Below are 72,089 nucleotides of genomic sequence, written 5' to 3' on the forward strand. Positions count from 1 at the left end.
TAACTTAATTTTATATCATTATAAATTATGTAAAATTATGCAATAAATCCAATATCCAACAACATTCAAGCATGCATAGCACCCTTGCCAGGCATGCAAACAATAGGAAATTATGACCCATGTACATGTAAAAAAGAAGAAATCATTAAGCCAAACTAAGAAATGACAGGGGACAGAAATACAGAAAAGGACTTTGAAATAAATCTCTAAACTTGATACTTCTTATGCCCAAGAAGATAGAGTAAACACGAGCACAGGAAGAGCAATAGAAAAACAAAATATCAAAGGAAACACTGAGTGATTAAAATTATAATATCTGAAGTGAAAACGTCACTGGATGTAAGTCCTAGATTAGACACTACAGATAAAAAGATCAGTGAATTTGAAGGTATAGTAATAAAAGCTATCCATAATTAAAGACAGGAGAAATATAGAGAAACCAGTGACATGTGAGATATATGAGTCAATGGAGTCCCAGGAGAAGTCAGAGAGGAGGAGCTAGAAAAACCTGAAAATTTAATGCTTTCATACATATATATATATATATAGAGAGAGAGAGAGAGAGATAGATGATAGATAGATAGATAGATAGATAGATGATAGATAGATAGATAGATAGATGATAGATAGATACACAGATTGGTAAAAATTGGTAACTCACAGGTCTAAAACCTCCATGAACCCAAATCACAAAGTACCTAAAGAAAGTTGCTAAGGGCCATGACAATCAAATTAGGAAAAATAAATATTAAACACTTAAAGACAGAGAAAAATAACACATTAGTTATAGAAGAGCAAAGAATAACAAACGTAAAAAGGAGAGTGCAAGCAAAGCATGGATATTCTTAAAATATTGAGAAAAAAGATACTGTCACCTACAATTTGTTAAGAGGAGAATATCTATTGAAATCAAGGCAAAATAAGTTCTTTTTTTGGATACAGAAGACTGAGATAATGCATGTCTTAGTCTACTCAGTCTATTACAAACTATCATAGCCTAAGGGGATTATACAATAACCGTTTATTTCTTATAGTCCTAGAGTCTTCAAGTCTGAGATAAGGGTGCCAAGCAGGTTCAGGTTCTGAGATGGACGCATTCTAGCTTATAGACACTCACCTTCTAGCTGTTTTCTCACATCATGGGAGGATGAGAGAAAGCTCTCTGTTTTGTTTTGTTTTTTTCTTATAAGGGCACTAATTACATCATGAGGACCCCATCCTCCTGACCTCATCTAAACCTACTTCCTTCCCCAAAACCCCATCTCCATCCCATTGGGGATTAGGGCTTCAACATATGAATTTTGGGGAGACATAATTCAATTCCTAGCTATTCATTATGTACAGACCTTCACTACAAGAAATAACTCTATTTCTTTCTCCATATTAGTTGATTCTGATTGATGCAACTTTCTTTTTATATACTAGTCTCTTTTTGTTCATTTCCAGTATTATCACCTTTGTTGTAGTTATAATCATGATGCTTAATTTATTAAACTCACACTCTTCTGTTATCTTATACTCAAATCACATTGACTTTTTTGTTACTGAAACACCCTAAGGTGTTCTTACTTATGGCTCCTTTCTCACTGCTGGTGGAAACCGTCTCTCATATCCTGCCATGGCTGACCTACCCTAGTTAATCAGATCATCAGCTACCTCCACTGAGGAGTATTCTTTGTTCCTCATGTCACTCACTCATAGTCACTATATATCCCATTTGTAACAGCTGCTACTATCTGTACTTGTTCATTTACTTGTTCACGTTTTTAGCTTTAGTTATTTTCCCTCCAATGGGTATCAAGGTAATAACGATATTATCTATATTCCTGGCACTCAGAAAAATACCTTGGAAGAAATTGTGGTTACATGATTATTGAGCAAATTTTCTTTTCATTTAGTTTATGTGTGTTTTTGCTTTCTAGATTTGACTCTTTTGTTTCATTCTTTTGTATTTCAGTTGGTTCGACAGGTTTTGAAACATAAATATGGTTGGGTCATCATCATGCATTTTTTTAAAAATTCAAGTTAGTTAACATATCGTGTAGTATTGGTTTCAGGAGTCAAATCTAGTGATTCATCACTTCTATGTAACACCCAGTGCTCATCCCAACAAGTGCCCTCCTTCATCCCCATCACCCATCTAGTCCATCCCCTCACCCACCTCCCCTCCAGAAACATTCAGTTTGTCCTCCATATTTAAGACTCTCTTATAGCTTGCCTTTCTCTGTATTTATCTTAGTTTATTTTTCCTTCCCTTCCCTTGGTTTATCTGTTTTGTTTTTTTAAATTCCACATATGAGTGAAATCATATGATATTTATCTTTCTCTGGTTGAATTATTTCGCTTAGCATAATACACTCTAGTTCCATCCATGTGGTGGCAGATGACAAGATTTCATTCTTTTTGATCACTGAGTAATATTCCATTATGTATATATACCACCTGTTCTTTATTCATTCCTCATACATCTTTAAGTACTGAAGTGGGTGGAGTTTACTCTGCCTTTCAGAAAGCCCAACCTGATCCAGTACTCACAGATGTGTATTCATATGCACATACACATGCACACACACACATACACATACACATTTACACCCATGCATTATTCTGGGATATTACCTCAGCGTCAACTTATTGCAGCTTTCCCTAAACTCCACTTTACCAAACCATCCCTCACCTCCATTGTAGAAGGTGATTCTTTACGGTCCCTCATAGGTTACTCTGCTTTACATTCCCAGCCACACAAATCACTCTGCAGTTTGTCTCCACACAAAATCATAAGTTCTTGGAGTATGGACTATTTTCATTTCTTCCTTCTTGTTATTCTTTGCACTTTGCATGTCATAATTAATTAATGTATACCCCATGTATTAAAGTATGCTAAAACTCTATTTTCTCATCTCCCGTTTTTGATTATAAGAAAACTGCTTTGGAAAGGAAAGAAGGAGGGAAGGAGGGAGAGAGGAAGGGAATGCTTCAGTGACATCTATCTTCTTCTAAAGATGCATCACATCCTCCTCTACTTATCATCATTGATGCAAATTCCTTACATACAAAACCTCTCTGTTCTTCCTCTCAAGTGTTTACTTATTTTGATTTAAAAAACAAAACCAAAAAACTTCAGGCTTGAATTAAGGTTTTATTTCTTTATTCTGTGGTCATTTAATCATCTATCCAAAATGCAATGTCTCATCCTCTGAATTCTTTCAGTTCTTCTTTCTTTTTTAATATTTATTTATTTATTTACTTTTGAGACAAAGAGGGAGAGTGTAAGCAGGGGAGGGGCAGAGAGAGAGGAAGACAGAGAGTATCCCAACCAGGCTCTGTGCTGATGTGGGAATTGAACTTGAGCCAAAATCAAAAGTTGGATGCTCAACTGACTGAGCCACCCAGGTGCCCCCAGAATTTTTTACATATTAGTATATTATATTTATTTGTGAAAATTGATTGCTTCACGTATAGTTAATTTGTATTTGAAATTCTATTATATATATAAATAATTGACCTTATTTGGGCTGTAAATTGACATTGACATTTTATGTACTCAAGGTAAGATGAAAAAAAATTAAAGGTAATTTTCTAATTTTGTTTGTTCTTTAGAAAGAAATTCTAAAAACATTTAGTGCCCTAGTCTCCTAAACAGAATTACATGATATCTTAATATTCATGTGATTATAACAATGGTGTAATAGAAAAAAAAGATTTCAAATAAAATCCATTTTTTTAAGTTTATTTATTTTTGAGAGAGAGAGAGAGAGAGAGAGAGAGAGCATGTACAAGAGCGGGGGAAGAGCAGAGAGAAAGGGAGAGAGAGAATCCCAAGCAGGATCCACACTGTCAGAGCAGAGCCTGATGCAGGGCTCAATCTCATGAACTCTGAGATCATGACCTGACTCAAAATCTAGAGTCGGATGCTTAACCAGCTGAGCCATGCAGGTGCCCCTGAAATTCTATTTTTTTAAGTAGTCTTGTTTCAGCAGCTTTTGCTCAGAAATGATGACAATATAAGTGAAACAGCAGGGCTTTGTAAAGAAGAAAAGATGTTGGATTTGATAACTTTTAATTCAAATTAGTGACAATTACATCAAAGACTGCATTTCATTGTACTGAAGAGGCCTAGTCCTTTCAAACTATCCATTAAAAAGATTATGTTTAATTAACAAGACTTTTGCTTGTATCAATTTGTAGAGTTTGTTCAAAGCCTTGAAATAAATTTTTTTTATTTTTTTTTCAACATTTATTTATTTTTGGGACAGAGAGAGACAGAGCATGAACGGGGGAGGGGCAGAGAGAGAGGGAGACACAGAATCGGAAACAGGCTCCAGGCTCTGAGCCATCAGCCCAGAGCCTGACACGGGGCTCGAACTCCAGGACCGCGAGATCGTGACCTGGCTGAAGTCGGACGCTTAACCGACTGCGCCACCCAGGCGCCCCATAAAATTCAAAAAAAATATATGTATCTGTATGGAATGATCCAGATGGCTGGCTAGTTTGCATCACTTCTGAAATGCTTCGGCTGAACCTATGTAAGTAAGCACTCCTCAGGCTGGAACCAGCATCAAAGGTATTGTGACTCCATCTGTCCAAGTGATATCTTGGTTACAGAAAAACTTCCATCTACATCAGAAATCCATTAACCACTGAGCCTAAACAACAACCAACATAATGGACGGCTGAGTCTGCTTGCACTTGGGGTTGACTTAGAAGGCTGACTAAGCAAGCATAGGGAACTGAGGGGAGCCAAGACTATGATAAGGTTTTATAACTTAGACAACATAGCCCAGCCAGCAATGGGTGAAGTATTACTTAAAATATAAATTGATTGCCATTTTAACCTCAGAATATAGAATTCCATTCGGTTATGCATTCTAACAGCTTTACAGCTTTACAGTTATGAGCTAATATAAACCCCACAAAAAGCCTTTGAGGGTAGACACTTTACTATCCCTATTTTACACATAGAGGAACTGAGACCCAGAGATTGGAATTGTTTGGCCCAGTTCACAAAGCTAGATGGTGGAGGTGTTAAGATTTGTTTCCAGACATTCTGGTTCCAAAGACTATGCCCTTAACCTTCTTATAGTACACTCTTTCAAATTAATCATTAGTAAAATGTGTTTGTAAAACAGAATCAGATTATGTTTCATTTAAAATAAAAGATCAAACAGGACAGTGTACATATATGCAATGTATGCATGCTTCTTATGAGAATGAGCTAAAATTGTAAAGCCTTGAAAATCCAGGACCCTGACACCATATTCTATGTGTGATATGGCAAAGTTGGAGGAATCAAAGTAGTAGTAAATTTGGCAGATGAGTATTATAGCACAGTTGAAATTAAAAATGGTAGTCAGACATTTCCCAAATGTACTGAAGTGAACTGAAGATTCAAACGAATTGGTCACGCTGAATGATTACTAAGGAGCCATTTGCTGTGAACAATTTAGGATTGGCTATTAGCCAAGGAGTTATGGCATCTGGCTCTGTGTCTCTGGGATAAGACAGACCTGGGTTTGCTTCCCAGGCCAGGTACTTACTATAAGTGTAGGGAAATAATTTTCCCTCTCTTGGCCTGCTTCCTTATATGTATATTGCCAGCAGTATTTACCTCATAGAATGGTTTTTATTACTAAATAAGTGAATGTAAAATGCATAGCTTAAGGCCTGGTACACAATTAACACTCAATAAATGCTAGACATTATTGTGATTATTAGTTAAAAGTTTTTATTAATCTAGGAGACAACTCGTGTGTAATGAAATGATAATGTTTAATGATTAATAATCTTATTGGTTTGATTCTCTGGGTAATTTTGTATTTGTTTGAATTTAAAGTGCTTCTATACATTTACCCAAGTCTTTTTATATGTACCCCATATATTTTACAGATGGTGTATTTAGTCGAATATCACCAGAAATCAAATATGATAATGACAGACTGAAAATGATGCCAATGAAGAAGTTAGCAGGTGTTAAGGTGATTTTTGAATGCTGACCTCTTTCTTGGAATACTAGCAGCTCAGTATCTACATGCAACCTGCTCACCCTTAAGTCCTGTATTAGTGAGCATTCTCCAGAGAAACAGAACCAACAGAATGTGTATGTAGAAAGATTTATTTTAAAGAATTGGCACAGGCAATTGTGGCGGCTTGGTAAATCCAAAATCTGCAGGGTAGACCAGCAGGCTAGAGACAGACCGAGGGAAGAGTTCCACCAGTCTGAAGAGAGTTTGTTGGCAGAATTCCTTCTGGATATGGAAGAGTAAATCCACAAACAGATTGAATGAGGCCCACCCATGTTATAGTGGGTAATCTGCTTTATTCAAAGTCTACTGACTTAATGTTAATCTCATCCAAAAGAACACCTTCACAGAAATAACCAGAATGTTTGACCCAAACTTAGAACACAATGGCCAAGCCAAGTGGACACACAAAATTAACAATCTTAGTCCCCCTTCTAGTGTATAATCTTCTAGTTTTCATTTTTAATGTCATAATGTTAAATTGAATACCATGTCTAGATATTCAGGAAGACTTAATTTTTCTTTGCAGTGAGTAATTTTGAGCCACAGCTTCTCATCCAAAATATATCCTAGTGACCCCAACATTCTCCCAAATCAATAGTTTTAATGATACACAGGGGTAATATTAATTAATATTTAAAATTTTATATACACATTTATATTCAAATTTATGGATAAATATGGAATCACAATCAGTGTTATTGAGACACACGTTTTACTTAAAGCAGTAACAAAAACAAATCCCAGATAGTATCTTCAAGCTTCAGTAAGTGCATACATGTTACATTTGTTAATAATGAGGATTTAATAATGTAATTGTTGTGTTGTGTTGCATTTTTAGTGAAAGCATTGTGTTCGAGTTGTATTGAAAATATAGTATGTAGAGCACACTAGATAATTCCTTGGATATCAGTGTGTGTGTGTGTGTGGGTGTGTGTGTGTGTGTGTGTGTGTGTGTGTGTGTGTTGTTTTTCTATGTGATTAGAGCAGCAAACAGCATTTCTATATTTCTATACTAGAGCTTGGTGATTAGTAATTATATCTTAGTTTGCACAATGTGCTCTGCCGCTATTATATGTTTGTTATTTTGTATTCAGCCTAGAAATAAATAGTAGACTAGTTCAAAGAGTTAAAGAACTGGAATTTATAAACCTGTCATTTTAACAAAGAGATGAACGCCTATCCAGTTTGTGCCAGACAATGCGCTGGAAAGAAGGTTAATGCGGTAAATAAGAAAAAAAAAATACCGTCTTTCAGAAGTTTGCAATCTTGTAAATTCAGCAAGATCTGGTATACATTACATGCTATACTTAATATATTCACAAATAGATATATTAAAATTTTGCAGAAAAAAAAGCCAACTTTATTATTATGAGAAAGGCTTCCCAGAGGCATGTAACTCTTTGCAAAAGCTTAAATGGTAATTTCCCCAAGATTACAAAGAATTGTATATGTCCAAATGATATAGAGTAACCTGACCTCTTTCAAAAGAGTTAAATTAGTTTAATGACACTAACTGGTATGTGTATATATGTATAAATATATATGAATATATGTGCATTATATATATAATGCATAGATATACATACACCATAGGACAAAATCCAACAAGCTTTTGAAAAACTCTCACTCTCTATATGTTACTCTATTTCTGTCTCAGGTCCCCTGGGGGAAGACACAGAACCACTGATATACTCTATTAAATGTAAATGTTGTTCTCTTCTACAGGAAATCCCAAAACTGGGTAAATTCCACCCATGACGATTCTAAAACTTTTATAGGCATTGAGATGCGTCAGGAATTTTTTTTTAATCAGATCTGTAGGAATTCTGGGTGTTCTTGGACAACCAGATAGCTTACAATAACAAATAAGTGAGCACTGAATAAAATTTATTCACAGGTATCCAGGAGGAAAATAACAAACACAAAACTCACTATTATTTATGAAGATGGTACAGCAGAATGAGAGACTGTATTTAATACTTTAGACATAGAAAATTGATTTACAGTGAGATTATATTTAAAATTCTGTACTGGTTGCTAAGGTTTTATTCGGCAAATTGCAGAGGTAATATTCACTGCTGTGATCCATGCTGGAATGGAGATAGTGCCAAAACTGCACGGTGGGGTAGATATTCGGATTGTAACCTACATGTCATGCACAATAGAGACCTGGTCTGATACATTGGTGGGTTCTCAATGATAATTATTATAACTGCAATTAAGTATAATACATTGTATTTTATGCAATGTTTCCTTCCCATTCTGTTTCACTCCCTCAGTCTGTCCTCTTTCTCTCTCAAGCACACACACTTCTACATATGTATATATATAATCTTACAAGCAGGGCAGTTATTTTATTTTATTTTTTAAGGTTTATTTATTTCGTGGGGGATGGAGTGGCAGAGAGAGAGGGAGGTGAGAGAATTTACAGCAGGCTCCTCACTGTCAGCATACAGCCCGATGTGCGGCTCAGTCCCATGACTGCAAGATCATGACCTGAGCCGAAATCCAGAGTCAGATGCTGAACTGACTGAACCACCCAGGTGCCCCTGAGAGCAAGCATTTTACTTTTATTTCATTTATTTTTTTAAATTAGTATTCATTATAAGGGAGGAAGAGAGTGCAAGCAGGGGAGGGACAGAGAGAGAGAGGGAGAGAGAGGATCCCAGGCAAGTTCTGTGCTGACAGTCTCAAACTCACAAACCAAGAGATCATGACCTGAGTTGAAACCAAAACTCAAATGCCTAACTGACTGAGCCACCCAGGCATCCCCCTGAGAACAAGCATTTTAGAACAAAATATCCAAATTTCATCTTCTGTTTTGCCAAGGCAACATTATCATTGAAACCCCAGAGACGAGTTTGATGGTGAATGTTTTTTTTTTATTTTTTTAATGTTTATTTATTTTTGAGAGAGAGAGAGGATGTGAGCAGGGGAGAGGCAGAGAGAGAGGGAGACACAGAAACTGAAACAGGCTCCAGGCTCTGAGCTGTCAGCACAGAGCCCAGCGTGGGGCACGAACTCAAGAGCTGTGAGATCATGACCTGAGCCGATGTCAGATGCTTAACCAACTGAGCCACCAAGGCACCCTGAGGTAAGTTTTCTAATACAGCAAATCATATCTTTTTTTTACCACCTGGTTTAAAACAGAGGGCTAAATTGATTTTTATTCCCATTTGTATGATCCAGCAAGACTGCCTTTCTGTGTGCCTCAGTTTATATGTGTCTCTGTGTTTAGGTAAACAGTCACACTGCATTATAGTTGGGTGCATATAAAACCTATTCACAAAAGTTTCTGTAGCTTCTTGATTGATTTTTTAATTTAAAATTTTTTTAAGTTTTTTAATGTTTATTTTTGAAAGAGAGAGAGAGAGATAGAGTGTGAGTGGGGGAGGGGCAGAAAGAGAGAGAGAGAGAGAGACAGAATCTGAAGCAGGGTTCAGGCTCTGAGCTGTCAGCACAGAGCCTGATACGGGGCTCGAACCCACGAACCGGGAGATCATGACCTGAGCTGAAGATGGACGCTCAACTGACTGGCTCACCAGGCACCCCGATTTTTTTATTTAAATTTTAAAAAGAATTTACAGCATTCTAATTTGGGTGAGATTTATGTAACTCAGTAAATATTGTTGAATGGAATTAATGCTCATTTACAAAATCAAATGGTTTTATAACCCCTATAAGTATGTCCCACCTGTGTTCATCTTCTTATCTTTGGTAGAACTCTGATGCAATAAGAAAAAACATTTCTTTTAAATAGTGAATTATATGATTTGTATCTATATTTGCTAAGAAAATGCAACCTTCACTCTTTAGAATCCCAACAGGATGGTTTACTAATGAATAATCATTGTGCATTACTGTCTAATAAAATGACAATCTAAAACTTACTACAATAACACATGCTATTCGTAATATAATAAAGCCTAATGATGAATATTAGAAAACACATTGGTTTTTGGGGCGCCTGGGTGGCGCAGTCGGTTAAGCGTCCGACTTCAGCCAGGTCACGATCTCGCGGTTGGTGAGTTCGAGCCCCGCGTCGGGCTCTGGGCTGATGGCTCAGAGCCTGGAGCCTGTTTCCGATTCTGTGTCTCCCTCTCTCTCTGCCCCTCCCCCGTTCATGCTCTGTCTCTCTCTGTCCCAAAAATAAATAAAAAACGTTGAAAAAAAAAAAAAAAGAAAACACATTGGTTTTTATGCAAGAATATTCTGACCTCACTTGTGTGCCAAGTAATTCATCATTACAGAATCTGTGTATCCTGCATAAATACTTTTTATTTCTACCACTAATGAAACCTTCCTTCTGAGACCAATTCAACAGGGTAGCACAATGATAACTGAATTTGAAATTATTGTCCATCTGTTTTACATGTATATAGTAGATTACAAATTGTTCTTTAACATCCCACATGATTTCTGAAAATTTACCATATAAATTTATATGCCTTCTTTTATTTTTAAGAATCTTTTGAGAATATTAAAACGAGAGTTTTCATTAAGCACATAAACATTTATGAAGCTTTTCTTTTATATTCTTATTATGAGGGAGTTGGGAATACGAAAACAAAATTAAAATCGAAGATCAAAAGCTTATGACTATTATGGAGGCACCAAAAATAAACAATTTAAACCCACATGTAAATATACATATCTACACATACACACATTGTCAATTGATATGTATATAGATGGCATGCTGGGTACAGAAAAAAATAAGTAAAAAACTAAACAATAAAAATTAACTAAAAAATATGCTTGATAAGAGTGAAAGACAAGATATCTAGAAAAGGAAATACTTGAGCTTATACTTTTTGAACTAGTTTTCTGATATGGGATGATGTGTGGATAATATTCAGGAGAGAAGGAAATTAAGTATAAGATTATGGATATAAGTGCTTATTATATAAATAAAAGGATCTTAGTATAAAGATGGGTTTTCCTGGACACTCTCCAATGACAAGCTGGTGTTGGATTAGGAAGCGTCTTGTGTAACATGAGAAGAAATGTTGGCTTTTTACTTATAGACTGTGTGGAGATACAGATGGATAAACCCATGGATATAGTATATACCCGTATGTATATATGAGTGGATTATAAAGTCATACACATTGTTAATATTAGGATAAATATGGTAGTGGTGTGGAAGATGAAATTAATTTGTGTGTGGTGAGTTGTTAGGATGTCACTGAGAAAATATGGTAAAGTCCTGATTTCAGGCAGAAATAATGGGGATAAAGAGTCACACAAAATTTGGGGTGCCTGGGTGGCCCAGTTAGTTAAGCACCTGACCTGAGCTCAGGTCATGATCTTGTGCTTCATGAGTTGGAGTCCTACATTGGGCTCTGTGCTGACAGCTCAGAGACTGGAGCCTGCTTCAGATTCTGTGTCCCCCTCTCTCTCTGTCCCTCCCCTGCTCACACTCTGTCTCTTTCTCTCTTAAATAAATAAATAAATAAATAAATAAATAAATAAATGTTGAAAACAATAAAAAAAACAGTTGCACAAAATTTGAAAAATGTTAGTTGGGACATCTATGAATACTTGATCATTGAGAAGGGAAAAGGAGAGAAATATGAAGAAAAATTGCAGATCTGTTGGTGGGATGCATATCAATGTCTTTCTTTCCTCCAACCTGCTTATTTACTTTTATGTGGTTTTCAAATACATAAAGTTAGTCAGCAAGCAAGGTACTTATTTTTGATGATTTAGTCATTGAGTACATTTTGAGGAAACTCAAGTTTTCTATTAGCATATACACACGCACACACACACACACACACACACACAATCTTGAAAAGGACCAAAAAAACATGATTTTGAGAAAACTGCACCAAAGCATTGGATATGCAATTCTTTATCATTATTCCTGACATTTGATATGTAATTATTTTGCATAAAAGTGATTTTAAAATTATAGTCAGCCTGTTTTTCTTTTCTTCTCATTGATAAGTATTTAAAACTATGTAAGAGAAGTAGTATTTCCTAGTCAAAGCACTGCCACTATTGCAATAGTTATGTATTCTTAAATAACAGAACTTAAGACTTCTTTCCCTTACTATATTAAATAATCTGATTAAAGGGAGCCTAGGTGGCTCTATCGGTTGAGCATCTGACTCTTGATTTCAGCTCAGGTCATGATCTTGGTTCCTGAGTTCGAGCCCCACCTCGGGCTCCATGCTGACACCATGCGGCCCGCTTGGGATTCCTTTTCTCTTTCTCTCTCTGCCTTTCCCTCATGTGCACTCGCTCTTTCTCTCAAAATTCAAAACAAAAACGTTAAAAAAAATGTAATTAAATAACCTATGACATCAATTTTAGGTAACCAATATCATGCTCATTTAAATACTCACACCACAAATTTAGGGAATAAAATTTTCCATGTAAAGTAGGACTAGGACTTAACTATGTCAGAAATAAATATCTTGGGGCGCCTGGGTGGCGCAGTCGGTTAAGCGTCCGACTTCAGCCAGGTCACGATCTCGCGGTTGGTGAGTTCGAGCCCCGCGTCGGGCTCTGGGCTGATGGCTCAGAGCCTGGAGCCTGTTTCCGATTCTGTGTCTCCCTCTCTCTCTGCCCCTCCCCCGTTCATGCTCTGTCTCTCTCTGTCCCAAAAATAAATAAATGTTGAAAAAAAAAAAGAAATAAATATCTGAATACACCAAAAGTGATTTGGAACTGAATATATACGCCAGTTGATCCCAAAGTTATTTCCATTACTTAAAAAGAAGTTCAGGAGGAAATTTTCCCTAGGCCCTCTAAATGTGAGACACATATCATTTTCTTTGTGAAATTTGCTCATTCAATCATTTGAAAAATATGAATAATATATCTTTGGAGGACAGTGTGATAACACAATTAAAAATTTATTGACGTTACCGCCTTTTAACTTTTAACATACATATAAGGAACTAAAATATGAATAGATAACTTTTATCCTAAAATGTCCTATAAAAGAACAGCAGACTTTTAATCAGAGCACATAACACTTTAAATATTTGAGGTGGAAGGTAGGAGAGAAACCCAAATCAAACTTTTAATGGCCTACTTCATGCAGAGGTCAACTGAATCCGGACTGCAAATTAAAAGGGCAAGGCAGCATCATTAGTAACGCTTAAAGATTTCATTTGTTTTTAACTTTCTGAATCAAAAATACATTTTGTTGGCTTTTTGGGAATTTCACAGCAAACAACAACAATAAAAATGACCTTGATGGGTGCAGTGGTCAGGGTGAAGTTACAAGGTATATATAGGATACACTTGTTACTCAGTGCAACAGGGAGTGAATGTATTTTGGGCACCAAATCAGTCACGGAAACAGTGAAGGGGATGCACAGATAGACTCACTTCCAGCAATCACTCTCTAAACCATATTTGCTGCTTCTTTTGCCAGGAGGAGGGGGCTGCCTTCTGAAATGAGAATATGCCAACAATACAGGTACAGTCCTCAAAACCACCCTTCTTGCTACAGTCCACACTCACAGGATGGCCTCCTGCCTTGCATCTGTCCTCAGTTACCACCACGTGAATCCAAGTTTCACCACAGGAGGACAAACATCACATCCAGCACCCTGGTCGTAAGGGATCTTTGAAATGCAACTCATATTTCCAAACTTAGCAGCCTTACTCTCTGAATACTTTTTTTAGCAGCCATCTTTTGGAAGATATATAAAAGACGACATGCTGAATAAGCCCATTTATATGATCTGCCAAACCGGTCAACTTAAGTCTCCTTTTTAAAAAATGGCTTAAAACATAATTTCCAAAATAATTTACAGAATAAATGCTTTTCCTTAGAGAAAATTAGTTGCCATGATCTGTCTTGTTTTCGTATGCTTGCTTTTTCTTTTTTTTTGGGGGGGGGCGGGGTTTGTTTTGTATTTAGAAATGATAAAATGGCTTTTATACTTTCTTTTGTACCATCTGTGTTTATTGGCAACAGATAATCTCTTCTGGCTTTGGCAGAATCCTATTAAAATCAGTGTTCTATATACAATACCCTATTTTCATCAATTATTTTTCTACACAGTAAAGAACATAAAGAATAAAATGATAAGGAACATCATTCCTTAATATTGATGATCTATTATAAAAATGAAAAAAATTATTTCAGAATATTTCACAAGATACAGCATAATAATTCCTTGACAAATAATAAAACAAAATGTTACCTTATTTTGTGTATATTCTTTATTCAAGAATAAATTTCCGAATATTCATGAGATTATTTAAGGATCTAAGACCACCACAAACATTTAAACACTGATAAACAATATATTTCTTACAGGAAACTCTTCTGTATTTATGCATAAATATATCATGAGAATTTATTAGTGTGAAATATGAAGGACTTTGCCTTGTGACTTTACCAGAAGAAAAATATAAAATGGCCACAAATATTGTGGTTTGTAACATAAGCTTGAAAACACATTTAGAATGATTGAATTTTAACAAGAATCGCACAAAAGTTAAATGTTAAAAAGAGTTGGGGAAAAAAAAAAGAACTTACCATAATGCTGATAACTTTATGTAACTCAAACATTTAAATTATAAATTTCCAAGTTTGTAAATCTTAGGGAACAGTGTCATTGAATCTAGATAATTGTCATCTTTTACCCACTGGTCTTCTCTCTTCTAAATAAATTTTTGCAAAGAGATGATGCAGATATTTAGCTGTATTATTTCTTGCCACAAAGCATTGATAAGTACACAGTACAAAAGTGCAAAAAAACTATTTGTTACCGATTATAGTTACCCCTTCTATTAACATTGATCATAATAATGACATCAAAAAAGTGTGCATACATTTAAGGCACAAGTATAATGAGACATGCAGAAATTGATGTAAAAAGTTAGCCTCTTTAATCACCAATTCAAATTTTCTTCAGCTCCAAGTGGAGAAAAGTGGCTACATTTTTTTTTCCTGCACCAATATCTTTTAACAATAATGTAGCTGTACTTTAAAAGGTGCAGATTGCTTTCTCCTTTTTAAAGTATTGTCTTTAAGATTTCAACATGTTGACATATCTAAGCAATATTTCACATTGCGTCAAGTAGTAGTTCTATTTTCTTAATCTAATTGACATCTCTTTTTCTTGAGAGACTATCTTGTATTCTAGACCTGTCAGTCAAAAATGCTTTCAGTTCCCATGGTGTACATGATAAAAATTCAAAAATCTGGCATTTAATGGAGAGTGTAAGTTCAGACCTAACTCTGTAGTGATCAGGTGAAATGAAAGAAGCGGCAGTTTTGGAAACTGAAATTGGAAAGTTAATAGGAATTTTGAACTTTAAATGGTTTTTTTTTGTATTTTTAGTTGGTACATCCTGTAACCTTTGGTTCATCTGTTTATGTTGGATTTGGGAGAAAATGATAAGCGGGTAGTAAGACGTGGTAAACATTGCTAGTGAAATGATTTTATGGTTATGACTTTTAGCCCTAAAACAACAACAATTTTGCATGATATCAATATTCTCAAATACTTTGTCTTTTTTTTTTAATTTAATTTTAACTACTATGAAGAAGCTTATTAATAAGTTAAAAAATCTGAATGTTAGGTACTGTATGTCTTAATACCACTTAGATGATGCCTGGTGTATTCGTTGAATTTAAAGCTTTTGACATTGCACGTAAGCTTCATAAAATCAAAGGAAGAATGTGTTTCTTTGGTTGTGCTGTGTGCTGTTCTTCTAGTATGGCATTGTGTATTGTAAATATTTAAAACATGAACACATGCCAGATTGTTACATCCTTTAAGAAAATGGTGACACTTTGAAATTCTAAGAGTGAAACACAACCATTTAGACCTAAATTACAACCTTTTCATATTTCATAGAAAATTATAACTAAGACCATTAAAACTTGTCTTTTCAGGTACCAACTACATGAATGTTTATCAAGCCCAAAATATATATTCACAATTCATTTCTTATCTTCTTTTTGGAGGTTTTTTGTTTGTTTGTTTGTTTTCTGTGAATTGACTCAGTACTAATACAGTTATATAAAGAATCTTTTTGATCTCTGATCTAGAGTATATATAGTTCCTTGGAAAGTAAAACAAAAATGCAAATGTAGAGACTAAAGAGGATCTAGGGTGATTCTGGAAGTTAGGTCAGAGAATATAACAAAGATTGAATGTCTATCGTGTTGCAGATGTCTTCATTTGGTTTATCTCATTTAGTCTTAGTACATCCATTTGAAAGATACTCTGCACTGTCTAAATTTCAGGACAAGCAAAGTGAGTATAAGGAACTATTTACAGTCATTTAAATCCACATAAAGATTATTTTAGGAAACTGACCCAACCCACCATGGTAATTGATCAGGCAAATTAGAAATTTTAAAATCTCGGGGTGCCTGGGTGGCTCGGTGGGTTAGGCGTCCGACTTCGGCTCAGGTCATGATCTCGCAGTTTGTGGGTTCGAGCCCCGCATTGGGGTCTGTGCTGACAGCTCAGAGCCTGGAGCCTGCTTCGGATTCTGTGTCTCCCTCTCTCTCTGCCCCTTCCCTGCTCATGCTCTGTCTCTCTCTGTTTCAAAAATAAGTAAAACATTTTTTTAAAAAAATTTAAAATCTCTTTCAGAAAACTCTTTGAATGGGAGGAATCCCAATCTGGTACCAAATCATAAGACAATAAGGACAATACAGAATAATATTGAGATTGCAGTGAGATTTTAGAATGTACTTAAATCTAAAATTAAGACTCAAGCCTTCATTTGTACATAACACATTTAATAGGATTTTTCACTAGAATAGTTTTCCCACAGTAAAGTAGCTCATACATCTTTCAGTAGCCAGCAATATTATTTTTTTAATTTTTTAATATTGATTTATTTTTGAGAGAGAGAAACAGACAGAGCATGCGTGGAGGAGAGAGAAAGGAAGACACACTATCCGAAGCAGGTTCCAGGCTCTGAGCTGTCAGCACAGAGCCTGATGCGGGGCTTGAACTCAAACTGTGAGATCATGACCTGAGCTGAAGTCAGACGCTCAACCAACGGAGCCACCCAGGTGCCCCATTAGCCAGCAATATTATTGCATATTATACATATTACAATAATCATTATAGTATATAGTCACTTTCTGGGTATTAGATACGTTGTTAGATATTTTACTTTTCGTTGTGTTCATTTCCAACCTCTCTAAAAGGAAAGTCATGGGGCGCCTGGGTGGCGCAGTCGGTTAAGCGTCCGACTTCAGCCAGGTCACGATCTCGCGGTCCGTGAGTTCGAGCCCCGCGTCGGGCTCTGGGCTGATGGCTCGGAGCCTGGAGCCTGTTTCCCATTCTGTGTCCCCCTCTCTCTCTGCCCCTCCCCCGTTCATGCTCTGTCTCTCTCTGTCCCAAAAATAAATAAAAACGTTGAAAAAAAATTTTTTTAAAGGAAAGTCATTACCAATATTTTACAGATGTAAATGCTGATGGTCAGAGAGGTTAAAATATCATACATAGTTTTCTCCATTTCTGGAGGAACTGGAACTTAATCCAAGTATATTTAGTCATAACATCTATGCATCTTTTCAGGTCCTTTTTTTTTAATTAATTTTTTTAAAAATGTTTATTTTTTGAGAGAGACAGAGACAGAATGTGAGCTGGGGAGGGGCAGAGAGTAAGACAAAGACTCCAAAGCCGGCTCCAGGGTCTGAGTTGTCAGCACAGAGCTCAACACAGGGCTCAAACTCACGTACCACTAGATCATGACCTGAGCCAAAGTCAGAGGCTTAACGACTGAGCCACCTAGGCGCCCCTTTTCATGTCCTTTCTAGAGTATCTCTGAAAATTGAAGGAAACTATGAGACTGAGTGACAAAAACAAATTTTACTGCTCAGCTCTAGTTGACTCAGGACGAAAAATAAACTGCGAAAGAAAGAAAAAATGACTTCACTCATGTGGAATCTAGAAACAAGACAAATGAAAAAACAAGCAAACAAAAAGTAGAATCAGACCTGTAAATACAGAGAAGAAACCGATGGTTGCCAGAGGGGAGGTTGGCAAAATGGATGAAGGAGGGCAGGAGACGCAAGATACAAGGAGTTAAGTCACAGGAATAAAGGGCAGAGCATGGGGGATACAGCTGAGGATATTGTAACAGTGTTGCATGGGGCAGAGAGTAGCTACCCTTGCAGTCAGCAGGGCAGAACATATAGAGAAATTCAATCACCCTGTGTACACTTGAAACTAGTGTAACATTGTGTGTCAACTATACTCAAACAAAAAAATAATAGTAATAAAAGGAAACATGAATGAAAAGAGTCACTTAAAAAACAATTTCTAAAGACCGGCTGTAAAAGATTGTGCTTATATTTAATAATACCGCATTGTATGTAATAATTCGTTAAAAAGGGTAATGTCATGTTAAATTTTCTTGCCACCAATAAAGGAAAAGAAAAAAGATAATAGTTGAAAACGAAGTACGGTCAAGCATTAATGAAAATGTTGCATCTTATATTTAAATACTGTTAAGTCTTTATGTGATTACCTTGTTAAAATTCGATTTTTCTCTACACAGAAAGATAATATTGTTTCATTATAAGCTAGCTGTTCAATCTCCTTTTAAATTTATTTTTAGGAAAAAAAAAGTTTGTATTTAAAAATAGGCAATATATTTATCTTGTGTTGTATTGCATTTCCATTCACAGCAGTCACACTTCAATATATACAGTGGATATTGATTTTCAAATAAAGTACTACAGGTAAGAATAATGTCACATGGGGGCGCCTGGGTGGCGCAGTCGGTTAAGCGTCCGACTTCAGCCAGGTCACGATCTCGCGGTCCGTGAGTTCGAGCCCCGCGTCAGGCTCTGGGCTGATGGCTCGGAGCCTGGAGCCTGTTTCCGATTCTGTGTGTCCCTCTCTCTCTGCCCCTCCCCCGTTCATGCTCTGTCTCTCTCTGTCCCCCAAAAAATCAATAAACGTTGAAAAAAGAATAATGTCACATGTCCTAGGAATAGAATAAAGAAATTTTAAAAGTATAAGATACTTTTATGTATTAGAATTTGTATGTGGATCAAAAGCTACTTAGGTCACCAGAAAATAGCAAAAGTTAAATCATGTTCATGAATGGAAATCAATTAGTATAGGTGTTCAAAATCATAATGTCAGATCATTCATAATATTGGTTGCAAATATAAGAACAAACTTAAAATTAGCTACTTTGTGTAGCCTGTTTTAGTAATTTTGGATCCATTTATCCATTCAATTTTTATTTTTTAACACTATTATTATTATTTTATTTTATTTTATTTTTTCAGAGAGAGAGCGGAGAAGGGCAGAGAGGAAAGGGGACAGATGATCCATAGCTAGCTCCGCACAGATAGCAGACGGCCCAATGAGGGGATTGAACTCACGAACCACAACACCTGGGCCAAAGGCAGACACTTAACTGACTTAGCCACCCAGACACCCTTCAATTTTTATTATTTTTAACAGATTTATTGAAATATAATTCATGTGCAATACTATATACACATTTAAAGCCTCCAGCCTCCAGTTTTGTTTTTTTTTTTTTTTTAATGTTTATTCATTTTTGAGAGAGAGTGTGAGAGAGAAAGAGACAGAGCACAATCAGGGGAGGAGCAGAGAGAGTGGGAGACACAGAATCTGAAGCAAGCTCCAGGCTCTGAGCTATCAGCACAGAGCCCGATGCGGGGCTCAAACTCACAGACCGGGAAATCATGACCTGAGCTGCAGTCTGGCGCTTAACTGACTGAGCCACCCAGGTGCCCCTCCGGTGGTTTTTAATACGCTAACACAGTTGTGCAACCATCACCATAATCACTTTTAGAATATTTTCATCATCTAATCAAGATCTAATAAAGAAACCCTGCAGCTACTTCCCTTCACCTCATTTCTCCATGCCTAGACAACCATTAATCTATCTTTATGCATTTGACTACTCTGGTCATTTCGTGTAAATGGAAACCTATGATAAGTCCTTTGTGACTGACTTATTTTACTCAGCTTATAGTCTTCAAAGTTCATCCATCTTGTAGTATTACATTAGTATTTCATTTATTTTTTTATTGTTGAATAATATTCCACTTTATACCTATAGTGTATTTTGTCTCTCCATTCAGAATTTAACAGACATTTGGGATTGTTTCCACTTTTGGACTAATATGAATAATAGTGTTTATATTCATAAGCAAGCTTTTGTGTGGCCATGTGGTCCTATTTTACTTTATGTTATACACCTAAGAGCAATATTTTTGCTCATATGGTAATTATATGTTTAACATTTTGAAAAACTGCCAAAATATTTTCAAAAGTAGTGTATAATTTTAGATTTTTAGAATGAAGGTTCCAATGTCTCCAAATCATTGTAACCCTTGTTATGTCTTTTGCTTATGATCATTCTGTATTATTCACTGATATCATTGTGGTTTTGACTTGCATTTCCATAATTCCTAATGACATTGAGCATCTTTTCATGTGTTTGTTGGTATTCATACATCTCTTTTAGAGAAATTCCTGTTTAATTCATTTTCTTTTCGGTGGAATTATTTGTCTTTTTGTTGAATTGGAAGTATTTTTATACATTCTAGGTACAAGTTCTTTCTTTGAGATATGATTTGCAAATATTTTCTCCCATTCTGTGAGGTTTTTTTTTTCTTTTATTAAAGAATACATGGCCTATAATGTTAGGTTAGTTTCATGTGTACAACATAGGGATTTTGGTAACTAACTGTATTGTGAAATGCTCGCTATGATAAGAGAAGTTACCATCTGTCACTATATAAAGTTATTATAATATTATTGACTATATTCTGTATATTGTTCTTTTCACCTCCATGACTTACTTAATTTATAACTGGAAGTTTGTACCTCTTAATCCCACTCACATGTTTCACTCATCCCTCACCTCCATCCCTTCCCCTCTGGCAACGACTCATATCTTCTCTATATTTATGAGTTTTTTTTCTGGTTTTTGTTTTATTTTCTTTCTTTCTTGTTTTCTTTCTTTCTTTCTTTCTTTCTTTCTTTCTTTCTTTCTTTCTTGTTTTCTTTCTTTCTTTCTTTCTTGTTTTCTTTCTTTCTTTCTTTCTTTCTTGTTTTCTTTCTTTCTTTCTTTCTTTCTTTCTTTCTTTCTTCCTTTCTTTCTTTCTTTCTTTTCTGTCTTTTCTTTTCTTTCTTTTCTTTTGTTTTCATTCCACACATAGGTGAAATTGTGTTATTAGTCTTTCTCTGTCTGAATTATTTCACTTAACCTAATACCTTCTAAGCTCATTGATATTGCTGAAAATGGCAAAGTTTCATTATTTTCTATGGCTGAGTATACAGATTTTCTTTATCCATTCATCTATTGATGGACACGTATTGGCTGTTGTAAATAATGCTGCAATAAACATAGGGATGCATATATCTTCTTGAATTAGTGTTTTCATTTTCTTTGGGTAAATAGTAGAGTTACTCAATCCTATTTCAGTAATTTAGTATTTTAATTTTTACTTTGTTGAGAGACCTCCCCATATTGCACCATAGTGGTATTCATCAACTCGTATTTACATCAGTGGTGTGCAAACGCTCCCTTTTCTCCACATCCTCACAAACACTTCTTATTTCTTGTTTTTTTGATACTAGCCACTCTGACTGATGTGACATGATACCTTATTGTGTTTGATTTGCATTTCCCTGATGATTAGTGATGTTCAACATATTTTCATGCATCTGTTGGCCATCTATGGCTTCTTGGGAAAACTGTTTGCTCAGGTCTTCTGACCATTTGTTAACTTTATTATTAGTTTGTCTAGTGTTGAGTTGTAGAATATACATTTTGAATATTAACCCGTTATTGTATAACTCATTTTCAGATCTCTTCTTCCATTCAATAATTGTTATTCTTTCTTGTTAATGATTTCTTTCAGTGTGCAAAGGTTTTTTAGTTTGATGTAGTCCCAATAGTTCATTTTTTCACTTGTTTTCCCTTCTTCAGGAGACCTATCCAGAAAAATGTTGCAAGAAAAATTTCAATCTCCAAGAAATCATTGCCTATATTTTCTCTTAGGAGTTTTATGTTTTTATGTCTTACATAGAGGTCTTTAATTCATTATGGCTTTGTGTGTGTGCACGTGTGTGTGTGTGTATGTGTGTGTGTGTGTGTGTGTGTGTGGTGTAAGAAAGCCGTCCAGTTTCATTCTTTTGCATGCAGCTGCCTAGTTTTCCCAACACCATTTATTGAGGAGATGTACTTTTCCCTATTATATAGTCTTGCCTCCTTTGTTGAAAATTAATTTACCGTATAAGTGTGGGTTTAATCCTGGGCTTTCTACTCTGTTTCATTGATCTGTCTATTTTTGTATCAGGAGCATACTGTTATGATTATTATATCTTTGTAGTACAGCTTCAAGTCTAGGTTTATGATATTTCCATCTTTGTTCTTTGTCAAGATTGTTTTGGCTATCAGTGTCTTTTGTGGTCTATACATATTTTAGGATTATTCTATCTCTGTGAAAAACGATATTGGTATTTAATGAAAAATGAATTGAATGTGTTTATTGCTTTGGAGAGTATGGAAATTTTAACATAATTCTTAGTTCTTCCAGTCCGTGAGCACAATATATCTTTCCATTTGTGTTGCCTTCAATTGTTGTCTCTCTCTCTCTCTCTTTTTTTTTCCACCAATGTCTTACAGTTTTAAGAGTTCATACTGGTCTTTTGTCTCCTTGGTAAACTTATTCCTAGGTATTTTATTCTTTTCTATGCATTTATAAAGATTTTTTAAAATATTTACTCATTTTTGAGAGAGGGGGAGAGAGAGAGAGAGACAGAGACAGAGCACTAGCAGGAGAGGGGCTGGGAGAGAAGGAGACACAGAATCCAAAGCAGGCTCCAGGCTCTGAGCTGTCAGTACAGAGCCCAACATGAGGCTTAAATTCACGAACCATGAGATCATGACCTGAGTCCAAAGTCAGACGTTCAACCAACTGAACCACCCAGGTGCCCTTATTGGGAGTTTTTTGATTAGTAATTAAATTTTGTGCTTGGTGATTGGTTTGTCCAGATTTTCTATTTCTTCTTGATCCAATCTTTGAAGATTGTATGTTTCGAGGAATTTATTCATTCTTCTAGGTTGTGCAGTTTTTTGGCATATAATTTTTCGTAGTAATCCATTGTATTTCTGTAGTGTTGGTTGTCACTTCTTCCTTATTTTTGATTTGAGTCTAATTTTTCTTAATGAGTCTGGCTGACGGTCTATCAATTTTGGTTATCTTTTCAAAGAAAAAGCTCTTACTTTCATTGATCTTTTCTAATTTTTTTTGTTCTCCGTTTATATCTTCTATGATCTGAATTATTGCTACTAATGATAGTGGAATTATTCTTCTATTAACTGTGGGCTCTCTTTGTTCTTTTTCTAGTTCATTTAGGTGTAGGGTTGGATTGTTTGAAATTTTTTTCTTTTTTTTTTAATTTTTTTTTTAATGTTTATTTATTTTTGAGACAGAGAGAGACAGAGGGGGAGGGGCAGAGAGAGAGGGAGACACAGAATCAGAAGCAGACTCCAGGCACTAAGCCATCAGCCCAGAGCCCGACGCTCTGGTTGGTTTTGTAGTCATTCTCTTTTTTTTGTTCTCCTCTTGCTCTTTGTTCTTGTAATGGATGACTTTAATTCTATTAATTAATTAATTCAAAGAAATTCTATTTCTTTGTCTTTACTTTTTGTATATCTATTACAGGTTTTCAGTTTATGGTTACCATGAGGTTCAAACATAACATTTTAAGTATATAACATTCTATTAAATTGATTGCCACTTCAGTTGGAACACATTTTTTTTAATTTACATCCAAATTAGTTAGCATATGGTGCAACAATGACTTCAGGAGTGAATTCCCTAATGCCCCCTACCCATTTAGCCCATCTCCCCTTCCACAACCCCTACAGTAACCCTCTGTTTGTTCTCCATATTTGAGAGTCTCTTTTTTTGTCCCCCTCCCTGTTTTTACATTAATTTTGCTTCCCTTCCCTTATGTTCATCTGTTCTGTGTCTTAAAGTCCTCATATGAGTGAGTCATATGTTATTTGTCTTTTTCTGACTAATTTAGCTTAGTATAACACCCTCTAGTTCCATCCATATTGTTGCCAATGGCAAGATTTCATTCTTTTAGATTGCTGAGTAATACTCCATTGTATATATGTACCACATGTTCTTTATCCATTCACCTGTCAATGGACATTTGGGCTCTTTACAGACTATGGCCAAGATCCAAGAGGTTTTTGCCTGCTTTATCCTCGAGGATTTTGATGGTTCCTGTCTTACATTTAGGTCTTTCATCCATTTTGAGTTTATTTTTGTGTATGGTGTAAGAAAGTGGTCCAGGTTCATTCTTATGCATGTTGCTATCCAGTTTTCCCAGCACCACATGCTGAAGAGATTGTCTTATTCCACTGGATATTCTTTCCTGCTTTGTCAAAGATTAGTTGGCCATATGTTTGTGGGTCCATTTCTGGGTTCTCTATTCTGTTCCATTGATCTGAGTCTGTTCTTGTGCCAGTACCATACTGTCTTGATGATTACAGCTTTGTAGTATGGCTTGAAGTCTGGGATTGTGATGCCTCCTGATTTGGTTTTCTTTTTCAAGATTGCTTTGGCTATTTGGGGTCTTTTCTGGCTCTATACAAATTTTAGAGTTTTTTGTACTAGCTCTGTGAAGAATTCTGGTGTCATTTGATAGGGATTGCATTCGATATGTAGATTACTTTTGGGTAGTATCAACATTTTATTTTATTTTTTTTTTTTAATTTTTTTTTCAACATTTATTTATTTTTGGACAGAGAGAGACAGAGCATGAACGGGGGAGGGGCAGAGAGAGAGGGAGACACAGAATCAGAAACAGGCTCCAGGCTCCGAGCCATCAGCCCAGAGCCTGACGCGGGGCTCGAACTCCCGGACCGCGAGATTGTGACCTGGCTGAAGTCGGACGCTTAACCGACTGCGCCACCCAGGCGCCCCAAGTATCAACATTTTAACAATATTTGTTCTTCCTATCCAGGAGCATAGGCTCTTTTTCTTTTTTTTTTTTTTTTTTTTTTTTTTTTTTTTTTGTCTTCTTCAATTTCTTTCATAAGTTCTCCATACTTTTCAGTGTATAGATTTTTCACTTCTTTAGATTTATTCCTAGGTTTTTTATGGGTTTTGGTGCAATTGTAAATGGGATCGATTCCTTGATTTCTCTTTCTGTCACTTCAATGGTGGTGTATAGGAATACCTGATTTCTGTGCATTGATTTTATATCCTGCAACTTTGCTGAATTCATGAATCAGTTCTAGCGGTTTTCTGTTGGAATCTTTTGGGTTTTCCATATAAAGTAACATGTCATCTGTGAAGAGTGAAAGTTTGACCTTGTCCTGGCCAATTTGGATGCCTTTTATTTCTTTGTGTTGTCTGATTGCAGAAGTTAAGACTTGCAATACTATGTTGAATAACAGTGGCGAGAGTGGGCATCCCTGACTTCTTCCTGACCTTAAGGGGAAAGCTCTCAGGTTTTCTCCATTGACAACGATATTAGCATAGGGTCATTCATATATGGCTTTTATGATCTCAAGGTATGCTCCTTCTATCCCTACTCTCTTGAGGGTTTTTATCAAGAATGGATGCTGTATTTTGTCAAATGCTTTCTCTGCATCTATTGAGAGGATCATACGGTTCTTGTCCTTTCTTTTATTGATGTGATGAATCACATTGACTGTGCATCCCAGGTAAAAATCCCACTTGGTCGTGGTGAATAATTTTTTTCAATGTATTGTTGGATCCTGTCAGTTGTATCTTGTTGAGGATTTTTGCATCTATCGTCATCAGGGAAATTGGTCTATAGTTCTCCTTTTTAGTGGGGTCTCTGTCTGGTTTTGGAATCAAGGTAATGCTGGCTTCATAGAAAGAGTTTGGAAGTTTTCCTTCCATTTCTATTTTTTGGAACACCTTCAAGAGAATAGGTGTTAACTCTTTCTTAAATGTTTGGTAGAATTCCCCTGGAAAGCCATCTGGCCCTGAACTCTGGTTTTTGGCAGATTTTTGAGTACTAATTCGATTTCCTTACTGGTTATGGGTGTGTTCAAATTTTCTATTTCTTCCTGTTTCAGTTTTGGTAGTGTATGTGTTTCTAGGAATTTGTCCATTTCTTCCAGCTTACCCATTTTATTGGCATAAAATTGCTCATAATCTTCTCTTATTATTGTTTTATTTCTGCTGTGTTCATTGTAATCTCTCCTCTTTCATTCTTGATTTTATTTATTTGGGTCCTTTCCTTTTTCTTCTTGATCAAACTGGCTAGTGGTTTATCAATTTTGTTAATTCTTTCAAAGAACCAGCTTCTGGTTTCATTGAATTGTTCTACTGTTTTTTTGGTTTCGATAGCATTAATTTCTGCTCAATCTTTATTATTTCCTCTCTTCTGATGGTTTTGAATTTATTTGCTGTTCTTCTTCCAGCTCCTTAAGGTGTAAGGTTAGTTTGTGTATCTGAGATCTTTCTTCTTTCTTTAGGAAGGTCTGGATTGCTGTATACTTCCCTCTTATAACTACTTTTGCTGTGTCCCAGAGGTTTTGGGTTGTGGTGTTATCATTTTCATTGGCTTCCATATACTTTTTAGTTTCTTCTTTAACTTCTGGGTTAACCCATTCATTCTTTAGTAGGATGTTCTTTAGTCTCCAACTATTTGTTACCTTTCCAAATTTTTTCTTGTGGTTGATTTCAAGTCTCATAGCGTTGTGGTCTGAAAATATGCACGGTATGATCTCAATCTTTTTGTACTTTCTTAGGGCTGAATGTGTCCCAGTATATGGTCTATTCTGGAGAATGTTCCATGTGCCCTGGAGAAGAATGCATATTCTGCTGCTTCAGGATGAAATGTTCTGAATATATCTGTTAAGTCCAGCTAGTCCAGTGTGTCATTCAAAGCCATAGTTTCCTTGTTTATTTTTTTATTAGATGATCTGTCCATTGCTGTGAGTGGGGTGTTGAAGTCCCCTACTATTATGGTATTACTATCAATGAGTTTCTTTATGTTTGTGATTTATTGATTTATATATTTGGGTGCTCTCATATTTGGCACATAAATGTTTACAATTGTTAGGTCTTCTTGGTGGATGGACCCCTTAATTATGATATAAGGCCCTTCTTCATCTCTTGAGACAGTCTTTATTTTAAATTCTAGATTGTCTGATGTAAGTATAGCTACTCTGGCTTTGTTTTGTTGACCACTAGCATGATAGATGCTTCTCCATCCCCTTATTTTCAATCTGAAGGTGTCTTTAGGTCTAAAGTGGGTCTCTTGTAAACAGCATATGGATAGAACTTGTTTCCTTATCCATTCTGTTACCCTATGTCTTTTGATTGGAGCATTGAGTCCATTGACATTTAGAGTAAGTACTGAAACATATGAATTTATTGCCATTATGATGCTTATAGAGTTGGAGTTTCTGGTGGTGTTCTCTGGTCCTTTCTAGTCTTTGTTACTTTTGGTCTTTATTTATTTGTTTGTTTGTTTGTTTATTTATTTTCATCTTTTCTCCCCTCAGAAATTCCCCCTTAAAATTTCTTGCAGGGCTGGTTTAGTGGTCACAAACTCCTTTAATTTTTGTTTGTCTGGGAAACTTTTTATCTCTCCTTCCATTTTGAATGACAGCCTTGATGGATAAGGAATTCTTGGCTGCATATTTTTCTGATTCAGCACGCTGATTACATCCCGCCACTCCTTTCTGGCTTGCCAAGTTACTGTGGATAGGTCTGCTGCAAACCTGATCTGTCTTCCCTTGTAGGTTAGGGACTTTTTTTCCCTTGCTTCTTTCATGATTCTCTCCTTGCCTGAGTATTTTCTGAATATGACTATGATATGCCTTGGTGATGGTGCGTTTTGTTGAATCTAGTGGGAGTCCTCTGTGCTTCCTGGATTTTGATGTCTGTGTCTTTCCCCAGGTTAGGAAAGTTTTCTGCTATGATTTGCTCATATAACACTTCTACCCCTATTTCTCTCTCTTCCTCTTCTGGGACCCTTATGATTCTGATATTGTTCCTTTTTAATGAGGTACTGATTTCTCTAATTTTTAAATCGTGCTCTTTTGCCTTAATCTCCCTCTTTCTTTCTGCTTTATTATTCTCCATAATTTTGTCCTCAATATCACTGATTCTTTGTTCTGCCTCACCCATCCTTGCCACCATGGCATCCATTTGAGATTGCAGCTCAGTTATAGCATTTTAAATTTCATCCTGACTAGCTTCTACTTCTTTTATCTCTGCAGAAAGGGATTCTAATCTATTTTCGATTTCAGCTAGTATTCTTATTATCGTGATTCTAAATTCTTGTTCAGACATTCTGCTTGTATCTGTGTTGGCTAAGTCCCTGGCTGTAGTTTCTTCCTGCTCTTTCTTTTGTGGTGAATTCCTTTGTTTGTCATTTTGAAGGGAGAAAATGAATTAATGAGGTAAAAATTTAAAATTAAAAAAATTAACATTAAAAAATTAAAATTAAAAGCATTAAAAAAGCACACACGAAAAAAATCGAATAAATGATGCCAAGTCCTAGTTGTATTTTAGTCTGGGTGTTGAAAGGGGCTTGATAGATTAGAGGAAAAAAGGGGAAAGAAAGGGAAAAAAAAGGAAATCATTTGAAGATTTGAAAAAATTGAATACATTGAAGTAGACTAAAATGAAATGATGGAAGTAAAATATAATTTGAAAAAAATTACACAAAAGTAAAAAATATAGCAGAAAAATTTAAAAATATTTTAATAAAGATTGAAAATAAAAATTTTTTCTCTTTATGTATTCAAGAAAAAGAAAAGAAACAAAAAAGAGAAAAAAATTAAAAAAGAAAGAAATTTGAATAGATGGACCAGCGAACAGACTGAAATATGACTGAAAGTACATAGTTTTCCCCTACAAGTCAAACTATGCAGAGCTTTATAGTCCATAAACTAAGCAGGTGGAGAGACTTGTGTTTCTGAAGAGCGAGGTTGGCCCAGTTGGGCAGGGCTCAGTGTAATGGCTCCATTCTCCACTAGATGGCGCTGCTAGCCTACTGTGGTAGAGTGTTGTAGTGCTCTTAGGTGTATATGCACATGCACAGGAGCGGTGAAAATGGCATCACCCAGCTACCCGGTCTCTAGTCTGGGAACTCTGTTCTCCTGACACAGCAATCGCGCACCCGTTCTTTCTCTGCAGCTTTCGTCCACTCCCGCTTTTACACAGTCCGTGATCAAGCCTCAGGCAGTACCTCTCTCCCGAGTTTTGTCTCAGATGCGGCTGTTTTTCCCGACCCCTCGCTTCTGAAGGACTGCAGCTTTGACCCATTCTGCCCCTGTGCGGGAGGGTCTCACAGGCCGTGGCTGCAGGCCAGCCGCACCAAGGAACGTTTGCGGGTCTGTGCTGCTGTGGACGCCCAGAGACTGTGGCCCGGTGCCAGCCTGCCCCAAAAAAGTTCGGGAGATAGTGTAGCAGCAGCGTTTCTGGGACTATGGAAAATCACAAGACACATCTGGAAACACACATCTGGTTTCACCCTTAATGACTGTTCCAGCACCAGCAGATGTGGTTGTTCCCCTGGGGCCACTGGGGCCTTGCCCCTGGGGGACCCACACAACCTCTGCCAGATGCCCTCCCAGCAGGGGAACCGGCTATCCCCGTGTGGCCCTAAGACCTCCGGACTCCACTCTGTTCCTGGGGATTCGCCCTTCCCACCAGAGCACCACCAGGTATGGAGCTGTGGAGTTGCAGACTCTGTGCTCCCCCTGTTTTTAGAGTCTTAATGGAATTTAAACCCTCTCCTTTCTCCTTTCTCCTTTCTCCTTTCTCCCTTTTTATTTCAGTCCCTGCAGCTGTTTCCACTTTTCCACTTTCTCTCCAACTGCTTTTCCCACACTCTTCCCCCATCTCCGTCCTCTCTCTGCAGGCCAAAGCAGCTCCCTGCCCTCTGCGGCTTCTCTCTTCCCCACTTCACCTCTCCGTGCCGCATACCTGCTGAGTTTTGTGGTTCAGGTTGCACAGATTGTTGTGTTAATCCTCAGATCAGTTTTCTAGGTGTGCAGGATGGTTTAGTGTTGGTCTGGGTGCATTTCATGGAGACAAGACACACAAAAAACTTCCATGCTCTGGAACACATTCTAAAAGCACCACCTTTTTCTCCTTCACATTTTATGCATGTATCATTTTTAGCATCTTTTTATTGTCAATGTGTTAAATAATTTTTTAGATATCACTGATTTTACACTATCATTCTGACTTTATAAGTGCTTGATTCCCTCCTTTTACTATTTGAATTTTTTTTCATAATTTTCTCCTAATTATGGCCTTTCTTTTCTGCTTAAATAAGTTCTTTTTACATTCCTTGTAAGTTCAATTGGTGGTTACTAACTTCTTTAACTTTGGAAAACCCCCTTTGTTTAAATCCTATTTATTTTTTGGAGAATGCAAGGGGGAGAGGGGTGGTGGTGGAGGTGTCAGAAAATCCAAAGAGGGCTCTGCACTAACAGGCTGACATCAGAGAACCCAGTGTGGGGCTCAAGGTCATGAACTGTGAGATCATGACCTGAACCAAATTCGGATGCTCAACTCACTGAGCCACCCAGGTGCTCCTGTCTGGGAAACTCTCTTTCATTCAATTCTGAGTGATAGCCTTGTGAAATAGAGTATTATTCGTTGTAGATTTTTCTTTCAGCACTTTAACTTCAGCTAATTAAATATTTCTTTAACTCAGCATTCATTTGGGCCTTGCTGTTTTATCCAGTCTAAAATCTCTGACTTCTAATTGTGTGTAGATAATTTAGACTTACTGTGATCTTGATATGGTTGACTTAAAATCTATTATATTGATATATGATGGGTTTCATATTGTCTCTTCTGGTTTTTTATTATTTTATCCACTTTGCTTCTATACACAACTGCATAGTTTTAATAATCCATTTAATCTCCACTATAGGCTTAGGAATTATATCTTTATTTACTTTAATTTGCATTTTTAAAACTTCTGGCCTAAGGTTTATAACGTGTCTTTAGCTTATACATTTTAACTTGCTGCAATATTATACTATTTCAGGTGTAACATAAATACCTAATAATTTTACATTTATATCTCTCCTGTGGCTCTTTGTAAACTAGCAGTCACACATTTTACTCCTATATAAATTATAAATTCCACAATGCAATTATTATAATTATTTTTCTCTAAGCAATTTGCTTTAGCTATTAAGTATACTTATGTATAGAAAAACTTGTTTTATTTAACTTTCATATTTACGATGTGGTGTTCCTCTTTGCTTTATGTAGATTAAAAAAATGTTTATTTATTTACTTTGAGAGAGAAAGAGTGAGCAGTGGAGGGGCAGAGAGAGAGAGAGGGAGACAGAAAAACTCAAGCAGGCTCTGGACTGTCAGTACAGAGCCTGATGCAGGACTCGAACTCATGAACCATGAGATCATGACCTGAGCCAAAATCAAGAGTCGGATGCTTAACCGACTAAGCGACCCAAGCACCTGGTTTGTGTAGACTTGAAGTCTCTATAGTACCAATTTTATTTTGTCTGATGGACTCTGTTTAACATGACACAGCATGGATCTGCTTGTAATAAATTCTCTGAGCTCTGTTTTTCTGAACAAAACCCTGTATTTTGAGAATTTCTGGTGATTTGTCATAGTGCTATGTTGGTCCTGATGCTAACCTATATGCTTCAATCTTATACTTTCATTACCCTAATATATTTACATAATTATTAAAAATTATATAGCCAATCCTTATATTGTTTTAATTACTTTTAAATTTTGATGTGGAATCATAGGAGGTTGCAGAGAAATGTACAGAGGGTTCTGTGTACCCTCCACTATTCCTCCCTCCACTGTTCACAACTTGCATAACTAGAGCACATTGACAAAACCAAGAAATTGAAGTTAATACAAACCAATGAGCCTACTCAGATTTCACCATTTATGTCCACACCCATTTGGGTATGTGTCCTGTGAGTGTGTAATTTATGCTTTCTTATCACATGCGAGTTTCATGGAACCACCTAGACATCAAGATAGAGAACTTTTCCCACACTTCGAGCCTCCCTCATGCTGGTCTTTCATGCCCACTCCCCTTCCATAACCCCTGCCCACCCATCCATAATGCCTGACAACCACTAATCTGTTCTTTATCTCTCTAGTTTTATTATTTCAAGAATACGGAATCACACGGTATGCAATATTTTAATGTTGGATTTTTCCCCCGTTGAGCATAATGTTGTTGATGCCCATCCAGGTTGCTTGTAAGGATTATTTATGCATTTTTAGTACTGACTAGTGCTGCGTGGCATGGATGCACCACAGTTTAATTTACCCACCGAGAGATAGGTGGATTGTTTCCAATGTTTGGCTATTACAAACTAAGCTCTGTGAACACTTGTATAGAGTTTTTGTGTAGACATACGTTTTTATTTTTCTGGGAGTAGTGCCCAAGTTTGCAATCGCTGGGTGATATGGTAGATGAATTTTTATTTTAGAAGGAACTGCCAAATGGCTTTTTTAGAGTGGCTGTACCATTTTTCAATCCCACCAGAAATGTATGTGATCCATTTTCACCACATCCTCATTATTTGATTTTATCACGGTTGTCAGCCATGTTGGTAGTTGGTAGTTGGTAGGTATATGTCAATACCTGATTTGAATCAGCATTTGTCTAGTGATTAATGCTGTCGACCATCTTTTCCTACGCTTATTTGATGTCTATAGTTTCTCTTCAGTGAGACATCTTTTTGTGCCTTTTGCCATTTTCTAACCGGATTTTTAAAAATCTTTGAGTATCGAGAGTTCTTATTCTCAGTTTTGAATTTTATGTGTCATTTGTTTCTCAGTATTTTCTCCTTCTCTCTCTCTTTTATTTGCCTTCCTTTAGGAAGAATTTTTAAAATTCTGCCTTGATTTATTTATAACATTTTCTTTTTTTTTTAATATAAATTGCCTTGTTTTTAAACGTTTATTTTGAAAGAGGCAGATACAGTGTGAGGGAGGGAGGGGCAGCGAGAGAGGGAGAGAGAGAAAGAGAGAATCCCAAGCAGGCTCTGCACTGTCAGTGCAGAGACCGATGCAGGGATCGAAGTCTTGAAACCAAGAGATCATGACCTGAACCGAAACCAAGAGTTGGATTTTAACCAATGAGCCACCCAGGTGCCCCGATAGTATTTTCAAGTGTATTTCTTTGTGTAATTTCGGTAATGGTTCCTCTAAATATTACAATGTATGTGTGTAACATCATACCCTCTACTATACTGTACAGGATACTGTTTTCCTTCTTCAAATAAAATATGAAGTCCCCACTTTCATTTAGGACCCTTTACCCTCCCCACTTAAAAATACATAATTGTCCTAAATATTCCCTTTATTTTCATTGGGTACCCACAATAAATTTTAGAATTTTTACTTCAAAAATCTAGTGTCATTTAAGAAAATTGTAGGGAGAAGAAAAAGTTATTCTCTTTACCTCTAGTTATTCCATTTCTTTAAAGTTCTAAGCCTCTTCTGTTCCTTTCTGTTTTGAGAGATTTCTTGAGCCTTTAATGATGACAGACAAATCTCACTGCAACGCTTCACTCTCTCCCTCCACATCTGTGGTTGAGAATACCTGATTTCTGTTTCATTCTTGAAGACATTTTTTTTCGAGTATAAAATTTGGGGCTTATAATGCTGTTACTTCCAGTCCCTGAAAAACATTGTACTACTTTTTTTTTTTTTTTTGGTCTTTCTCTTATGGGTAAGGTCATTATTCTCTTGCTATTTTCAAGATTGTATCTTTTTATTTTTAAGAAGTTTAATAATGGCATCACATGGGTTTTTGGGGGGCTTATTTTATGTGGATTTTCTCAAGTTCATGAATGTCTAGGCTTATGTCATTTGCCAAATATGGTGAATTTCCAGCTCTTACTTCTCTCAGTAACTTTCCAGCCTCCCTCTTTTTCTCTTACCATCCTATGACTCCAATAACAACAATAAAATGTTAGATTTACTGTTTTATTCCCACGGGTTCTTGAAGATTTAATCTTTCTTTCTTTCTTTCTTTCTTTCTTTCTTTCTTTCTTTGTTTCTCTCTGTTGTTCAGATTGAGTAAATTCTATTGATCTTTCCTCAAAAGTTCATTGATTCTGTCCTGTCATCTACACTCTATGGAACCCATCCAATGAGTCTTGTTTGTTTGTTTGTTTTAATTATTTTACTTTTTAGTTTTATAATTTTCACTGAGTGTGTGTGTGTGTGTGTATACATATATATAAATTAAATTATATATATATACACATATATATAATTTTATTTTCTTAATGTTATTATCTACTTTTGTAACATTTGTTTTAATGGAATTCAAAATTTTTTAAGTAACTTTATTTTGGCTGCTTTGAAATATTTATCAGATCGTTCCAGCACCTGACTCATCTGGTTTGTGCCAGTACAGGTATCAGTTGAATGTCATTCCTCATTCCATGTGTAATTTGAAGGCTCTTGGTATTGTGAGAGGTACTTTATGATATCCTTATCCTTGACATTTTAGAAATTATGTTAGGAGACTGGATCTTCCTTCAGTCCTAGTAGACAAGTTTCCTTGGATTAAACATTATGTTTAATATGTAGGTTATAGAATACTTTTGCAGGCTGTAATTCTAATTCAGCATCTGAGGCCTGGCAGTGTTATTCTAGTCAGCTTTGCTCTTAGGGCTTCACTGGGTACATGCTAGTTCCATCTGTGTCAGTGGCAAGGTGCTTTCCTTGGCTGCCACGTATTTCTAGGTAGGGGAGGAAGTGGACTTGCAGAACCGAGAGCAGGTACCCTGGCCTGTTCTCCAGCCTCTGGGTTCCTGTAGCTTCTCACTGTCTCTCTCTCTGTCATTACCCTCAGAAGAAGGAAGCAACTGCTCAAGATGCCTGCTGACATGGGGCAGTGAGGGGGGTGGGGAGTGTGTGGTATGGAAATGCTTGGCTTGGGTGATCTTCTGCAGTTGGGTGGTTGTCCAGGAGTGGCTAAATCTAGATATGTATGTAATTAGGTGGACAGCCATGGGGCACTGGGCCGAGTTCACCTTCTGCTGCTAGGTTGAGGTGTAGGACACACCAGACCTTACCAGCCTCTGTGTCACGGGATGGTGAGTCAGAGGAAATGAGACCTATGGTGATTAATGTTGAGTTTAAAGTGCCTGCCTATTTCTGCCTGTTATAAAATGAGGTATGATTCTCCCAACTGGGTTCAGTGGCTCTGTGGGGCGCATGGATCAGGCCTACCACACTCACTAAGTATTGGATAGAGAGCAGGTTGCTTGAGCCTGTTCTTAGGTACAGTCTGCCACTGAAGACATAGGATCTGGCATGGCCATCTTCCATGGGGCAGAGGATGGGTTTGCCCACTTGGACTACACTGACTCTATAGCTGCAGACTGATGGAGTCTAGGGTGTGGAGTAAGTAAGGCATTGACCCAACTTGATATGGTTGATTTTGGAGAGTAGATTAGTCACCTCTGTTGGTGGCTGTGGCACACAGAGTAGATCAGCTCATCCAGGCTCTGCTGGCACTAATGTCTACGGGAAGATCAGGCTCACAGTCATGACTGCATGTGGTCATAAGATGCGTTCCTTTACTTGATCTCCTTTGGGGTTTTATTCTAGTCTTTAGACCAAAGAGACTTGTTTTTTCTTATTTTTATTGTTTGTTTATTTTTAAATTTGTTTTTATTTCAATATAATTTACATATAACATTGTTTAAGTTTAAAGTGTACAACGTGTTGATTTGAGACATTTATATATCGTAACAAGATTATTACCATAGCATTAGCTCACCTCTCTAACACATCCCATAATTATTATTTTGTGTGTGTGTGTGGTAGCAACAAACAAGATCTAGGCTCTTGAAAACTTTGAATTTTATAATACAGTATTGTTGACTATAATTGCTATGCTGTACATTAGATCCCCAGGATTCATCGATCTACTAGTTTCTGGTCTGTACCCTTAAACAAGCTGTCCCCATCTTCCCCACCACTAGCCCTCTGGCAAACACCATTCTAATATGTTTTTATGAGTACAGCATCTTATTTTTTTTTTAATTTTTTAATGTTTATTTATTTTTGAGAGAGAGAGAGAGAGAGCGTGGGTGGGGGAGAGGAGAGAGAGAGAGAGAGGGAGAGACACAGAATCCAAAGCAGGCTCCAGGCTCCGAGCTGTCAGCACAGAGCCTGACGTGGGGCCCAAACCCACAAACTGTGAGATGATGACCTGAGCAGAAGTCAGACACTTAACTGAATGAGCCACCGAGGCACCCCATGAGTTCAGCATTTTAGATTCCACATATGTGTGATATCATATAGTATTTGTCTTTCTCTGTTTTACTTATCTTACTTAGCATAATGTCTTTAAGGTTCATCCGTGTTTTAGAAATGGCAAGATTTACTTCTTTCTCATGGCTGAATATTATTCAGTATATTTTCAGTATATATATTATTACTTTTGTATATATATGTGTGTGTGTGTATATATATATATATATATATATGTATGTATATCTCCATTCATTCATTGATGGATACTTAAGTTTCCATATCTTAGCTATTGTGAATAATGCCTCAGTGTACATGGGAATGTATATATCAATTCAATATTCTATTTCAATATTCTCAGAAAATTCCATACTATTTTCCATACTGGCTATACCACTTAACATTTCCAACAACAGTGCACAAGTGTTCTCTTCTGTCAATATGCTGAACAGGACTTATCTCTTTTTTTTTTTTTTAAGTTTTTAAATTTTTTTTCTCAACGTTTATTTATTTTTGGGACAGAGAGAGACAGAGCATGAACGGGAGAGGGTCAGAGAGAGAGGGAGACTCAGAATCGGAAACAGGCTCCAGGCTCTAAGCCATCAGCCCAGAGCCTGACGCGGGGCTCGAACTCACGGACCGCGAGATCGTGACCTGGCTGAAGTCGGACGCCTAACCGACTGCGCCACCCAGGCGCCCCAAGACTTATCTCTTATTGATGATAACCATCCTAAAAGGTATGAGGAAATATCTCATTGTGGTTTTGATTTCCATTTCCCTGGTGATTACTAATGTCGAGCATTTTTTCATATACCTGTTTGGCATTTGAATTTATTCTTTAGGAAAAAAGTCTGTTCAGGTCCTCCGCTCATTTGTTATTCAGATTGTGTGTGTGTATGTGTGTATGTATATGTGTTACTGTGTTGTATAAGTTCTTTATATATTTCACATATTAACTCCTTGTCTGATATATGGCTTAAAAATATTGGTCTCCCATTCTATAGACTGTCTACGCATTTTGTTGATTGTTTCTTTTGCTATGCAGAAGCTTTTTAATTTGATGTAGTCTCAACTCGTTGATTTTTGCTTTTAGTTTTTTTTTTTTTAAGCCAAATCCAAAAAACCATTGTCCCAAACTATGTCAGACCATGTTTTCTTCTAGAAGTTTTATGGCACCAGGTATTATTTTTTTTTATATTGTCCATTTTGATTGATATATATATATATATATATATATACACATATATATATATATAATCTAGGTTGGAATACTCTCAGGCTTAGTTTTGTGAATATCGAAGCTATAGTGGGAAATAAATCAAACAAAAACAGGAAAATCACCACGGCATCACACTTCAAGCCCTGAGCTCTCTATTCATTTATTTTTTTTCTTTTCATATCTCAGTATCCTTTTATGGTTATCTTTTGAATTATTTCCAGAATATTTAGTTGTACTAATGATTGGATGCAGGAAAAATTGAGTATGTTCCATTTTTTCTGGGACCAGATACCTGAGACAAAATAATACTCATTCTGAATCCATGTGTAGTTTTTCAACAGATCTGTTTTTTTTGCAGTTGATGGTTTCTACTACATATGGCTATATATTGATGTAGATAGATTATTAAGAACAAAGCAACAAAATTATATAATTATGTAATTTATTAAGGAAAAAAAAAAAACCTGTCCAAAGTCAATGACAGAAGAATCTAGTCTTGAATATCATGCCAGATCTCAAAAACTCTGGTTTGTAGTTATGTAGTTATACAAATCCCATAAAGACTACTTTGTCCTTTCTCCGTAGCTAGAATTTCCCCTTTCATTATTTCTGTGGAGGAGGTGTGGTACTTACATCTGGACCTTATTAGCCTGGTATATCCACATCTTTTAATTAATGTATCCTTAAAATATGGGGAAGGGAGGGGCATCTGGGTGGCTCAGTCTGTTGAGTGTCAGACTTCTGCTCAAGTCATGATCTCGCGGTTTGTGAGTTTGAGACCCCCATCTGGTTCTGTGCTGACAGCTCAGAGCCTGGAGCCTGCTTCGAATTCTGTGTCTCCCTCTCTCCCAGCCCCCCCACTCACAGTCTGTCTCTTTCTCTGAAAAACAAAAACAATAAACAAACAAACAAAACATTAAAAACATGTATATATGGAGGGGAAATAGTTTAGTCTTCTTGATAAATTACCTTTGCATCTGTTCAGTCCTTATATTGGAGATAGCTTTACTTTATGGCTTAATTCCATTTTGGCTTTTGTGATCAAGAACTAGACTTTCATTTCTAAGACTGCATTAAATCAAATTATCTGTTTTCCGCCCTCTTTACACATTGTTTAGTGAAAGATTTTTTTCCTTCAGATTACGATTTAGTTATTTATTTTGGAAAAAGCATTTGTATCAGTACATATATATAAAATTTATATAGATAAATATATATATATGATATATTTATATTTATATATTTATTTATATTGTATAAATTTATATATATTTATATTTATATAAATAATTTATAAATATAAAATATTTATATAAATTATATAAATATTATATAATATTATATAAATATATAAATATTATATAAATATTATTTATATTATATAAATATTATATAAATATAAATTATATATATATTATATATATATAATGTTTTTAAAGTTGAACTCTCCTTATTTAATGCCTACCATTTTATGATAAAGCCCTTCATTCTGCTCTCTTTGTTCTTTCTCCAGATATTATAATAGACAGATATTGGTTTTCCCAGTTCTTTAATTATTTCCTTATCTTTTATTTGGTGTTTTATTTCACATGGAGGCCTCTCTCTCACTTGATAATCTGAGTCTTTAAATGATTTATGGCTATTGGCATTTTATTCCTTTTTACTATTAGAATTCCTGTAATACCACTTTGATAGTGTCTTGAGAATTGATAAACATATATGGTTGATCAGTAGCTTTATGTAACTAAATACTATTGTGAAAAAATAGAAAACAATTCTGATGGGCAAAAGAAAGATGGATCTATTGTGTGATAAAATGAAAACCGGCAATAGGCATTAACAATCACAAAATAATAGCCATATACTTTACTGAGTTTTGACTTTGGAATAAGTCATCTGAGACAAAAGGTACAATACCTAAAATAATAACTCTTTAAAAAAATTGTTTTGGAGTGCCTAAGTGGTCAGTTAGGCGTCCGACTTCAGCTCAGGTCATGATCTCACAGTTTGTGAGTTGGAGCCCTGCGTTGGGCTCTGTGCTGACAGCTCAGTGCCTGGAGCCTGCTTCTGATTCTGAGTCTCCCTTGCTCTCTGCCCCTCCCCCCACTCCTGCTCTGTCTGTCTCTCTCTCTCTCAAAAATAATAAATAAACACTAAAAAAATTGTCTGTTTTGCATCCAAGGAAACTGGTTAGCATATACTGAATATTTCAGATACTTGATATTTCATGAAGTTTTCTCCCTATATTTATTGTTCACTTATTCAGTTCTGTGTTGTGAAAATTTCCTAAAGTCACTAAATATAACTACACACAATTGTCATACATACTAACCTTACTTCTTTGCCAATAATGGTTTTATGTTTTTCAGTCACTTTGGGCTTCTCTAAGTTTTCCTATTATAAATAACCATTAGGATTGCACAAATTATCATAAAACCTATCTTATTATAAATTCAAAAACACATTGGGTAAAACGTGTTTTTTTCATGTAAATCGGCGTATCTGCCAAATGTTTATAGAACAAAGGAAATAGGTTATCTTGTTTAGTATGTCTTTGTTTGTACTCAAAGCACCATATTATGCATAATTCCATGGCACTACCATCAGAATTAAAAATAATTACATTTAATTTATTGTATTGGGAAAATCATACCACATTTTGATCACTTCATCACCTTTTTATATATATGTAGGTATAAAACTACTTTTTAATAAAAATAGCCATTTAAACATTTTAATTGTCACACGAATTAATGAAAATAATTTCAGGGAGATAAATATACAAAATATCTGACCCATATTTTCAAAGATCATTCTCATGAATTTCCTCACCTGAGTTTTGCGTAACCATGTATTTATTTAGGATTAGAGTAAATCTTGTCATGATATGCTTCTGTATATAAGGCTTTTTTAGAATGCCTGAGCATGAAGTGGTTTGTTTTGTTTGTAAACGTTTGTATCAGAGGTACATATTTCCATAGTTAAAACAGAGTTCTACCCAGCAGATCAGAAAATCTCAGGGTTCCGTACCTTCCACCTCTCTGATTCCCATTATCCAGAGGCAAAGGCTTGATTATCTCCAGTTACTCTTTTTTAATTTGTCTCCATTTCTCAAAAATAGCACACATTTACATTTTTCAACTTAACTTTTTTGAAATGTTTTTACCAAGGGTAGCTAAGGATTCCTACTAAGGAAAAGTACAACTAACTCCCTTGTGTCTGTTCCCACATGTACACCACCCCCATATATTATATAATTGTATTATGATTTTGTGCTACTTCAGTATTACATATTAACATTATAAGATCTGATAATTAATTACTACTTATAGGTGCAAATCTACCATAGTATTTTCTTCCCTCACATGCATAATTAGAAATAATAATAGACTCATTTTCTGCTTGCCAGATTTTTTATGTGTCTGTAATATACTTAACTTTCTTTTTTTTAATGTTTTTTTAATGTTTATTTCTGAGAGAGAGAGAGAGAGAGAGAGAGAGAGAGAGAGAAAACACATTAGCAGGGGAGGAGCAGAGAGAGAAGGAGACACAGAATCCAAAGCAGGTTCCAGGCTCTGAGCTGTCAGCACAGAGCCCGACGTGGGGCTTGAACCCACAAACTCTGAGATTGTGACCTGAGCAGATGTCGGACATTCAACCAACTGAGCCAACCAGGCACCCCAATATACCTTAATTTCCCATAAGAAGTAAAACTGTCCTCTCCATACTTCCAGCTAGTTTAGAAATTTTGCTTATTGGGACACCTGGTTGGCTCAGTCAAGCATCCAACTTCAGCTCAGGTCATGATTTCATGGTTTGTGAGTTCGAGCCCCATGTCTGGTTTTGTGCTGACAGCTCAGAGCCTGGAGCCTGCTTCAGATTCTGTGTCTCCCTCTCTCTCTGCTCCTCCCCCATTCACGCACTGTCTCTCTCTCCCTCTGTCTCTCAAAAATGAAATAACATTAAAAACATTTAGAAAAAAAAGAAACCTTGCTTATTTCTTGTAGAAAGTCTTATGCAGGGACGCCTGGGTGGCGCAGTCGGTTAAGCGTCCGACTTCAGTCAGGTCACGATCTCGCGGTCAGTGAGTTCGAGCCCCGCGTCGGGCTCTAGGCTGATGGCTCAGAGCCTGGAGCCTGTTTCCGATTCTGTGTCTCCCTCTCTCTGCCCCTCACCCGTTCATGCTCTGTCTCTCTCTGTCCCAAAAATAAATAAACGTTGAAAAAAAAATTAAAAAAAAAAAAAAAGAAAGTCTTATGCAAATAGTTCTTACTATTTCTTTGTAAAGTCAATTAGTATTTTACTTGGATAACCTATCTAATAAATATTCCTTTCTTCAGGATGTTAATGTTATTTAATTACCAATTCTTTTGCTTCTTTCCATTCCCTGTTTTCTCTCTTTTGTTGGATTCCTTTCGTGGGTCTGTTTGCTTTGATATCTGTGTTTCAAGTTAGAAGTTTCTTTCAAACCTCTGCTCAGCCTTGCTTCTCTCTTCATATTTAAGTGTGAGACTGTGTCTAAGCTCATTGGAAGTTCTGGGTAGGTTGATGGGATTTTCTGATTTGTTTTGTTTTGTTTTGTTTTTTGGTCTTGTTGAGTGATCTTTCTAGTCCCTTATAGAAAGGATATCTAAAAAAGGGAGGTTCTTTAAGTTTTGTTTTGTTTTGTTTTGTTTTGTTTTGTTTTGTTTTGCTTTGTTTTGCTTTGCTTTGTTTTGTTAGGCTATTAAGGGTTCCTGAGAGGAAGTCTTTAGTCTCCTGTGTGAGATTTTAAGCCTGGCTCCCAGATTCTTGTAGCCAGTGGCAGCTAGTGTCTTGGGAGGAGTTCTTTTATTTTGAAGGTAGACTTTATAAATCATTTCCATGTTTAAAGTATAGTAGTTTGAATCTCACTTTGATCTCAGCTTTAATGTCAGACCTCTTTTGAGTCTGTCTGTTTCAGTTCATTTCTCTACAGAGAAAATTTGCTATCAAAAGGAAAGGGGGCAATTTACCAGTGTGAAGGTACAGTGAAAACTACCATAGATCTACTTTCTGGTTTTTCTGTTTGTTTGTTTTTTGCTTTTTGTTTGTTTGTTTACATTGTTATATTTTTTTAGAGAGAGGGGTGAGAGGGGCAGGAGGCGCAAGAGAGAATCCCAAGCAGGTTCCACTCCCAGACAGGAGTCCAACATGGGGCCTGATCCCACAAACCCAGGATCATGACCTGGGCTGAAATCAAGAGTCAGATACTCAAGTGACTGAGCCACCCAGGCACCCCTCTACTTTCTATTTCAAATGATTTCTCCTATTGTGAGCTTCATTGGCACCCTACAGTTTCAGAGGAAATTTGCTCATCTACTTCCTGAGGCATTTGGAGAATCTCAGCCTTATTAACAGTTCCCCTTAATGTCAATTTATTTATTTATTTGCTTTCTTTCACCCCTTGGCTTTCCTGTTTCCAAAGCTTGGTTGTTTTTTTTGTTTTCATTTCTCCCTATCTTGGTCATTTGGGTTTATGTATCGTTAAACCCACTATTTTCATGTAAGTTGAATTTGTACAAAGCAGCTGTAAACTGGTGTGTTCATTCCAGAATTTTTAATGCTTTTACACACACTCTTGTAGTGTTTTACTGATTTTTTAAAACTAATAAGCTACCTTATTCTGAGATAATACCAGGACACAGCAAACGGAAATTTTTGTGAGATAAAAGATATTTCTTACCATAAAGTATCGTTATTTATTCTTTGGGAAAATTAATTTCGATTGTATTTTCGTATCTTCCAAAACTCAAGTAAATTCTAAGCCAAGATATATTAATTCATTATTTGATCATCTCCTGAGGAGCATGTACTAAGTCAATGCTGGAAACACACCTGTGCACCAGACATTATCATCCCTTCCTTTGTAAAGCTTACACTTTAGTGTGCTAGACAGTCAAACAAATTATGAAACGCATTACACGTTTTAGAACATGTAAAACGCAGCATGCTTTGAGTCCGTATACTCTGGCCACTCAATCGATTTTAGAGGTCAGTAAATGCTTAATTATAAAGTAGCATTTAAGCAGATATTTAAATGTCAAATCAGAGTGAGTCACCATAAAAGTACGGAAACACTGTTTAAGATAGTAAGTAAAGCAATCCCTGAATCCAGAAAGAACATATCCTATTTTTCCCCAAGGAATGCCTACATGAATACAAATGTGTGACCAAGGTGAAAATATGCTGGGAAGGTAGGCCATGAAAATTATGGTTTATCATGTTAATAATAGATAGATAAATTAAAGCGTTTTTCAGATGTGAAGCCCTTTATAGTAAGCACAGGAGTGATAAAAATATCACTCAATAAACATTGATAGTGAGTGTCTCTGAGAAGTGTGAGTTCATTGGGGGAAGTCAGTAAAAAATAGCAACTAGTGGTTAGAGAGCAGATTTTGGTGGTTTGGGCCAAAATAGAGAAATGAAGAAGGATGAAACTCTAGATTATGAGCAAATGGAATCTTCAAGAATCTGTGTTTATTGGAAGTGGGGGTGATGGAGAAAGTGACATCAAGGACGACTCCCAGTTTCTAGCTGAGTGGGGAAAAAGCCACACAGGGTTGAAGAAGGTGTAGCCAGAGAGGCAGAGGGCAATCAGGGGAATGTCAGGACTGCCCCACGGGCCCGCCCCCAGCTAAGAAGGGGTAAGAAGTATGCAACAAAGTGAAGTTAGAAACAACCTAAAAAGGGGTGCCTGGGTGACTCAGTTGGTTAAGCCTCTGATTTCAGCTCAGGTCATGATCTCATGGTTTGTGAGTTCAAGCCCCACATCAGGCCCTGTGCTGACAGCTCACAGCCTAGAGTTGGCTTCAGATTCTGTGTCTCTCTCTGTCCCTCCCTCACTTGCACTCTCTCTCTCTCTCTCTCTCAAAAAAAAAAAAAAAAAAAAAAAAAAGACCTGGAAAATATCTATCTGACTACCAAAGAGCTAGTGGCCCTGAGTATACTCAGTGACCAACTGTGAATTCAGTTTTTGCTACCTACGTTCTCTCCTCAGTATATTCATATCAGTACATAGAAGTGCAACTTGCATTTAGGATAACTTAGTAATGTAGAAAAAAGAATAAGTGTTTGAACATTATTTTCTACATGCATATTAGGCAAGTGTGGAAACATGAATATTATTTGTGTATTAATGAAAGGCCTAGTTGTTGGTCTAATGACCTACTTCTGTTAACTGATCAGCTCTGATAACAGTAAAAAGCTATGGTTCTAGTTTGAATGCTAACAGTCCTCTCAGACCTTTGAAATCCCATTTAAATGATCTTATCTTTTTGTTTAGAATTATAACAAATAATCAACTCATTCGTGAGCACTAGGGAATGCCGATTTTCCCTTAAGTAGGAACATTTTTCATATTTAAAAAAATAAAATAAAACTCCAAAGACATCACTTTAAAATATGAAAACCATGAAATGAAATGAGATTTTGTCATTGTTTACAATGAAATGGGCAAAAAGCTTAGTCCTACCAGTAATGGGTATAGATAGATGAAGACACAGACATCTGTGGTGTCAAATTCTCCAAACTGGATTCTCCCCTTAACCAGCTACCCTTTCCCTCAAAATCTAAATGGGACGTTTAAGAACAGATGGTGAAGCATGACAGGATGATACTTTAATTCTGTCTCAAAATTATACTCCTAAATTCAATATGGCGTGTGACTGGGCCCTGATGCATGGAACGGCCTCATATTTTGCAGGCAATATTGATCTCAGTAGGCAGGTTTGCCTTCATCTAACCCAACCCCACGAGCTTAAAATGTGGATCAAATTCCATCAGTGAAAAGGAAACGAATACTAAATACATCTAACATCCAAAAAAACCTTAGGATAATGTGAGTACATACCATATGCATTCAGGTCAACCTCATTAAAAAATTCACCTTAGAAAGAGAAAATACCTAAATCAAGGCAGAGAAAAACACATATAATCCTTAGCATTATCAATGCTGAGTGATATAACAGGTGAGAAATAAAATAGGAACCTTGAAGTGTAAGCCAAACCTTATCCTGTCTAAGTGACTGACAGATTGGCTGATAAAGATGTTTTTTTTTCTCTTCTTAAGTAACCCCAACAGTGCTAACAGCTGAGCCCATTGTCCTCTGGGAGTGTGTTCAATGTCTAGTATCTGCCTAGGGAGTGAGAAACAGGCAGTGTCAGAGAAATCAGATACTTTTTGGATACATTTCCTTGTCTGACTCATTGTTTCTTTTTGATTCGGTATCGATTTTGCTTTTGCCCCCCTCTGTCCCACCCCTGGAAAAGACTGTGAGATGAATTAGAAGAAAGTGATGAACAAACTAATCCTATAGCTTATTTTAGCCAAGACAAGCAGCTATTTGAAAAGTTACATAGTGTAGTCCCGTAAAAGAGCCAAAGGAGACGTTTACTAAGGCAACTTCTTGTCCCCACAAAGAGACAAGTCTTACAAAAGGTTTCCTCCCTTCCTTGTACCTGTAGATACATCCTAAAGGTCTCCATTCCTTAGTATATCTTAAAATTCTGTTTCAGTTATAAATCTACTTCCTCATTTCTAAAGTTGTTTTACTCCAAAACTGTTTTTTCAATGTGTCTTAGGTTTCTAAACGTGCCAGAAAATTAATGGAACACAATTTTGTCTTCTCTAAAGAGTCATTTAAATACTCTCGTTTTTTTACCTCTCATTCTCATCTCAAACCACTAAATACACTTTGAGTTCCATCTTCCCTTTGTCACCAAGATTATTATTTTTTGATTACCAGTAGCTTCCATATTGACAAATCCCAGCGGCCCTACTTCTGATACAGTGTAGTCAGTCTCCCACCATTATTGATCCAGAATATAGTTCGTATGGCCTTGAAATATTTTATTTGCTTCTAAGATGCCCGGATTATACCTTCCCTTGCTATCCTTCTCAATGTTTATTTTATTTCTTTTTTTAAAAAGTTGAAATATATATATATATATATATATATATACACACACATATATATACACACACACAAATACCTACAAGCACATTAACATTACTTGGCTGTGACAGCTGAGCATATATAGAATACAAATATATATAGAATACCAATTATTTTTATCTGAATTAACATGCATTAAAAGCCAAACTTAATGTATTGGAGAATAGATGAGTTGTAAATCAGCAAGAAAGAAGCTAAGGTAGAAACAATCACAGTCAGCTCAGGAGATATTGTCTACATTTGTTTTCTACCCTTATAAAACTAGCCTGCTAATAATCTTAAATTGTTAAAGTAATATAATTCTGCCTGATGCCATTGGTCACAATACCTGGAGATAATTGCTACTAAGTTAGCCTTAATCGCCCATTTGCAAAGAAACACTGACGTTAATTCAGTTTTCTTCTCAGTTTTTAATTAGGTTGTAGGAATCTAAAATGCTTTGAGTTATCTTCATATCTGAATATCTCCTCTGAAAATAATAAAAACATAAAACGTTGATTGAAAACCTTAATCCTACTGCTTAGTGCATGCAATAAAAGTTAATGTAAAAAGTTAATATTTATCAATAACATTTGAATGTGTTAAAATTATATTTCTTTTGACTTCCAGAATGAACTTTAAAGCCAAGAGTATAAGAATCTTGAATTTCCTTGCCAGAAGGACTTTTTCCTCAAAGATTCCTTTTAGAGTTACTTTGGTGTTCAGGATGTCAAATGCATTCACTCACTTCCACGGTCTCCTTATCAAGCACGTTATTCACTGGTGGGCAGGTATTAAATATAACGGTTGGCTCCCGTGTCTACAGTCCTGCAGAAAATGACCCACCCTGTGAAGGGTGAATGGCACAGTCACAGAATGCAGAGAAGGAGGCATGACAGAGTTTGTAACCTCCAAACTAAATTGATGTTTGTATCCAGAAAGGGCTTACGTCTTCACAGGCACATGGCATCGTGAAACCTCAGAGAGCTATGGTGGCATCAGAGCACTGGGGGGAGCCTTGCTTGTGACCAGAGGTCAGAACTAAAGTCTTACTGCATCCCCCAAAAAACTATCAATGTAAAGGTGTCCATTTCTTTCTCCACACAACAGACCCAGGTCTGTGATCCATCTGTACTTCATGTGTCTCTTTATGCAGCATGGTAGAGACTATGTCTGTTGTTGTTGTTGTTGTTGTTTTCTCTTGCACATTTATCTCTTCCAGCCGGGAAAACCTTTCTTCATCCTTGTCACTGATTGCTTGCCCCGCCCTATTCCAAACTTGTTCTGGATGCTGTCTTCTTTTTATGCCCATTTTCTTTTGTTAAAAAGGTGAGAAAATTCAGTACTTTCATTTTTGTAATAGCTTCTCTTGTACTTCTAGTTTTAGGGGACCGGAGAACTAGGATAACATCATCTCCAGCTATTCCTGCTGCCTAGAAAAGGAGAGTAAATGGATCCGCGTAAACGTAGAAATAAACACAATGTTTTGTTTTCAGCGGTTTATAGAGGGAAGCAAAGGTCACAGAGGAGCCACTCATTAAAATGTGTTGCAAGGTGTCATCATTTGACTAAGGGTTTTTTGTGGTTTTTTTCCAGCCATTTTCTTTTCTTTTCTTTTCTTTTCTTTTCTTTTCTTTTCTTTTCTTTTCTTTCCTTTCCTTTTCTTTCTTTTCTCTTCTTTTCTTTTGCTTTTTTTTTTTTTTTTTTTATCAGCTCCAACATGAGGAACAGTGTAGCCTTGGTGAGGCAGGGTGGAGCCAATAAAGACTGCTGAAAGAACAGAACTAAATGGAGAATTTGAGATTCTGTATACTTTGAGGCAAAGTAATTTCTCATGCCCTACCATGTTGGGCAAGACCTCAAGCCTAGTCCTCTCTTTCCAATGATCTGTCCAGATAAAGGGTTGCAAAGAGGTGAAAAGGTGTAGAGTGTTAATACTCCAGTGCACAGGTAACTCAGTACTTTCTGAGGATGGAATCCCAGATCCAGAAGCCGGTCCATGTGGAGTTTGGAGGAATTCAGTAACTGTTTCACCTTCTGAGATCTACTTACAAGTCTTGGGAAAAGCAAAGGCTCAGTCCTTTTTCCCTTCTTCTCTACTATCCACATTCTTTCCATAGGTACTGTCTTATGGGTCATATTATATTTCAATGACTCTCAAATTTATGTCTCAAATATTTATATCTATACCACGAGACTTGTATATCCTAACTGCTGCTTGATGTACTTACATGATAAATTTTAATTTTTCCCAGATCTTCTCCTTTCCCAATCATCCATTTTGGTCAATTGTATCCACATATAATTGTACCTAGTCACAGTCACAGTATGGCAGTTGTGACCACTTGCCATAGCTAAAAATTAAGCCATTTTGAGATATTCCTTTTCTCTCACCAGTCCATGGAGTCTTTTATTTCCACTCTACTTAGAAAATAGGTCCTGATTGTATGTATGTCTATACTTCTCTAGCACCTATATCCAGAACTTTAACTCACTTATGGATTACTGTAATAGGCACCTAACATGGCTCTTTTTGGTCTATTCTTTACTGTCAATGGTCCACTAAGTGCATAAAAACATAAATAAATAAAATAAATATACATAAGATCAGTGTGACACACGATCTCACGGTCCGTGAGTTCGAGCCCCGCGTCGGGCTCTGGGCTGATGGCTCAGAGCCTGGAGCCTGTTTCCAATTCTCTGTCTCCCTCTCTCTCTGACCCTGGCCCGTTCATGCTCTGTCTCTCTCTGTCCCAAAAATAAATAAACGTTGAAAAAAAAAAAAAAAGATCAGTGTGACACAGAAACCAAAATTTCTCTTTTGTTTTGTTATTAGAGAAAATAGAAAATTGCATCAAATTATGTTGATAAGCTGATAAAGGTTTTGGCAGACTAACAACCATGAAATTTGGCAATATGAGGGTCATTACAGATCTTGAAAAGAGCATTATGAGTGACATGGTATGGGATGGATTCAGTTAAGAAGAGAAAATATGTGATAAACTGGAGACAATAACTGAAGTTCTTTCAAAGAGATTTGGGTGAAAGAAATAGGAAAATGGGTAAATATCTGGAAAGGAATGTGAAGAGAGACGTTTTTGCATGGGTGCATGCATGTATACACATGTGGTTGTGTGTATATATTTCCTTATAAAAGGTATCCATGTATGTCTGTATGAAGCTGGAGAAATCTAGAAAAGGGAGAGACTTGAGATGCAAAAAAGAAATGATTTGCAGAAACTGATATTCAAGTTCATGATAGCCAAAGCAGTTAGATCTAGAGGGCAAAATCATAGAGAGGAAAAATCTTTGATGAAATTAACCTCATATTATGGCAGCTCCCCCCTCTTCAAACATTAGCTTACATGTAAATTATGCATATATTGAGACACCAAGAATTCCAACAGAAAGCAATTGTGGAGAGGCTAAAGCAAAACAAAATATTCAGCAGCCATGAGCTACATAGAAGACAGAAGATGGGATCCAGACCACATGAAGCTATAGGGAGCCTGGTACATATCTCAGATATTCAGCAGAAACACAAAATGAGCACATCTTGTTTGAACTATCTCTTAACTCTAAGGGGGAAACACAGACATAAAAGTCTGAACAATGCTTAAAACCCATTCTGAACGGAATTCAATCTGTATTGTCTATTTTTGGAAAATAATCCCAATAAAGATTTTTTTATTTATGTTTTAATTTTGTTTAATGTTTATTCATTTTTTGAGAGAGAGATGGAGACAGAGCACAAGTGGGGGAGGGGAAGAGACAGAGGGAGACAGAATCTGAAGCAGGCTCCAGGCTCTGAGCTGTCAGCACAGAACCCGATGCGGGACTCGAACTCGCAAACTGCGAGATCATGACCTGAGCCAAAGTCAGACGCTTAACCAACTGAGCCACCCAGGCACCCCAATAATTTTTTTAATGTGAGGTTTGACATACTGATTCTAAAAAGTAAAAGTTAATCTTAAATATGAAAAAAAAATTGCAGAATTTACATGACAAGACTTGCTAACAAATAATGAAGCTATAATAACTAAAACAATGTAGTTATGGATGCAAGGATAGACAAATAAACCAATGGAACAGATAGAGAATCCAGAAACAGAAGTTGGAAAATATGGTCACCTAATTTACCACTTCATTTCAATTAGGAACATATGATCTTTTCAACAATTTGCCCTGGATATATAGGCTATCTTTGACTGAAAACTATGAACTTTTATTTTTAACTCACTTCACACAAAAACTAATTTCCGATGTTTGGTAAATATAAAGCTGATATGTAAGGCATTAAAGCTTATGTAAAAAGAATTTAAAGAATATCTTTACAAACTTGTGGTAACTCGGGATAAGGTTTTCTTAAATAGCATGTAAAAAGTATTACCTATGAAAGATAAAATTAACCAAATAGATTACAGTCAAGTTAAGAACTTCTGTTCATGAAAATACCCAATTAAGAGGATGAAAAGAAGCCACGAGTATTATTATCCCTTTCTGAAAAATACTTGCATTTTTTTCTAATACATATATTAGATGCTGTGTTGGAATATATTTAAAAAAAAACCCTAATGTACCCAAGAAAAAGACAAAGGTAATAAAATGAGAAAGAAAAAGGCATTCACAAAAATACTATTTCAATGGTCAATAAACATATAAACTTATTTTCAGTACAACTTGTCTTTAGCAAAATGAAAATTAAAACCAACATGAGATACCACTACACAAATACCAGATTAATTAAAATTCAAGAGACAGAAACTTCCAACTTATGATGAGAGTACAGAAAATCTTGATGTGAATGTTGAATAGCTGAGCTTTTGGACAATGCTGGCAAGATTGTAAATTAGTGCAATCCTATCAGAAACACTTTAGCATTAAATATTCTCATTACCTATGATCCTGGATTTTTCATAAGGGATCACCTAACAGATATGAGTGAAAGACATATGCCCATCAAAAGACATACACACACTTCTTTGAAGCTTTATATACAGTACTACAAAACTAAACCTGATTCCAAAGACTTTTATCAGTTCAGTGGAGAAATAAATGTTCCTGTATTTATACAATTGAATACAACACAGCAACAAGTAGAAAAACAGCTACATGCAAAACATAGATACAACATGGAATGGAAAATGTAAGAAATTCCAGATCAGTCAAAACTAATCTCTGCTGATAGAAATAAAAGTAGTCATTATCAAAAACAAAACAGGTGAATATGTGGGAAAGGGGTAGAAGAGGTGAGAGGAAAACAAACCACAAGAGACTCTCTTTTTTATTTTTATTTTTTTTGAGGGAGAGTGTGCACAGGAGCATGTGCATGGGGGATGGGCAGAACGAGAGGGAAGGAGAGAATGTTAAGGAGGCTTCATGCCCGCCCAGCACAGAACCCAATGCAAGTTCGATCCCAAGACCCTGGGATCATGACTTGAGCTGAACTCAGGAGTTGGTTGATCAACCAACTGAGCCACCCAGGGGCCCCTCAAACTGTAAGAGATTCTTAATGATAGAGAACAAACTGAGGGTCGATGAAGGTGGAAGTTGGGAGATGGGCTTGTTGGGTGATGGGTACTAAGAAGGGCACTTCTGATGAGCACTGGGTGTTGTATGTAAGTGACAAACCATTGAATTCTATTCCCAAAGCCAATATTGCACTGCATGTGAACTAAAATTTAAATTGAAAAACTAAAATAAAAATTAAAAAAAACAGGCAAAAAAAATAGTCATTATCTTCACCAGGGGAACTGACAGTGCCATAAAGAAACCATCAGATAAGATTCTGAACTGCTGAAATTATTCTATATTTTGAGGGGAGGTGGCAGGGGGATTATGTGAGGATATATATACAACATCAAACCATACACTTAAAATTTGAATATTGTTTGTGTAAATGCCACATATGAACTGAGAAACAAAAAAAAAAACCTTGAAAACCTTATTCTTCCCTTGGATTAGTTAGATAGACTAGGACTATTATTTGAATTAAATGTAGCTAAACTGGCTTATTTCTCCTTCCATCATATGCAAACAAGCCACTAAACCCTGAGTCTCATGGGAGGGAGCAAAAGCTTTGTTCCTTCATGAATTCGACTTATTTAGTAGTAAGATTTAAAAGGAATTACAAAATGAGTGTTTTCATGACTCAGTCTTTTGGGAGAATAATTCTTTTAAGCCACCATTTCATTCTATATAGTGTAAATATGAATAACCTTGGAGATGGTTAAAAAAACACATTTCAAGAGTTAAAATTTATCCATTTATTAAGTCTTTGAAGTTGAAAACATACAGAAATCCAAGCAGTTACCTCAATTCTGAAGGTTAAGTAACTTTTATATTATCTACCCATCTGATAAACTATCCTTCAATATTAAAATTCGTATCTTTTCACAAATTTTGTCCATATAGTAAAATTGAATATGTTTGCAGGAACTTTGCACATGTATTGTTGTCCACTTTGTTCTTACAAAATGTATTAATAATTTGCATAAAAATGAAGGCCCACGATATTCAAAGTCGGGGTATAAAAGATGGAGAATGAAGGCGAGAAGGAATTCCCAAACTTCCCCACTCTAACAGTCCCCAGAAAGCAGGGACTGCTTTATAAATCCATAGATTTATAAAAATGACTACAGATAAGTCCACAGCTGTCTTTTCTATATCCCTTAAGCTCTCCCTGAACTATAGGGACATTGTCTTTCAGTGTGAACTCTGAAATTCCCACCAGTGTAACTGTTTCCTGTTTACTTATCCCAATAATGAGCTACAGAAAAAATATATAAAATATATAATAGAAATGTATAAATCTTTAGGTGGGTGGGGCCAAATTACACTTTATAAGTGGAAAATGACTCAATTAGTAATCTTCTCTTTGAGCTGTACAGATGCTACTTTTCCTTGCCAAATCAGAAGGATTTAAGATTCGCCAATAAGATTTCAGGACTGGATGCAACGTTATTTAGCAAACCAGGCAAATACCATGTGCTTTCCAGTAAATTCATTTCTAACTCAAGAATTTGTGCTTGTACAGTTTGCATTGGTAGATTTGTCTATGATCTGTTCTCACGCGAGTGCTATTTTAATTTTTACTTGAATACTTCCCCCCCTTTCTTAATTTTAGATTTAAAGGGTACTGACCCTGAAACTTTAATTTTTCATCTTTGTTAGCTTCATGAGGTATCCTTACCTGCAGTGTCCAATTGACATCTTTTATCTAGAATAACAGGTATATTATATGTTCCTATAGTCTGCAGTGGGATTTAAATTAAAGGTCACATAAACCTTCCCAGTGTCATTTGATAAGTATTTGAAGATGGGCAAATTGCAAGTTGTACTTGGAATTGACCTATCCTGTCTCTTAGATTTCCATACTTAATCATCTCACTTCACTACAGGTCACCAGTACCCCTTATATAATGCTAGTATTGCCATGTTACTAAATCTACAATTAAGCTATCTTGTATTTCTATGACTCTAATTGTCTCTAATTCAATCTGTCTGGTAGAGGGGATATATTTAACTACCTAAGTCCTAAACTTTATGCCTTTCCCTCAGTGCCACTTTGCGTGCCTTGAGAGGAATATGACAATTGTTCAAGCTTCCTTGGAGAGTTTGGGGGATGGTAAGAATTTTATCTCCCAGAAGTGTTCATTTAGTCTCACAAGTGTAACACCCTCTACTGTAGAACGTTTTCAAAACCCTTTCTAGGTTCCATTCTGGTCTTATCTGTGCTCCCGTCTCATCCCCAGGCAACAGCCAGACCCATTCTCCTAATTCAGAATGTTTTTAGTTTCTTTCTACAATGGTTTAGCTCTTGTAGAATTCCTCTTATTTTCTTTTTTTTTTTTTTTGCTTTAAAATTACCATATTATTTAAAATTTGAAATTTACTTTGTTTTAAAAGAGTTGTAAATAACTTAGTTTGGGCTTAAACACTCAAAACTCCAAGATAGTATCCCGTTTTTAGTAAATATTTCTTATATTCTTTGTGATGTCCTATTTTCCATTGTTCTCTTCTTCTATTGTTCCATTGTTCTCTCTAGCACAGAAAAAAAGAGCTAGATGGAAAGGGAAAAGTGATAGAGGAAAAGCGGAAAGGAAGCAAAAGGAACAGCTGGAACAGAATGCTGCACATGCTGCCAGAGCATAACAGCTGACATTTGATGTGACATTTGATGGTTGTGACATATGTGAAATCGTGGGCTCTGACCGCATTGGATTTAGAAAGATTTTAGGAAAGAATAGGCGTGCAGACTCATAGGAGTCATGTGATTCCAATTTACGTATGTTAGATAGTGAATGGATAAAATTTTGTTCAGTTTCAACCTTTGCTACCATACAAGTTCAATATTTGTCTGACCCTTATAATGTATGGATTTCAAAAAATGAAAATAAACACAAATAATTAGTATAGACCAATTACCAAGTTTTTATTGCCTTAATATAAAAATTAACTCATTTTATTAAAAGAAATCAATCACTGAGACATTTGGAAAGAATAAAACACAAGTCAATAAATCAGTGTCTGCATATAGATATGACTTCAGTTGGAAGATACGTAGTCTATTTAAAGTGCATGCCGAACAATTACCCCATTAATTTGATGAATGTAGACAGTAATTTGTGATGATTTAAGCCTCGAAGTGCTATTTTTCTCCCAGATTCATAGGGTTTGTTTTATTTTAATTATTTGGGTCATTGCCTTAATTCCCCATTTAACATTACTTGTAAAAAGGCCTTCCTATTTCTAAAATGTGGCCTTTTTAATGAAGTTCCTTCTACTACTGACTTTAACCTTTAAGCTTACCATGTTATGGCACTATATGTAAATAGCCACCCTTAATAATGACATTTGGCACGACTCCAGAAAGAAGAGTAGCAGGAAAGCAGTGAATTGAGGTTTTTCTCCCTTTGATTTTAAATGTGTATTGCACTGTAACATCATTTCTCCTGCAATGGAGAAAATTATTCTTAGATATTGTTCTTTTAATTCCTACCTTCCAACCTCCCTCCTCCATCCTATAGTATTTTAAAGTGCAGTGTAAAAAAGACCCAATTATACAACAAATTTTGGACTTCTGTTTGCTCATATCTTAATATTTCCTGAGCAGTGTTTTAATATACGCATTAGTTTATAAATTGGTATTAACAGTTAACATTGATTTCTTCATTAAGTGTGTTTTAAATTTTATATTGAATTTTCTAATAAACTAGAACACCAGTGTATTTGCATTGTCAAAATTAAGGGAAAAAATGGAGTTTAATAACTTAATAAAATGTGAGGCTTGGAGTCAAATTAATATTCATTAAAAAAGAAAATTTTGCTTTAAATTGATACTTGTATGCCATAATTCTTTAATCCCTTTCAGTTTAAAACTTTCACCTTAGGATTTTCTTATTTCTTCCACTCTTTGCCTTTCTGATTGATTGATATTCACGCATTCAGAACAAGAGTAATGAATTAATTTTTATGTTTAATTGTGATATAATTACCAAGGATAAATTGACACAAAGAATTAGGATGTCAAGTTTATTAAGCTGAATTTTAGTTTTAATTTATCTAAATTTGGATTTTCTATCTTTATTATGAGACAGAACAGCAGGAATATTTTCTTCAGGGTCATTAAGCAAGATTTTGCAATATCTCAGGTGATGGTTATACTTCAGGGGTCCAATTTGATCACTTTGTTTTATTTTTATGAGATTCCTCACTTTTGGGGAGGAAATTTACTCTGAGGAAAATAAAAGTCAATAAATTTATAGTTGATGTAGCTACACAGATTATGCAGCGTCACATCCTTGAACTCATGCCCAAATACCTTTTCCTCTTGTCTACTTACCCATTATTACATGGTGAAACCCTTGATCTTGTCAGTTTCAGTTGTACTACTTCCGTGGTGCTCAAGCGTCCCACATTTCAGCCTGCATGTGTGACTTTTTAGTACATCCCTTTTGGTCTAGTATTTCAACTCCAGAGGTGGGTGGATAAAAATGATGCAAAACTCAAACACACAAAACTACTAAAATTCTTAGCTTCCTTGCCTCTTGACTGGATGATGAATCATTTGCTGTCCTGTGGAAGGCCAGGTGCTCTTGTGTAGTGGATCCAGTGCATGCTGGATTATTTGATCACATTACATATGCAATTATTCCTGTCCTGTTCAAATCTCCATGATTGTTTTATCTTTAGTAAATCAGTCTTGTCATTGTACAAGCCAGTGCATGAAAAAACAAGAAAAGAAGAAAATCAAACCCCTGTCCGTCAATGGCGAATGGGTAAAGAAGATGTGGAATACATACACAATTGAATATTACTCATCCATGACAAAAAGAATGAGATCTTGCCACTCGTGACAACACAGATAGACCTACAGGGCATCATGCTAAGTGAATTAAGTCCGAGAAAGACAAATACCATGATTTCCCTTATATGCAAAATACAAAACAAAACAAAACAAAACAAATGAAAACAGAAAAGAGAAAAACTCTCACAGAGAACAAACTAGGGATTGCCAGAGGGAAGGGGGTTGGGGGGATAGAAGAAATAGGCAAAGGAGATTAAGAGACACAAATTTTCAGTTATGAAATGCCTTAGAGGTGAAAAGTACACACGTAGACACCCATAAACACACACAAAAGGAAAAAAAAAAAGGAAATCTCTCTGAGGACTCCCCATCTCCTCCAACTATTGGCTCGTTTCTCTGCTCATTTTTGCAGCTATATTTCTATTATTTTGATTGACTCTGGACAGGCCTTTGACTCCATCATTTCTCCGAAGCAGCAATTAACCTCTAAATGGTGAATCCAATTGTCATTTCTCAGAAGTCATCCTGGCCTGTGCATTTGACACAATTGATTCTCCCAGTTAGGAGAACACAACAATTTATGATAAAATTGCTTCTGTCTGAAGTCCCCTTCTGGCACAAGATATTCCTGCCCATTTACCCCTTTACTATAGCACAAGATACTTTGTCCTAAATTCCCTTTTTAAGTCCTCTTATGGCATGAGATACCCCTGTCTAATTTTCTATGGCATAAAATACCTGTGCCCAAAAGTGTACCTGTGTCAAAAGACACAGAACAAATAAGAACTATTTAACTACAGTGTCGTGTAATCTTGTAAAGAGATCCTTCATTAATTCCAGTCAAAGACTGCCAAGTATTTATTGGCCATTTGTTATCCTTGAATAGATAGGATAAAAACACTTCTCAGTTTTGTTCTGCATTTAGCTTAGTGCCAGATGACTGTGTTCTGGTCAGAATTACCTAGGAAGAAGTGTATATAATTCTTCAGGCGCAGGCATAATGATTCCTACATGCTCTTTCATATCCTCTATTCCTGCCCTGGTGGCTACCCAGAACATGAGTTTGAAATGATAGCTTCACACATCTTCTTTATCCATTCACTTATCGATGGATGCTTGGGCTGCTTCCATGTCTTGGCTATACTGCGAATAATGCTGCAGTAAACATATGTGTCCATATATCTTTTAAAATTAGTGTGTTCGTTTTCTTTAAGTAAATACCCAGTAGTAGAATTATTGGACCATATGGTGTTCCCATTTTTAATTTTTTATACTGCTTTCCACAGTGGCTGTATCAGTTTACATTCCCACTAATAGTCCACAAGGGTTCCTTTTTCTCCACATCCTGGCCGACACTTGTCATTTCTTTGTCTTTTTGATACTAGCATTCGGACAGGAATAAAGTGATATTGCATTGTGGTTTATGTTTGCACTGTCCTCATTATTTGGGATGTTGAGCATGTTTTCATGTGTCTGTTGGCCATCTGTATGTCTTCTTTGGAAAAATGTCTTTTCAGGTCTTCTGCCTAATTTTTAATTGGATTATTTACAGTATCCAAAATATGGAAGCAGCCCAAGTACTCACGGATAGATGAATGGATAAAGTGGATATGGCATATGTACACAATGGAATATTATTCGGAGGCGCCTGGGTGGCTCAGTCGGTTGAGCGTCCGACTTCGGCTCAGGTCATGATCTCGCGGTCCGTGAGTTCGAGCCCCGTGTCGGGCTCTGTGCTGACCGCTCAGAGCCTGGAGCCTGTTTCAGATTCTGTGTCTCCCTCTCTCTCTGACCCTCCCCCGTTCATGCTCTGTCTCTGTCTCAAAAACAAATAAACGTTAAAAAAAAAACAATGGAATATTATTCGGCCACAAAAGATAGGATGAAATCTTGTCATGTGCAACAACATCAGAGGGTTTAGAGGACATTAACCTTTGTGAAATATGTAAGATAAAGACAAATACCATATGATTTCAATTATGTGGAATCCAAAGTAAAACAAACAAAAAGAAGAATGAGACCTATAAATACAGCGAACAAACTGGTAATTGCCAGGGGGGAGGTGCATGGTGGATGAGCAAAATGGGCCAAAAGGGTGAAGGGGATACAGTTATGGAATGAGTAAGTCATAGGAATAAAATTCACAGGAATATAAGGAATATAATCAATGGTATTGTGATAGCATTGCATAGTGATGGATGGTAACTACTCTTGTGGTGAGCACAGCGTAATGTATAGAGTTGTTGAATCATGTTGTACACCTGCAACGAACATAGCATTGTGTGTCAAGTATACTCAACTTTAAAAGAAAAATTAAAGATGAGAACACAAAATGAGATAAGAACACAGTGCCATTTCTTGGAGACTCATACGAGTGCTGAACTGTGATTTAACAAATAATCTATTGTTAAGACACAGATCTGGGGGTTGGTTGAGTAGCCATATATACATATAAAATCTCATACTTGCGTCTGTATGTTGACACTCACATATCTAACTGCCATCAGAAATTCTGTTCTTGGAATTTTAATTAGTATCACAATTTGAAATGACCAAAATCTAATTCCTGGTTTTTAGTTCTGTTCCAAAAAAAAAAAAAAAAAAAAAAAAAAAAAAAGATAGGTTGTTCCCACAATGTTCCCTCATTTTTTTGTATGCAGTTTAGGCCAAAAAGCTTGAGTCAGCTTTGACTCCTCTTGTGCTCTCATCCTATATGTAGCATAATCAAATTATTTTGGCTAAAACTTGTTAATATTTACAATCTCTATCTAAACACTGTTCCTTCCCTTTGTCATTACCCTAACCATATTACCTCTTACCTAGCACTTCTTACCTAGACGTCTAACTAATCTATTTGTTTTGAATACATCCTACTTCTGACCAAATCCCTGTAGTGAGTTTTCATCTCTTTTAAACTGGCATCCATACCGTAGCCTAAAAGTCTATACGTGAAATTGTGCTGATCTCCTAGGGCAACATTTGCAGGAGTCATGGGAAAAGATTTTGGGGACCTAAGAATCAGATACAGCTTACGAAGGATGGGTAGAAGCAGGCAGCAAGATTCTGTATGAATGCGAGTTTCACCTTGCTTTTTTTTTTTAGTTTTATTTTTTATTTATTAAAATTTGCATCCAAATTAGTTAGCATATAGAGAAACAATGATTTCAGGAGTAGATTCCTTAATGCTTCTCACCCATTTAGCCCATCCCCCCTCCAACAAGCTCTCAAGCAACCCTTAGTTCGTTCTCCATATTTATGAGTCTCTTCTGTTTTGTCCCCCCTCCCTGTTTTTACATTATTTTTCTTTCCCTTCCCATATGTTCATCTGTTTTGTCTCTTAAAGTCCTCATGTGAGTGAAGTCATATGATTTTTGTCTTCTCTGACTGACTAATTTCACTTAGCATAATACCCTCCAGTTCCATCCATGTAGTGGCAAATGGCAAGATTTCATTCTTGTTGATTGCCGAATAATACTCCATTGTATATATATACACCACATTTTCTTTATCCATTCATCCATTGAGGGACATTTGGGCTCTTTCCATACTTTGGCTATTGTTGATAGCGCTGCTATAAACATGGAGGTGCATGTGTCCCTTTGAAACAGCACACCTGTATCCCGTGGATAATTGCCTAATACTGCAATTGCAGGGTCATAGGGTAGTTCTATTTTTAGTTTTCTGAAGCACCTCCATACTGTTTTCCAGAGTGGCTGCACAAGCTTGCATTGCCACCAACAATGCAAAAGAGATCCTCTTTGTCTGCATCCTCATCAACATCTGTTGTTGCCTGAGTTGTTAATGTTAGCCATTCTGACAGGTGTAAGGTGATATCTCATTGTGGTTTTGATTTGTATTTCCCTGATGGTGCGTGATGTTGAGCATTTTTTCATGTGTCGGTTGGCCATCTGCATGTCTTCCTTGGAAAAGGGTCTATTCATGTCTTTTGCCTATTTCTTCACTGGATTATTTGTTTTTTGGATGTTGAGTTTGATAAGTTCTTTATAGATTTTGGATACTAACCCTTTATCTGATATGTCATTTGAAAATATCTTCTCCCATTCTGTTGGTTGCCTTTTAGTTTTGCTGATTGTTTCCTTCGCTGTACAGAAGCTTTTTATTTTGATGAAGTCCCAGTAGTTCATTTTTGCTTTTGTTTCCCTTGACTCTGGAGATGAGTAAGAAGTTGCTGCAGGCAAGATCAAAGAGGCTTTTGCCTGCTTTCTCCTCAAGGATTTTGATGGCTTCTTATCTTACATTGAGGTCTTTCATCCATTTTGAGTTTATTTTTGTGTATGGTGTAAGAAAGTGGTCCAGGTTCATTCATCTGCATGTCGCTGTCCAGTTTTCCCAGCACCACATGCTGAAGAGACTGTCTTTATTCCATTGGATACTCTTTCCTGCTTTGTCAAAGGTTAGTTGGCCATATGTTTGTGGGTCCATTTCTGGGTTCTCTATTCTGTTCCATTGGTCTTAGTGTCTGTTCTTGTGCCAGTACCATACTGTCTTGATGATTACAGCTTTGTAGTATAGCTTGAAGTCTGGGATTGTGATGCCTTCTGCTTTGGTTTTCTTTTTCAACATTGCTTTGCCTATTTGGGGTCTTTTCTGGTTCCATACAAATTTTAGGATTATTTGTTCTAGCTCCATGAAGAATTCTGGTGTTACTTTGATAGGGATTTCATTCAATATGTAGATTGCTTTGGGTGGTATCAACATTTTAACAATATTTGTTCTTCCTATCCAGGAGCATGGGATCTTTTCCCTATTTATTTATTTATTTATTTATTTATTTATTTATTTATTTTTGCTTCTTCTATTTCTTTCATAAGGTTTCTATAGTTTTTCAGTGCATAGATTTTTCACCTCTTTGGTTAGATTTATTCCTAGGTATTTTATTGTTTTTGGTGCAACTGTAAGTAGGATCGATTCCTTGAATTCTCTTTCTGCCTCTTCCTTGTTGGTGTATAGGAATGCAACCGATTTCTGCGCACTGATTTTATATCCTGAAACTTTGCTGAATTCATGAATCAGTTCTAGCAGTTTTTTGGTGGAATCTTTTGGGTTTTCCAGACCCAAAATGTAATATGTCATCTGCGAGAGTGAAATTTTGACCTCCTCCTGGCCAATTTGGATGCCTTTATTTCTTCGTGTTGTCTGAATGCAGAGGCTAAGACTTCCAATACTATGTTGAATAACAGTGGCAAGAGTGGACATCCCTGTCTTGTTCCTGACCTTAGGGGGAAAGCTCTCAGTTTTTCCCCATTGACAACGATATTAGCGTTGGGTCGTTCATATATGGCTTTGGTGATCTCGAGGTATGCTCCTTCTATCCCTACTTTCTTGAGGATTTTTATTAAGAAAGGATGCTGTATTTTGTCAAATGCTTTCTCTCCATCTATTGAGAGGATCAGATGGTTCTTGTCCTTTCTTTTATTGCTGTGATGAATCACATTAATTGTTTTGTGGATATTGAACCAGCCTGGCATCTCAGGTATAAATCTCACTTAGTCATGGTGAATAATTTTTTTAATGTATTGTTGGATCCGGTTGGCTAATATCTTGTTGAGGATATTTGCATCCATGTTCATCAGGGAAATTGGTCTATAGTTCTCCTTTTTAGTGGGGTCTCTGTCTGGTTTTGGAATCAAGGTAATGCTGGCTTCATAGAAAGAGTTTGGAAGTTTTCCTTCCATTTCTATTTTTTGGAACAGTTCCAAGAGAATAGATGTTAACTCTTCCTTAAGTGTTTGGTAGAATTCCCCTGGAAAGCCATCTGGCCTGGACTCTTGTTTTTTTGGCAGATTTTTGATTTCTAATTGGATTTCCTTACTGGTTATGGGTGTGTTCAAATTTTCTATTTCTTCCTGTTTCAGTTTTGGTAGTGTATATGTTTCTAGGAATTTGTCCATTTCTTCCAGATTACCCATTTTATTTGCATATAATTGCTCATAATCTTCTCTTATTATTGTTTTTATTTCTGCTGTGTTCGTTGTAATCACTCCTCTTTCATTCTTGATTTTATTTATTTGGGTCCTTTCCTTTTTCTTCTTGACCAAACTGGCTAGTGGTTTATCAATTTTGTTAATTCTTTCAAAGAACCAGCTTCTGGTTTCATTGATCTGTTCTACTGTTTTTTTGGTTTCGATAGCACTAATTTCTGCCCTGATCTTTATTATTTCCTGTTCTGCTGGTTTGGGGTTTTATTTGCTGTTCTTTTCCAGCTCCTTAAGGTGTAAGGTTAGGTTGTGTATCTGATATCTTTCTTCCTTCTTTAGGAATGCCTGGATTGCTATATATTTTCCTTTTATGACCGCCTTTGCTGTGTCCCAGAGGTTTGGGTTTGTCATATTATCATTTTTATTGGCTTCCATATACTTTTTAATTTCCTCTTTAGCTTTTTGGTTAGCCCATTCATTCTTTAGTAGGATGTTCTTCAGTCTCCAACTATTTGTTACCTTTCCAAAATTTTTTTTGTGGTTGATTCAAGTTTCATAGCGTTATAGTCTAAAAATATGCACAGTATGATCTCGATTTTTTTGTACTTACTTAGGGCTGATTTGTATCCCAGTATATGGTCTATTCTAGAGAACGTTCCATGTGCCCTGGAGAAGAATGCATATTCTGCTGCTTTAGGATGAAATGTTCTGAATATATCTGTTAAGACCATCTGGTCCAGTGTGTCATTCAAAGCCATTGTTGCTTTGTTGATTTTTTTATTAGATGATCTGTCCATTGCTGTGAGTGGGGTGTTGAAGTCTCCTACTATTATGGTATTACTGTCAATGAGATTATTTATGCTTATGATTAATTGATGTATATATTTGGGTGCTCTCACATTTGGCACATAAATCTTTACAATTGTTAGGTCTTCTTGGTCTATAGACCCCTTGATTATGATATAATGCCCTTCCTCATCTCTTGATATAGTCTTTATTTTAAATTCTAGATTGTCTGATATAAGAATGGCTACTCCGGCTTTGTTTTGTTGACCACTAGCATGATAGATGGTTCTCCATCCCCTTATTTTCAATCTGAAGGTGTCTTTAGGTCTAAAGTGGGTCTCTTGTAAACAGCATATAGATAGATCTTGTTTTCTTATCCATTCTGTTACCCTATGTCTTTTGATTGAAGCATTGAGTCCATTGACATTTAGAGTGAGTACTGAAACATATGAATTTATTGCCATTATGATGCTTGTAGTGTTGGAGTTTCTGGTGGTGTTCTCTGGTCCTTTCTAATCTGTTGTTGCTTTTGGTATTTATTTATTTTTATTTATATATTCTCATTTTTCTCCCCAGAAATTCCCCCTTAAGATTTCTTGCAGGCCTGGTTTAGAGGTCACAAACTTCTTTAATTTTTCTTTGTTTGGGAAACTTTTTCTCTCTCCTTTTATTTGAATGACAGCCTTGCTTGATAAAGAATTCTTGGCTGCATATTTTTCTGATTCAGCACACTAAATATATCCTGCCACTCCTTTCTGGCCTGCCAAGTTTCTGTGGATAGATCTGCTGCAAACCTGATCTGTCTTCCCTTGTAGGTTAGGGACTAATTTTTCCCTTTCTGCTTTCATGATTCTCTCCTTGCCTGAGTATTTTGTGAATTTGACTATGATATGCCTTGTTGATGGTCAGTTTTTGTTGAATCTAATGGGGGGTCCTCTGTGCTTCCTGGATTTTGATGTCTGTGTCTTCCCCAGGTTAGAAAAGTTTCTGCTATGATTTGCTCACATAACCCTTCTACCCCTATTTCTCTCTCTTCCTCTTCTGGGACCCCTGTGATTCTGATGTTGTTCCTTTTTAATGAGTCACTGATTTCTCTAATTCTTAAATCATGCTCTTTTGACTTAATCTCCCTCTTTTCTTCCTGCTTCATTATCTTCTATAAGTTTGTCCTCTATATCACTGATTCTCTATTCTGCCTCGTCCATCCATGCTGCCGCTGCATCCATCCGTGATTGCAGCTCAGTTATAGCATTTTTTATTTCATTCTGGCTATTTTTTACTTCCTTTATCTCTGCTGAAAGGAATTCTAATCTATTTTCGACTCCAGCTAGTATTCTTTTTTTTTTAATTTTTTTAACGTTTTTATTTATTTTTGAGACAGGGAGAGACAGAGCATGAACAGGGGAGGGTCAGAGAGAGGGAGACACAGAATCCAAAACAGCTCCAGGCTCTGAGCTGTCAGCACAGAGCCCGACACGGGGCTTGAACTCACAGACCACAAGATCATGACCTGAGCCGAAGTCGGCTGCTTAAGCGACTGAGCCACCCAGGCGCCCTCCAGCTAGTATTCTTATTATCATGATTCTCAATTCTGCTTCAGACAGAATTGTATCTGTTTTGGTTAAATCCCTGGCTGTCGTTTCTTTGTGCTCTTCTTTTGGCGTGAATTCCTTCGTTTTGTCATTTTGAAGGGAGAAAAGGAATTAATGAGGTAGAATAATTGAAATTAAAAATTAAAATTATAAAATATTAAAATTAAATACACACACACACAAATCGAATAGGTGATCTAGATCCTAAGTGTGTTTTGGTCTGGGTGTTGAAAGTGGTTTGACAGTTTAGAGGGAAAAAAAAGGTGGGGGAGAAAAAAAAAGAAATCGTTTGAGAATTTGAAAAAAATGAATATACTGAAGTAGACTAAAATGAGATGATGGGGGTAAAATAGAATTTGAAAAAATATACACAAAAGTAAAGAATATAGTAGAAAAAATAAAGAAAAACATTTTTAATAAAAGTTAAAAATAAATATGATTTTTTTCATTTTCTGTATTTAAGAAAAATGAAAAAGAAAAAAGAGAAAAAAGAAAAAAGACATCGTTTGAATTTGAAAGAATGAATACACTGTAGTAGACTAACATAAAATGATGGAAGTAAAATAGAATTTGAAAAAATTTACATAAAACCAAAAAATATAGTAATAAAAATTAAATAAAAATATTTTAATAGAAATTTAAAGTAAAAATGAAGGTTTTCTCTTTCTGCATTCAAGAAAAAGAAACAAAAAAGAGAAAAAAAGAACAAGATAAAAAAAAGGAAACTGTTTGAAAATTTGAAAAGGTGAGTAGAGTGAAGTAGACTAAAATAAAATGATGGAAGTAATGTAGAATTTGAAAAAAATTTACACAAAAGTAAAACATATAGTAATAAAAATTAAAGAAAGATATATTTAATAAATATTGAAAATAAAAATGAATTTTCTCTTTCTCTTTTCAAGAAAAAGAAAAGAATTGTAAAAGAGAAAAAGGAAAAAGAAAACAAAAAAAAGAAAGAAAATAGAATAGATGAATCTGCTAATAGATTGAAGTAGGACGGAAATTGCTTTGTTTTTCCCTAGAAGTCAGTCTATGCAGCTCTTTATAGTACTTAAATTAAGTTGGTGGTGAGACTTGTTTTCTTGAAGAGCGAAGTTGGTGCAGTTGGGCGGACTCAGTGTAACAGCTCCGCTCTCCACTAGATGGCGCTGCTAGCCCACTGGGGTGGAGTGTTGGGGGGGGGGCCTCATAGGTGCGCATGCGCATGCGTGGGAGCTTTGAAAAATGGCTCCACCCAGTCTGTTCTCCCTGATCAGCAATCGCGCACTGGTCCTCCGTCTTCAACTCTCGTCCACTCTCCGCCTTTCCACTCACCGTGACTAGGCCCCGGGCAGTACCTCTCTCCTACGTTTTGTCTCAGATGCGGCTGTTTTCCCCAGCCCCTTACTTCAAAGGACTGCGGCTTTGACCCGTTCTGCCCCTCTGCCAGAGGGTCTCACCGAGCACTGGCCAAATGAGCAATGGCCGAATGCCGGCTGCACCCAGGAACACTTGCGGGACGCTGCTGCTGCCGCTGGTGCCCCCAGACTGCAGCCAGGAGCCAGCCCGCCCCAGAAAAACTTCATGCGATAGTGTAGCAGCAGCATTTCAGGGATTATGGGAAATCACAACACACATCTGGCACCAGGCTTCAGCCTTAAGGACCTTATTCCAGTACCAGCGAATGCTGGTGGCCGTTTTCTGGGATCTGCTGGGACCAGGTGCCTTCAACAGACTGTACCAAATGTCCTTCCAGCAGTGGAACCGCTTTTCCCTGTGTGGCCTGAGAACCTCCCGGACCCCACTCTGTTCCTGGGGATTCGCCCTTCCCACCAGAGCACCACCAGGTAACGAGCTGCCGAGTTGCAGCCTTTGCCTTCCCCTTGTTTACAGTCTTAATGGAATTTAAACCCTCTCCTTTCTCCTTTCTCCCTTTTTACTTTTAGTTCCTCCCTTGCTTTTGAATGGGCAGTTCCTACAGACACATAATCAGTAATATAGAAGATATTAGTGCAAAGTTGCAACCCTATTTCTAATATGCTTGTGGCATTCTGTGTATTGTCCATGGTATCCAAGGCCAAATTTAATTACAGTAGAGGCCACAAAAATATCAATCATCATCATGAAGCGGGGTATTTTAGAGATCTATAACTGGGGGAAAAAATGGTGTAAATCTTTACATGTAACGCTACAGTTACAAAAACATTGAAATCACAAGAGTGATACATTTTATGAAGATCATTTTGTTAGCTGGTCAGTGAGATAAATTGAAAGATTCAAGGCTAATGATGAGAAAAGAGTTAGCAATCTCCTGGAGGAATCCAGCTAAGAAATAATGAAGATTTGAATCTCTGTAGAGCAGTGGTGTTATAGAGGAGGTGATTGATATGAAAACTATTAAAGAAGGAAAATTATCAGAATTTTGTGATTTGGGGGAAGATTAGACAGGGAACAAAAAGAAGGTAGGTACTACAATACGAAATAATGCTAGCTTTTAGAAATTTGGTGGCTTGTGTAATCATTATCTGATATGGAGTCGGTGAGAGGTAGAAAACATTTTCTCATATATATTTCCAAGGATCATTCTAACTAATATTGCAAACATCAGCTTGGAAATTTAACTGCTACTCATAATCTAAATTTGAGTAGTGGAAAATGGAACTTGGTAATATGTATGGTCTGAAAACCATTTTATCCATTACAGCTCATTTTTCTTATTGTTCCAGCCACATGAGTGAACAGCTTAACATACCCTACGCACAAAAAAGGAAAGCCCAATATTAAGAGAAATATCAGGTCCATGATTCAAATAACAGTTGGATAGTTGTCTTGTCTATAGCTTTTAAAGTAAAAGTCTAATGCCTTTTCATCTTCAGTTAAGCACAATTGCTAGGTGTAATTGTCCATAATTGGGGGACAATTGATCTGATCTGGGGGATATGCGTGCACTTACACACACACACACACACACACACACACACACACAGGCTTATATTTCAGACAGTATTTAGCCTTACACTCAAAAGTCACTGATGGGAGATGTAATTCAGGCCACTGTCATACAGCTGAAAACAGATGTGAAATACAGATGTTCTAAAATGCAAGGTACCATCATGGAAAAAAAAAATGAACATTCTAATTTTGTAAAATCAAGACAAAACTTGGTAAATTTTGTTTCTTAATATGTATTAATAGTTAATATCTTCCTTCACCAGTTAGTTCCTATTTAATTCTTTCAACTAACTATAGGTTCTCATTGTTTTACCAGGCTAATCATCTTATTTAAAAATAATAGTAATAGAAAATCAATTTAATTCTGTTGTGAAATATATCTGCTGGAAGAATCAGAATTAAAAGCAAAAATAGACCCCATGACAGATCCATTATGGCACATTCTGTCTTGATAGTGGAAGGAAGATGATAATAAAAGAATACAACTATTACTACTAATATTATTAATGAATATTAAGTATTGCCTAGATGCCAAGCACTCTCCTAAATGGCTTATGCTTATTATGTGTCAATCCCCAGAATATCCTTAGGTAGTAGTTGTGTTTTGTTTTTGTTTTGTTTTGTTTTGTTTTCAATGTGGAATAGAATTTTTAATTAGCTTTTTCAAGGACAGACAGCTGATCAGTGATGGAACTCAGTTTTACAAACAATTATAATATTTTTTATTTGCGATATTTCTAATATTTTGTTGATAGAAACCGTTTCTGACTTTGGTCATAATGGTATTTAATACCAATGCTTTTAAGATTTACTTACAAAATATGCCTCATAGAGTTCATATTACTATTGAATTGTTCCTTCAAGTAATTAGAACAAGTGAGAATCCTGCTTCTTGTAATAGTAGCTGACATAGTTTTGATCTCCTATGTGCTTTTTTCATCTAGAGCAGTGATACCCAGGCTTACCCCTAGAGATTCTGGTAAAATCTGTGTGGAGTGATGCTTAGGGACTGGTGTGTGTGTGTGTGTGTGTGTGTGTGTGTGTGTGTGTGATGAAAAATGGTAAAGGTATTTAAAAACCAAAGTCCAGATAGTTCATTATATAATTAGTAATATATGTATTATATATATATATACACACATAGTCAATAATATAGTTTAATTATATGGTTAAATAGTTAAATATCCAGATATAAATGCAGCCAGGATTGGGAACCACTAATTTAGAGGTTTAACTTGAATATTTGTTACAGTGCTTATGTTCTGGTAGTAGAATGAAGACAATAAAAATGTAAGGTATAATATAAATACCTGAGAGTGGCATTGGTGATTTGTATATTAAAAAACTTACGTTTGTAAGAAACTCCCATATATCTTCCCAAAGTGGTTATATATTTCTCAATTTCACCAGCAATGAATGACCAAAAAAAAAAAAAAAAAAATTCGATATCCTTGCCATACCTATACCTAAGTAGATACTTAGTCTTATATATTTTTTTAATTTTTTAAGTTTATTTATTTATTTTGAGAGAGACAGATAGAACATGTGTGAGTAGGAGAAAGAGAGAGAGAGGGAGAGAGAGAATCTCAAGCAGGCTCCACTCTGTCAGTGCAGAGCCCAACATGGGGCTCAAACTCATGAAACATGCGATCATGACCTAAGCCAAAATCTAGAGTCTGATGCTTGCTACTCATCTTCCTTTGTGTAGAATATGACCCGAGGTAAAATATGCACTGAATTATAAATAGTAATTGTTTGATATATGGTCATGAACTTGTTGACTTGGGTTCTGTGACAGTTTTATGTCAATAGTAACATAGATATTCAGAGCACATTTAATGTTCTATTTGGATGTACAGCAAGTTAACCCACTGTAGAGGAGTACCTTGACCATCAGGAATACCAGCTATGCAGTTATGTGATTGCCACCTTGCTTTCTCAGCCACACTGTCCTGGTTCATTAAGTCGTAACTAGCCATAATATCTATCACCTTTTCTGAGTGCCCCTCCTGTCAATGGTACAGATGAGTGCTGATCCACTTATATGCCACTTTTCCATGATAGAATAAGCTGGGTAACTAGTGGCAGGTTGATGACACTGAGCCTCTTCCAAAAGTGTCAGAGCAGTAATTTGTTCTTGGAAAAGTGAATTAAACTTAATAGTAAGTGAATTAATCTCACTTTTCTTGGTTCTGATGCTTTTGTTTATTTTTTTATAACTGGATTTAGTGACTATCTTATTCACTGTCCTGCTGCCTCACACAGCATCACTTTTGACAAATCAGTCATTCTGTGGCAAAACACCTCATGGCAGTTAGTAGTCTTACTATATACATATCATCTAGAAAGAGTTGTAAGAGTTGATCTTGATTATCATGAAGCAGTAAGAATGCTATGGGGTAAAGGATGCATGTTTGGAAGACACAAGTTTCTTGGGGGCACCCAGAGATGGCTCTAGTGATTGATGGATTTTGCACCTGTCCTTTTGAGGAAAAGGGTGATTGTCTAGTCATTGTACAGTGATACTTGTACCATATAAAATGGAAACATGGTTTTGGTTATTACTGTTTCTTTACTTTTATGTGTGTATAAGGGTGGTTGAAAGCAGAGTATCCAAAGGGAACTGATTGCGTAGGATGCTTTCTTTTGTAGGAAAATCTACCCTTGCCCTTCTGATATCTTGTTGTGTAGCAAGGCCTGGAAACCTAGAAACTACATTTCCCAGACTTCCTTGACTGAAAGATTCCAAATTGAAATCATATATGTAAGGTTTGGAAATTGGAAGAAAAGCAAAAGCTATTGTTCTACACATGCAGACATATTTAAGTGTTTGGGCAAATGGAAGAAATTATATTTATAGTGACTTTCTGGACATCTTCCCTGAATCTTTTAAGTGATGCAGGCAGCTGGACCACTGGAAGCAGCTTCCCGTGACTACTACATTTCCAGATTGTCTCTTGTTTGTTTATGGTATCTCTTCCTTATCCCTTTGCAATGGTTTTGAAGGCAACAGATTTCCTCTGTAAATCCCATTTTAATAAAATACCTGGAGTGTTTTCTGTTCTCATAACAAAACCTTGATTTATATATCAGTTGTGTCTGTTTTGGAAATCAATAGCTTTGATATATGTATCAGTTCTCTTTAGATTGCTTAGCAGGGACAAATATCCATAAAACTCATGTAAGTTGAGTTAGTATCTAAATGAAAATAAATTTAAAAATAGCAAATAAATAAATGACTCTAAACTGCAAAATTTTGCTGAGTAACATGTTGAACTCAATGCACAAAAATCTTCATTTTTTATGTCAGAGATTTTCAAGTTCTCAAGTAGATCAGAATCACATATAATACTCACTAGAACAGATTTCTGGACCTCCCTTTCAGATTCAGTTTCCATAGATTTAGGATGGAATATTAAGAACTTGGATTTCTAAAAGATTCCCAGATAACGTCAATGCTGCTATTTCTTGAACCATATTTGAGAAACACTGTTCTCTCTCTATTTTAATACTCCACTGGTTTCTCTTCTTTTTCAAATAAATACTTAATTGATTATTTTACAGTTATTTAAGAGACCTTATATTTTCTTTTTCTTTTCTAATTCAGACTTACTAATTGTTACCAGTTCCTCAAGGAATTCCTCCCTCCGCTAGCTCACTTACCCAATCCTAACAGTCTCTGATTTAAATCTGCATTATCAACTAGTTATTTTAATGAAACAGCTTTGTGGGCATTCAAAACTATGAAACTCTCATGTTAAAATGATCTATAATGAAAAAATTAAGCAAAGTGAACAAAACAGGAATCTCGGTTTGGAAAACGTGTATGTGTACTTCTGTATAGGTATGTCAGTTTTCAGACCTACCCTAATATTCTTTGATGTTCTTCTTCTTTAATCCAGTCTTTGTGATTGTTCTTCAAAGATGTATTTCCTTGAAGTCAAATCAACTATGAAAATTAGTCAATTCAATTTAACAGTCAATAAAGTTGATTAGGTGGTCCTATGAAGAAGTGATTATTAACTCTGAAAGTATAATTTGTTCTATAGCAGTTCAATATCCTCTAAGGAACTTTTCTAATGA

The 72,089-nt window shown here is 36.2% G+C and overlaps 2 pseudogenes; one reads left to right on the top strand and one right to left on the bottom strand.

The window, feature by feature from the left end:
* Positions 1-29,326: 29,326 nt before the first annotated feature.
* Positions 29,327-48,012, bottom strand: LOC121036476 (protein downstream neighbor of Son-like; annotated as a pseudogene).
* Positions 48,013-66,543: 18,531 nt separating this feature from the next.
* LOC121036477 (coiled-coil domain-containing protein 34-like) overlaps positions 66,544-72,089 on the top strand; it is a 63,459-nt pseudogene continuing 57,913 nt past the window's right edge.

The sequence above is a fragment of the Herpailurus yagouaroundi genome, unplaced genomic scaffold (genome assembly GCF_014898765.1).
Source record: "Herpailurus yagouaroundi ecotype Mexico unplaced genomic scaffold, PumYag 162, whole genome shotgun sequence".
NCBI lineage: Eukaryota > Metazoa > Chordata > Mammalia > Carnivora > Felidae > Herpailurus > Herpailurus yagouaroundi.